The sequence below is a fragment of the Carettochelys insculpta genome, chromosome 3 (genome assembly GCF_033958435.1).
Source record: "Carettochelys insculpta isolate YL-2023 chromosome 3, ASM3395843v1, whole genome shotgun sequence".
Classification (NCBI taxonomy): Eukaryota; Metazoa; Chordata; order Testudines; family Carettochelyidae; genus Carettochelys; species Carettochelys insculpta.
This window is the reverse complement of record NC_134139.1, coordinates 165043772-165115860: the sequence shown is the minus strand read 5'-3', so window position 1 is coordinate 165115860 and position 72089 is coordinate 165043772. Positions and strand designations below refer to the sequence as shown.

General features: G+C 44.6%; 1 pseudogene; it reads right to left on the bottom strand.

Annotated features, from left to right (window-relative positions):
• Positions 1-49651: 49651 nt before the first annotated feature.
• On the bottom strand, positions 49652-54561 carry LOC142010547 (elongation factor 1-beta-like; annotated as a pseudogene).
• Positions 54562-72089: the final 17528 nt, after the last annotated feature.

The window sequence follows — 72089 nt, the reverse complement described above, 5'->3', positions numbered from 1 at the left end:
TCAAAAGGACCCTGCAAACGTCAAACTCCCCTTATTCCTATCAGCTTTCAAAGTGCTGCGTCTGGCAGCATTCTAATGAGGTGCTGAATATTCATTTCAGTACCTCTTTAGTATTCTCCGATTTGGCCATTAGCATGGCCATTTCGAAGTTTTCCCCTAGTGTAGACATAACCTATATATGGCAGATGGTTTGACACAATGCTACATTATGGTGCATAGAGTTAATATTCAGCAGCACTGAAAGTAGTACTTACAAGTGGAAAGCAGCCATTTTTCAAGAAACATTATGACCAAGTATGGCACACATCTATACTTAAAACATACCTAAATAGCCAAAAGACTATAAAGACTAGACCCTATACCCTACAGGATTAGCAGGGTGGTGAAGCATTGGAATGCGTTACCTAGAAAGGTGTTGGAATCTCCATCCCTAGAGGTTTTAAGTCCCGGGTTGACAAGGTTCTGGCTAGGATGACTTAGTTGAGGTTGATCCTGCTTGAAGCAGGGGGCTGGACTAGATGTCCTCCTGAGGTTCCTTCCAGCCCTGTGAGTCTATGATTCCTCTAAGATACTAGTGAATCATTGAGGAAAATGTTTATCTGTCCAGGTGTCCATTTAAAAAAAAATCCCTTTTGCTATTGAACCACTATTAATTCACTGCATATCAGTCAACAGTTCATGATCAGTTGGTGTCTTTAAAGTGACTTTAGTTTTTATAAGGGCTGAATTCTGCAAAATTCTGAGCAGTCCTTTGAAGTCTGAATGCCAAAAACTCCTGAAAGTTGGGGCCACTTGGGAACACTCAGTCACCTGCAGAACTGGAACCTAAGCAACCTAACTCTCACTGACAATTAACAGAATTTAGCTTCATAGAGACTTGGTACCTACATTCCAGTTTTAGTCCACACATAGCCACAGAACTCCCTCCAGAAGATCCGGCTTCTTCCGGAAGATCTGACACCTGTAGACACAGCCCTAGTCTGTTGCCACCCAACCTCCCTCAGAATGTTCATTTTGACTCCAATAGTTTCCCAAGGTGCCCATGCCCATTGTTGACTCACTCTGGCTATGTTTAGACTGCAGGTGCTATTTCAGGATACAAAGGTATCCCAAAATGGCAACGCCACAGCTTTTCACAGAGCTGGAAATAGCAGTGCTCTTTGGGTGCGCTATTTTGGTTCTGATACCCCACATCGTGAGTGGTGTAATGGAACTTTCAAAATAGGCCCTTATTTCAAACTTTGGCGCTGTTTGCCATCAGACACTCACAGCACACCTGCCAGTTGTTCACAGAACACCAGTGAGAAACACTGATCTAGGGTACCTGCACATGAACTAGGAGCACAAAAAATAGGAAACCCACGTTTAAATCCCTTCCCCCTAATTAAGTAGAGGGAGGAATTGAATGGCTATCTCCTGCCTGTGATGGGGTGGACCAACCCTGCACTGAGCAGAGGGGTGAGGGCCAGGCCGGTTGGGTAGAAAAGACCCCGCCCCCAAGGTCCTGCTGGGTGTGTCTGGCTGTAGATGAGGTATAAAGGCTGGGGAAGACTGGCAGTTGGGACTGGCCAGCAGTGAGGGGGAAGGAGCTCCCGCTGGAGGTTGGGAGCCACAGCCACCTGAGCAGTAGCCGCTGCTGCTGTCACAGCCAGCTGAGGAGCAGTGGCAGTGGTGGTGGTGGTGGAGGTAGCAGTGGCAGCAGCAGCAGCCACCACCGGTGGAGGAGCAGTCACCAGCAGGAGTGGCTGGAGGAAGTGCGACTAGAGCTGAGACAGCGGACCACACCAGGACCAGGGTAGGAAGTAGCCCAGGGTGGGGGAACCTGAAAGGTACCCAGGGAGCTCAGCAGGTTGCTGTGAGGATCCCTGCTGAGCTGGTGACTGGGGCCACATATCCATCACCAACAAGGCCCTGGGCTAGAGCTTGGTGGAGTGGGAGGGCCCAAGCGCCCCTATCCCCACCTCCCTATAAGCCTGAGGCAAGGAAAGCCTAGGCCACTGAGACCTGTCTGGGCTGTGAGGCCTGTGTACTGGGACTAGTCTGCTGAGGCCTGACTGCACTGTGGAGCCCTGAGGGCAATGTAGGAGCCCTTGGGATCAAGGAGGGGCAGGAGACCCTTCCACACTGCCCCTAAGTTGAACTCCCTGACTACTACACTAATTGTTGCAATGGACACTTCTGATCATTTAATCACAGAATAGCCACCAGTTTGGGGGTAAGTGACCTATTTTTCAGCAGTTTTTCCTGAACCTGGCATTCTCATCTGTGACCCAATGAGACATGGTGACAGGGCTCCAATATCTATAAAAGCAGGCATGTATGTAGTCCTGCTAAATAAGGTAACTGTGGGGTCAAGAATGCAAAAGTGGTAACAGTGTGGGTATCTGCTCCGATGTCTACACAAAAAGCAACATGGGGGGAAATGGGAAGAACTGGAAGCATTACAGTCTAACCGTAGAGTTACAGACACAAGAATTGTGAACTGACCTCTCACCAACATGTCTCATTTGGAATGAGAAGTACACAATCAGGCCAAAGCAGAGACAGAAACAAAACAAAACAAAAAACAAAAAAAATAACATAAAGTACAGTGCTGTATTAAACATCACAAATTCAGTTCTCCTGATGATGACGCTGTTTCACTTCTGAGTTCCTTCTGGATTCTGGAGGGTCTTCCTCTCTTGGCCACAGCTGATCATTGCTGCCCTCTGCAACTGAATAGCCGGTGCCAGCCTGAGGCTTCTCAGCAGGAACCTGCACCAGAAAACCGCTCTCTTGTTCAGCCCAACTAGACTTAGTTCAGCTGCTTCCTTTCAAACGCAGCCTCCTTTGTGAACAGGCTCAGCAGTGGCAGCGGAGCACAGTTTACTGGGTCCAGACTGCTCCTTAATCTTTCAATGACCAGCAAGTCCTATTACAAGCACATAGACCTGATGAGATTTTCAGCAAAGACCATTATTCTTTGCTCAGGAAGCACAGGCATGGGAAAACAGAAGGATGTTACATGAAACATCAAGTTTATATACTTAGTCAGACTCCCGAAAGAGGCATGAGGCAGACCTGTTGAAAGTCTCTGAGTGAAGATAAAGGGGAAAAAGGGGAAAAACAGTGGTGATATCCTGCTAGGCATCTATAATAAAACATTAAGAAGAAGAGCTGGATGAGGCATTTCTAGAACAAATAACAGAACTACCCAAAACACAAGACCTGATACTAATGGAGGAGTCAAGCTGACCTGCAGTGACTAATGAATGTGAGTACCAACCTCAGGGCAGACTGTTAAGAACCAGGGCACAAATGGCAAATTGGCTGTGAATTATATATTTAGATTTCACTAAGCAATTATCAAGCGAAGATTCCTCAGGCACTATAACAGCCTTAATATGGGGTCAGAGACATCTCCCTTGAGTACTCTTATATGTCCTTGGTGATAGATGATCCTTTATGCCAAAGGTTCTCAAACTGGGTTGAGGCCCTGTGGGAATGCATTCTGCAAAAGTGCATGAAGCTTTAGGAAATAAAACTTACTGCGCATCTTTTATTCAAAGCAATGAATAACTGGCAAAGCTGATTCCTCCAGACAAATCAGGTCATAAGATGGCACTGTGCATTTTGCTAGATTTCTGTTAAGCTAGCACAGCATAATAAAACGCTGTTGTCATCTGCATAATAATGCATTTGCTATGATGTTGTGTCCACTTTTAACTGTAAGCATCAACCATCATCACACTTCTGCTCATATTGCAATGGGTAATTGGCTCTGTTTGAATCAATGCCTTCCAGTTTTTAACACTTGGGGTGCATCTACACTAGCCAGCTACTTCAAAGTAGCCAGCACAACGTCGAAATAGCACGTGTTGCATCTACACGCGCCGTATGCTGTTTCGACGTTGAAATCAACATTAGGCGGTGAGATGTCGAAATCACTATTCCCATCCGAAGATGGGAATAGCGCCCTACTTCGACGTTCAACGTCAAAGTAGGGCGTGTGTAGACAATCCGCGTCCCGCTACTTCAAAATAGCGGGGTCCTCCATGGCGGCCATCAGCTGAGGGGTTGAGAGATGCTCTGTCCAGCCCCTGCGGGGCTCTATGGTCACTGCGTGCAGCAGCACTTAGCCCAGGGCTTCTGGCTGCTGCTGCTGCTGCTGCTGCTGCTGCTGCTGCTGCAGCTGGGGGTCCATGCTGTGTGCACAGGGTCTGCAACTGGTTGTCGGCTCTGTGGATCTCGTGCTGTGCAGGGCAAGTGTGTCTGGGAGGGGCCCTTTAAGGGAGTGGCTTGGGGCTTTGCTGGCCCCTCATTTCAATGGGGAGCACTTGTGTGTGTGGATGTTCCACATTTCCTTCTGGGGCAGCTCCTTTCGATGTTCCCCATCGCTACTTTGACATGGAACGTCGACGGCACCAGCCCTGGAGGACGTGTAGATGATACGTGTCGAAGTAGCCTATTTCAATGTCCTTACTTCGAAATAGGCTACTTCGACGTAGTGTGCTAGTGTAGACGTAGCCTTGGTGAGAGTTTCATGTTGACTTTTTTTATCAGTATATGCACTTTTGTGGCAGCAGAGAGGGCATATACTACTACAAACACAAAGGAGGGGGACAAGCTCAAACACTGCTTTACACCAAAAGTCACAGCAATATTCTGGTTACTCTTAGTGTCAAGGGAATAGTTAGTTACCACAGGTAAATTGCACCTCAGACAACCCTTACAGCCAATCAGATAATAAGCTATCTAAAGTTTATCAGTAGGAGAAGGAAATAAGTTAATTGTGTACAAGGTAAAAGCTGGTAAACCTGCATACACAAATGCATTACATTAAGTTTTGAAATACAGATATTTTGTAATAAGCAGAATTTATGTCATTTAGGGCTAACTAAGGGTGAGCATTTGGGGTCATCTTGCTAATGTCTAGAAACCTTTTCCCTCACCCCAACCCCACCCCTCACAGCATCCAAGCAGCACAGAGATACAATTCATTTCAGCTAGGCAGGTTTATTTTTTCCTTTATGCCCCTCCCCGCACCACCACCACCCCTTGCACTCTGAGCTGCAAACTCAGCTAATGGGAAGAATTCACTTTCATGAGCCACCTTCATCTTTTGTCCCCTTTAACTTTGCACAATAATTCATCTGCTGTTGATGGATCTCATAGGACAAAACACCCTGGAGACCAACATTTCACACTAGTTAAAGCTCAGGTCTACACTACATAATTAGGTCAACACAAGGCAGCGCATACCCGAAATCTGTAAGGCCACATTTACATGAGACGTCTCTGTCAACAGACGTTATTGTCACAAGGGATTTCCCAGGACAGATCGCATCTACACATAAAAGCAGATTGAAAGAGCAATCCACTCTGCCAACAGAACAGCCAGACTGCCCTGCCCTCTCTCCACAGAACAGCTGACTGCAAGCTCCACAAACAGGGCTGCCCTGTGAACTGGAAGCCCTGACTGTTGACAAAAGGGCCCCAGAGTGTACACGCAGCTGTTCTGTCAACAGAACACTGTTGAGAGAGGTGTTATACCTGAACAAACTGTCAACAAAGCACACATGCCTTGTAGAAGCTCTGTAGTTTTTTCCAACTAAAGCCCAGTTTTGCTGGAAAAAAACACTCGTAGACATACCATTAAGTGTCTACACTACAGGATTGCTCCTACCAATATATGTCCCCTACTACTCCAATCTAATAGCTCCATCTCCAATAAAGGCATAGCGCTTCGATTAATGTAGTTAGGGAGACACAGCATGTATTTAGGCACAGTATTACTTACATCACTTGTCAGCACTACATGGAGATCACAGCTGTGAGCTCTGCTGCCTTCTTGGCCCTAGAACAACCTGTAGACCAGGGAGCACAGTAGCTGAAACAATCTCAGAACTAAAAGCAGTGAAGTAGCACTTTAAAGACTAGCAAAATAGTTTATTGGGTGAGCTTTTGTGGGACAGACCCACTTCTTCAGACCATAGCCAGACCACAACAGACTCAATATTTAAGGCACAGAGAACCAAAAACAGTAAGCAAGGAGGACAAATCAGAAAAAGATAATCAAGGTGAGCAAATCAGAGAGTGGAGGGGTGGGGGGAGGTCAAGAATTAGATTAAGCCAAGTATGCAGGCGAGCCCCTGTAGTGACTCAGAAAGTTCCGGTCCCGGTTTAAACTATGTGTTAATGTGCCGAATTTGAATATAAAAGCCAGCTCAGCTGCTTCCCTTTGAAGAACGGTGCAAAAATTCTTTTTCAGTAACACACATATCTTTAGGTCATTAATAGAATGCCCCATTCCATTAAAATGTTGACAAACTGGTTTGTGGATCTGGAGTGTTTTGATGTCTGTTTTGTGCCCATTAACCCTTTGTCTAAGGGAGTTAGAAGTCTGTCCAATATACAAAGCATCTGGGCATTGTTGGCACATGATGGCATATATGATGTTAGTAGAGGAGCATGAGAAAGTGCTCGTGATTCTGTGAGTAACCTGGTTAGGTCCAGTGATGGTATTTCCAGAGAAGATATGTGGACAAAGCTGGCAGCGGGCTTTGTTGATGATAATCTTTGAGAATTTGTGAATAACTATAAGGTATTAGAGGCATGGACAAAGGTAACCTTAGCACCTATCTTTATAATAGCAAAACAGAGGATTTGAGGAATTATAGACTTGTCCGCTTGACATTGATACCTGGAAAGTTATTGGAACAAATTAGTAAGCAATGAATTTGTAAGCACCTGAAAGATAATAGAGTTATAAATAAAAGCTAATATGGCTTTGAAAGAACAAATCATGCTACACCAACCTCATATATTTATTTGACAAAGTTACTAGCCTAGTGAATAGCAGGGAAGCTGTAGCTGTGGTATATCTTGATTTTACTATGGCTTTTGAGACAGCCACATGTGACATTCTCATAATCAAACTAAGGAACTGAGGTCTAGGTGGCTTAGTTTCTGTAGACTAGCTCTGCACCAATCTACTGTATCATCTATCCATTCTCTGTGGCGTCTGCCTCTCCTATTCAAACCGCCCATTATGCCGAATGCCAGGGTCTTGATTTTTTGTTCATTGTCCATTCTGCAACTAAGCTCAAATAGCTGTAACTTGCATTGCATAACCTTCTGCAGTAGGTTCTCTTTTGCCTGTATCTTCCTATATAATTCCTCTTTGGTGACCTTCTGCATCCATGCTATTCTCAGGATCTTTCTGTAACAACTCCTCTCAAATTCCAATATTCTTCACTTTGAATCTTTCGTTAGCACCCATGTCTCCCATCCATACAACATGCTGCTGAATACACACATTTTCAAGATGCTCAGCTTCATTCCTAAACTAATCACTTTGCTTTTCTAGATCTTATCCATTGCCTTCAAACTCACTCATTTTTGCTATTCTAGTTGCTATTTCCTTCTTACAATCTATATCACGTTATGTTGCTCCCCAGATACATGAACTTCTCTACATTCTCTAGTTCAATCCCATCTACACTGAACTTCCTTCCTATTTCCTTATTTTCAAATACCATTGTTTTTGTTTTATCGATGTTCATAATCAGTCCATACTGCTTCCTTTCCTTCCATCAGCTGCCACAAGTGCTTCTTTTATTTAGCACACAGAACTCAACATAGGCAAAAGCCAGAAAGCCACAACCCAGTAACTAGGGTACATGGATCCTGTTCTCAGTTAGGGAGGGAAGTTTAACTGTTACCTGTGACTGCTTACAGAACTAACCATATAATCATTTCATGGCTATCTGGGGTTCTGATATCTCTTTTATATTTTTCAGGTTGGATCCCAAGCTAGTTATCAGTTCTGATCCTGTACTGATAGAAATTATCATAAGAAAAGGCCAAAACTGGGGCAGTTCAGCCAAAGCCCCCAAAATGTCACTGGAATCTTAGATGTCTTTGGTTTCATCCATTTGTAGCTACCACTCTTTCTGCTTTGACATGAATCACTACTTTGGCATTTCAGTTTTGTAGTGTATCACAAGGAGGTCACTCTGGAATAAAATGTGTATATGAATGTAATTTTTAATTTGTAAATTTTAATTAATGTTTCCTCACATATAAAACAGAAAATAGAGCCAATTATAACAATTAAGTTGTTTATTTACATAAATACAATTTTAAGTCAGAAGAATGAGTGGTAGAAATCTTATAGCCTAACTAAACAAAGGCTGAGGAGAAAGATGATAGCTCTTTGTAACTATATCACAGGGATGAATACTGGAAGAGGGAGAGGTGGTTTTAATTAAGCCCCAGTGTTGGCACAAGAACAAATGGATATAAACTGGCCATGAACACATTTAGGCTAGAAATTAGATGAAGATTTCTAGTGCTCACAGTTGAGAAGTTCTGGAACAGCCTTCCAAGCAGAGCAGAGTCTGCACAAGCCTAACTTGTTTCAAGGTTGAGATTAATAAATTTATAGAGTGGATAATATGATGAGATTTCCCACAATGCCATGTGGCCTATCAGTAACTGCTAGTAGCAAATAGCTCTGATGGCAATAGATGAGGAGAGTTCTGTGTTACTACAGTGAATTCTTCCCCAGGTATCTGACTAATGGGTCTTGCCAATATGCTCAGGGTCTAACTAACCACCATATTTGGGGTTGGGAAAGAATTTTCCCCCAGGACAGCTTGTCAGAGACCCATAGAGAGTTTTGTCTTCCTCTGCACAATGCGCCAAAGGTCACTAGCTGGTTTAACTGGAGTGAATAATGGATTCTCTGTAAACTGAAGTTTTTAAATGATGGTTTCACAAACTAGGGGGCATTCCCCCCAGAGGAGCATGAAGTAATTCCAGGGGGGCATGTGGCGACGTAGCCTCCCCCACCATCATTTCCCCCACCTAAAGAAAGAGCCAGCCTTTGCTTCCGGCTCTCAGTCCCTGCCATTTTATGTGGGTGACCTAGCGAAGCTGCTATAAAAAACAGGCAGCCAGCAAAGACCCACATGGAGCTAGCCGCCTTCTTCAAAGATAAGTGAGTGTGGCTGGGTGGGAGAGGAGGAGGATGGGATTAGAGAGAGGCTGGGAGTGCCTGGCTCAGGTATGGGGGATGGTATAAGAGCAGCAGGCTGGTGATGCCTGACTTTGTGGGATGGGAGGAGCTCAGGTGGACAGCTAACGGGGTTCAGGCAACCAGCCGGCTTGTGGGACTTGTGGTGCTTGGGCAGCTGGTCCCAGCATAACAGGGTTCAAGCCATTTAGGATGGCAGCTGACGCTGGCAGTGCAGGACTCGGGTGGCTGGCCTGGGCAGCACAGGGCTTGGGCAGCTCAGGCTGGTGGATGGGTGGCTGGCCCCAGCAGTGCAGAGCTCGGGCAGCTGGCCCCGACAGCATAGGGCTTGGGTGACTTGGGATGGCAGGCAGGCAGCTGGCCCTGGCAGTGTGGGGCTTGGGTGGGTAGCTTGGGCAGTTGGCCCGCAGCTGGGGTGGGCAGCTGGTGGGTGAGTAGTTGGTCTCAGCAGGGCAGGACTCAGGCAGCCAGCAAGTGGGTGGGTGGGTGGCCCCGCTGGTGTGGGGTTTGGGTGGGCGGCTCTAGCAGTGCAGGTCTCAGGTGGGCAGGCAGCTGTTGCGGTCAACTCTGGTGGCATGCAAGGGGCAAAGAAAAACTATTTGTGCTCGGTTTTAATTTTAAATAACATTTCTATAACGATTTTTTGTGTTTGTTTTAAATTACAAATTGATTTTTTCATTAAAAGAGGGGGTTGGATGATGGTAAAGAAGAGGCGGGGGGGGCATGAGGGTTTCTCAAAAATCAAAAGGGAGGCATGATGCCAAAAAGTTTGGGAACCACTGTTTTAAATCATGATTTAGGGACTTCAGTAACTCAATCAGAGGTCCTGGGTTGATTACAGGAGTGTATAGGTAGGGTTCCATGCAATGGGCAGGAGGTCAGACTAGATGATCTCTACAGCCCTGCAAATCCACCAATATCTATTTTATATCCATGAGTATCCACATCCATGGATGTGGTTGCAGATATCCATGACTCAATTTTGTGTATTCAGATGAGGATACAAATTTTGTATTTAAAACCCTGCAAATTTGCAGGTGTCCATTTTATAACCACTGGTATCCACATGCACAGATGTCAATATGGATTTCCACTGCTCATTTTTGCATATACTGATGCGGTTATAAATTTTGTATCTGCACAGGGCTCTCATGATCACAATAGTCCGTTCTGGTCTATGATGCTTTAATGGCTTTAGATAACTAATTTGAGACTGAGTTCCCAACAAATGTTGTAAGTTATGAAGGAGAATGAACACTCTTGATCAGGCAGAGGTGCAGACTGATGTAGCAGTAAAGACACAAAGAGGAAAAGCTAAAAAGTGTAAAGCCGTACAAATTCATGTAGGAAAATAGCACATTCAACTCTAAGAAATTGGAGGCTGGTGCTTAGATAAAAAGATATAAGTATCAGGAACACCTGAGAGACACAGATATACGTGACTTAAATAAAGCCATAAAACAATATCTAATGAGAAGTGTTGAAGTTACAGCTAAACACTCAGAAGCAAAAATATTCTTAGTAGATGTGAGATACACTTTCGGAACTGAAAATAGAAGAACAAAATTTTGAAGTTTAATATACAATTTTTTTTACAAGCAAATGAAGTTTGAGTTAATTTTTCTCCTAAAGTACATTAGTAATTTCACAGAATTCTGAGGGAAAGCAAGGTAAAATTATCACGGGCAATTGTCATGGGTGTATGTACCCCACACCGGACTGGCATTCAAAGAGTTAATGCAGACACAGCTTGTCACTGCTGATTGGAAGCCTTATAGCAACTGAGGGGATAAAAAGGCTGGGGAGCAGAAGGATGGGGTGGCAGCAAGCAGACTAGAGAAAGGCGCTCCTGACAGCAGACTACTAAAGACCTGCCCAGAAGCAACAGTCCAGAAGGGAGTGAACGGTTCGACAGGCAGGGCAGCCTGCAGAGGTCCAGGGGAATGTAAAAAGAAGCTCAGGGTAATTGTCAGAGTCGAAGAACCCTGACTTGTTTACCTAGCTCAAGAACCTGGAGCTGGACCCCAGTGAACTGGGCAGGCCTTGGTTCTCCCACCAGCCTCATGGTCAGTGGTGCAGGTACATTTTTTAGACAGGGAATGCTGAAATTCATCCAAACCCTCTCCCCACAGCTGAGGCTGGGAGCATGCAGGACTGCACCCAGGACCTTGGCACATGTGGCCAGCAGCAGAGCCTGTGGTGTGCAAGGCAGGAGCAGGATCCTAGATGCATCCCCAGCACCCTTATTTCCCGTGCCTATGCTCCTGGTTGACTTGGCACTGGAAAAAGACTTTTCAGAGTCCTGGGCACAAGGATTAGACTTACAGCCCTACTAAATTAGGTGAGCGTAAAGGCTGGGTCACCCTTTACTTGAGGGGGGCACCATTGCTTTGTCACTCTGCCTCACAATAACTCAGGCAAGTTTTGCAGAGAGCATGAGAAAGACACCTAAAATTCAAATTCAAATTGGTCTGACATAAAATACCTATGTTGTAGATAGCAGGAGCCATGGAACATTCATCTCTGGAAACCAGGCTTCCCTGAAAATCATGCCAACAATTCAGGTTTGTTATCACTTTAGCCACCTAAACTCAGCCACTACAGTTTGAAAATGTCAAAAGTGTTATGCTGGCACTACAAAATATGCGCTGAACTTTGCCTTTTCTACACTCCCACTGGCCCAAAATGGCACAAAACATGGTGAGTTCTGCTGAACAACTGCCTTCATTTTTGTCAACATTATATCCAGAGCCATCAAGGAAATAGGATTTCCATCCTGCAAAAAATTCTGTGCTCACAGGGTTTTTCCAGGCCATATCAAAACAAAAAAAATCAAAAACTTTTAATTTTATTCCAGGGCTGGACATGCCAAAATGCTTTGTTTCAGAAGCATTAAAATGTTCCTGCTGCCTGGGCCAAAGGATCATTTTGGTGTTTCCAAAACTATATTTACTTCCAGGCTCCCCAGCTTCCAGGTTACTCACAGATCTTGCCAGCGATCCAGCTCCTCAGCTCTAGAGGTAGCCATGGGAGCTGGCTACCTTGGGATCCCATGTGCTTACCCCATATAACCAACCACATGGCCATGTGAAAAGTCAGGCAGCTTGCTAGTCAGTGAGCTACCACCCAGATCCCAAGGCCCATTCACCAACCTACCAATCATCCTGGTGAAATGGCCACTTACAGAGACAGTCACCTGCCTCTCCTTGTCACCAGCCACCCTCCATCAGGTTAACTGGGCAGCCTGCCCACCCAGAAGGGAGGCTGGGGAGTCTGCAACTCATCAGCTTGCTTATAGAAGGCCAAGGGAGCCCAGAGTGTTCCAGCTGCCCACCATGTGAGCTGTCAGGGAGCTTGAGGACTGGGCTGGCAGGAAACTGGGCACACAGAGTAGCCAGCTTTCTAGCTTCTTTCTGGAGTTCAGACAGCATCGACACGCTCCCACAGAAAATGTCAATTCTGTCAAAATATCATTTCCTTTCCCTTTCAGGTATTTCTACAGGAGCTTCCCCTCTTCTTGCAGTTCCTTTCTGCAGCATACCTTGAACTCCTGTCAGAGCCTTTCCACTCTCCAGCAATTTGCCCTAATTTCTTCTCCACTGAGCTTTGCTCTTGATTTTATTAAGGCCAATGGGGTGGCAGCTAATTAGTTGCAGATGGACTGACCTTCCCACCTCTGACAGTGTACAGCAACCAAAAATAGCAGATTCAAGTTGAGAAAGGGTTAGAATAAACAAGGTGAACAGGAAAAATATACAGCTGGCATATTTGCTCATACAGAAAGGCATGATCTGCTATGAACACCTTGGAGATACAGCCAGTCTACAGTTCTCAACTCAGGGCTCACCTATGGCCCAGTCAGCACACAGCTGTGGCACATGCAACATCCTTAGAGCCATACAGATGGCGTCTAAAACAGGAGCATGCAAAATACGGACCACAGGTCAGATCCAGACTGCCAAACATTTGGCTTTGCCCACCATAGCCTTGCACTGTCCCCAGCACTGTCCTCACAGACTCCCATTGCCAGAAACCAGCCAATGGGAGCTACAAGGACAGGTGTTGTGAGCATATGCTGCATGTGGAGACCCATTGCCACCTCCCGCAAAAGGCACACAACCCAGAGACACACAATGGTCCAAGCAGCTCACTGCTTTGAGGCTATGGTGATGTGGCAGCCAGGGAGCCTGCCTGAGGATCTCACTGGTCCACCAGCCTACTTAAAGCACTTCCCAGGTAGAACCTGAACCTGGTACCCCCTCCTACAACCCAACTCCCTGCCCGAGGTCACAGTCCCCTCCTGCACCCAAATTCTACCCCAGAATGTACAAAATGTGCAGCCCCTGAGTACTTACCAAATTCTTAGAATGGCACCCACGTCAAAAATTATTGCCCATCCCCAGGGCCGTCCTCAGGCATATGCGGCTGCATGGGGCACCATTATGCTTATAAGAAGCACCCGGGGTCTGTCTCAGGAAAAAAAGCAACACACCACATCTACTGTGAATTCAGCAGAAAATCTATTAGCATATGTTCTCAAACACACACACACACACACACACACACACACACACACACACACACACACACACACACCCCATCTTGCCAATTCATATTATAGGTACCAGTCTGTTGCTCACTTCCAATAAGTTGGCCAAACTAATGAAATGAGAGGATGGATTGGTACCAGTTCCTTCAGCCCTGGCTGAGATCCCAGTGGAAGTGGCAGACGAACTCAAAGTCTGTGACAGACCAGCTCCCTTCTGATAGCAGTTTCCTTGCACTGGGATCAGCGGATTTTGTATCTGCTGGGGCGGGGTGCACTTATTCTCAAGTTTCTTAATATTTCCTTGAGTCAGCCTTCTCATCTCTCCTCTATTGTCCCATCACACTGGTTTCAATCACTGCAATTTTGTCCTCATTTATAACTGCCTGCTTCCTACTCCCAAGTCTCACTATGCCCAATCACAATGTTAAGGAGTATATGCAACCATCCCAGCACCTGTCCTGGTCCCTCCCTGGAACATCTGGTGATGGTTTCACACTTGTCCCACGCATTCCTCATTCACGCAACAGGATACTTTCATTAGCATAGAAACAATGTCAGCATTTAGACAGAATATCAAGTTAGTTTTAACTCATAATTTTTTACAGGATTTATCTTGAGTTCATCATCAAATACAGGTACACTATTACAATATCATCCTAAATTACAACATTATCCCAAATTAGATATAACCAAACTAGGATTTTATACTACAGCACCATTAAACCTGGGGCACCATCATGCAGCCCACAGCAGTAAATAGGTTGAGAACCATTGATTCTAGTGCCAGTTACAATTCCTATGACTAACAAGGACTGCCCTAACAGATCCACCTAAGTCTATGTGATTTATAGGTATTCTCACAAATTTAATTTAAGAAAATCAAAAGAAATGACATAAAGTTTGTATATTTAACAAAAAAAATGCAGCTGTATTAGATAATTACATGGCCGAGGCATAAAACATCAATTACAACTAGTGGTAAGCCAGCTAGTAAATTCATATTTCAGGTCACAGAGCGATCAGCAACCTGATGATATTTTACTACCTACCTGATATGGTGTTTCTGATGGAATACAAGAGAGTGCTTCAAACAATGCAATAGCTATTTAACCTAAGAACATAAGAACATAACCTACAGTTATGATTTGTAACATCACTTTTAAGACACGCTGTTTGCTTTGGAATGAATTATTATCCTCAAAGGTGAAGTATTTCTTCCACTGAACTTACAGGCTGTGTCTACACTAGCAAGTTCTTTCAAAAGATTTTTTGAAAGAAGGGGGCTGTTTTTGTGATATTTGTGGTATAGACATAGCCAAAAAGATGTGTTTCTCAGATGGGAAATCTCTGCTTATGACTGACGGTTTGGTTTTCAGTGTAATATTTACAAATCTGTCTGATGCCATGCTGGACCTGTACTCAGAGGCAGAGTGCAAATTTTGCAGGAGTAAAAATTTAAATGTAAGGGTGTCAACATCAAGACACCTGTTTCAAAGAAATAAGATGAGAGAATTTCATTGAAAAATACCGCATCTGAGGCTGACAATTTACCATTCATATGAGCTTTGGACATTAATTTTGAAGGTCACCTTAACCATCGAAGCCCGATAGCCTAAGATACTACCTGAGAGAATATGAAGGAACCTTTATGAACAGGTCTCCTGCACAGAAAGGGGTGTGCTGAGAGAGGATGATATCAAGTTGGAGCGTTTGTAACTTTGCTAACCATATTAATAAAACTATTATAAGTTCAAAATGCTTTTCCTTAGTGTGAGTGTAGCAGCTGTGCACTTAGGAGCTCCTAACTAAACAGTAATTCGTATACTGGGCATAAATTTAGGACTAGACCATGAACTGGAAATTCTTTGAGTAATCAATATAATTAACACACAATCACTAGATCTGGCAACACAGACTATCACCCTGTCTTTAATCATTGGGGCAAGGTTATCAAGAAGGTAATGTTGAGGCAACTCTGAGATAATCTGGGCTATGACCACACTTGCCCAAAACTTCAAAATGGCCATGCAAATGACCATTTTGAAATTTACTAATGAGGCACCTAACTGAATATTCAGTGCCTCATTAGCATTAGGATGCTTCCGGCTGCGGCACTTCGAAGGCGCCGCTTTCGAAAGCGCACGGCTTGGCACGGCTACACTGGATCCTTTTTGAAAGGACTCCGCATCTTTTGAAATCCCCTTATTCCCCTCCGCTAAGAGGAATAAGGGGATTTCAAAAGGTGCAGGGTCCTTTCAAAAAGGATCCCGTGTAGCCGCGGCGAGCCATGCGCTTTTGAAAGCGGCGCTTTCGAAGTGCCACCGCCAGAAGCATCCTAATACTAATGAGGCACTGAATATTCAGTTCAGCGCCTCATCAGTAATCTTCGAAATGGCCATTAGCATGGCTATTTTGAAGATTTGTGCCCGTGAAGACACACCCACTATGTTCTAACGAAAAGATCATTAGTACAGGTTCTGGGCTTTCAATAGGACCTTTTTGATGACAGGATCCACAGTTCGCATTATATATTATATTTTTAATTTTAACTAAAATGACACCATCATATACAAGTAAATTATTTGGTTATATTTTCCAGAGTGATTTGGTTTTCTTTTAATCCTATTTTAATTAATATTCATCCTTTTCCTCAGCCACATCACTTATCTTTCTAAGCCCACAGCCTAATAAAAGTACAAATACTTGTGAATAACTTGATCCACATGAGAACTACTCACATGTTGTTACTCATGTACAAAAATGTTTGCAAGGTCAGTATCTTAGACTGCAAACTCATTGGTGATTGGGCTGTGTTTGTACAGAACCGATCACAATGGCAGCCTGTTTCTTCCTGAGCTCTCTGAACATCACTATAATAGTTTTAGGATTACTTATTTGTGATAGTTTAGCCAGTGTAATTAGATGCCCAAACACATGTCTAGATTTACCCCATCTCCACCACAACCACTCCCTTTGCCCACTGACCCTTCCCCAACTCTACCCAATAAAGAGGAACATAGAGGTGGTGAACAAATAACTTCTTTACTTTAAAATAGAAAAATGTACACAAAATAAATGTGACAAAAATCTATGTACAATGTGCATCTAGCTACCTAGATACAGTGTGGGGGGGGGCGCTGCAGGGGCCTCAGTCTACCAGGGAGGTGGGGGAGCCACAACCCCATGGGGAAGTTGGTCCCTGAGCAGCATTAGGCTTGGGATACCCTCCCACCATGGTTTCAGGGTCCCCATCAGGACTGGGAGCACAGGGAGGTATGGAGATGGGGGTGCTGAGGCAGGATTGGGCTTGGCAGAGGGAGCAGAGGGGCCTGGGGAGCAGGGAGGCAGATATGGCCATCACCCACTGGAGAAGCTGCAACTCGCCTGGGGGCAGGGCACCAGGGGCCTAGGGGTCAGTATGGAGGAGGCAGGGATGAGGGGTGCAACAGTGGCGGGAAGAGCAGGGGCAGCGGCAGGAACACTGGCAGCAGCCATGGGTCCTTGGGCCAACAAGGCCTGCCAGACAGCAATGGCAGCATCGAATCCAGCCCTGAGCTGGTCGCAGACCCGCGTCCGCCACTCCCATTTCCATGCTCTCCAGTACAGGTCTTCCCACAGCCACCACTCCTGGAGGTCAGTCTGCCTCCTGAGGGCAGCGTACAGGGCATCCTCACCAGGACACCAACAGCTGCTCTGGCCATGGGCCCACCCCCATGGGGTGTGATACCAACTCTCTCCGGAGCCAGTCCTAGGCTTCCTGGCTGCAGTCCCAGGGTGAGGCTGGCTGGCTTTTGGGGGAGTGGTGGGTCTGTCGTGGCCCTCAGATGGTACAGCTGTAAGGAAGAGAAGGAGGAGAGACAGTGAGTCATTCCCACAACACAGCCCCTAAGGCCCTGACCCACCCACCATGAGCAGTAGCCACCATCCCTGGGCCCAGGCAGGGGGATGTCCTGGGATCACAGGCATGTGTGCCCTGCACAGCAGGCCCTGCCACACAGTGACCCCATAGTGCCTTGGGGAAGGGCTGACCACTGCACACCCTCACCCCTGCTTGATGGACTAGCAGCCAAGTGGGGGTGTCCAGCTACAGAATGGTCTCAGCATGGGTGGCAGGTCAGCCAGGCACTGCCTAGCCCATGTGCCCTCACACACACACACACACACACACACACACACACACACACACACACACGTGACTTGCAGCGCTGTCCACAAGAGCAGGTGCTGACTGTTGCCTGCAGCCATGCCCATGTGTCAGGAGCCACAGTCCTTGGTGCTGTTTCTGTGGTCAGGCTGGTGCCTGTATGGCTAGCTTGCTTCCAGCCATGGCAGAAGCTGGCAGAGCCTCTTCCCTGACTGAGCCAGCCTGGCAAGCCTTGCTGCATGCCCTGTCCCCTACAACCTAGGGTGTGTGATGCACAGAGTGCTTAACAGAGGGTCCCTTGAAGAGGTCCAGAGATGCCCTACAGGTGGCCTGGTTGGCAGGGCCCAAGTCCAGGGCCATCACAAATGTGCCTTTGCTTGTGTCAGGCTCTGGCTCTGGCTCTGGCTCTGACAGGGTCCCTGGATGCTCTTGCTCCAGCTCCGGCAGCAGTGGGGTGGGTGGGGGCTTCCTCAGCCATGTCCACAGCTGCGGTGGTGGAGAAGCTGTTCTCACCCCACAGGAGCAGGTGCAGGTGCAGCTCGTCAAAGTAGGAGCAGGTGGCGGGTCCTGCACCCAACCTCCAGCAACTGTACTGGGCCCACGTGCACCCCAACTCTTTTACCTTCACCCGAGCTTGTGCCATTTTCTGGGCAGTGTGGCCCTCATCTCCCAAGGCAAAGGCCAGCTGGGTGTATGCCAGGGAGTTTCTTCTCCTGGCAGAGGGGTCTAGCAGAATGTCCTCCTTTGTTGACAAAATTCTCGAGCTTAGATGTAGCTTGAGACAGACAGACAGAAAGGCTACATCTACACTAGCCAAAAGCTTTGAAATGGCCATGCAAATGGCCATTTCGAAGTTTACTAATGAAGCGCTGAAATACATATTCAGCACCTCATTAGCATGCGGGCGGCCGCAGCACTTCGAAATTGACGCGGCTCGCCACCACGCGGCTCGTCCAGACGGGGCTCCTTTTCGAAAGGACCCTGCCTACTTTGAAGTCCCCTTATTCCTATGAGCAGATGGGAATAAGGAGACTTCGAAATAGGCAGGGTCCTTTCAAAAAGGAGCCCTGTCTGGACGAGCCACGCGGCAGTGAGCCACGTCAATTTCGAAGTGCCGCGGCCACCCGCATGCTAATGAGGTGCTGAATCTGTATTTCAGCGCTTCATTAGTAAACTTCGAAATGGCCATTTGCATGGCCATTTCAAAGTTTTTGACTAGTGTAGACATAGCCAAAGAGAGAGATCCTTGGGTTTGCCCCTCGCCTTTATAGTCCAGTCACCCTCTGAAGAGGATACTTCTGAAGATTCCCCACCACAGCAAAGATTATTCAAACTGTAAAGAAGGCAGCTAGAGCCAGGTGGCAAAGACTGTCTCAAGGACCCCGTTTGAGGTAAACAGATGAACAATAAAGATCAATGAGCAGAACTACATTCTGGAAATGCTAAAATTAATTTTCTCTGTCAAGGCAAAAAAGAAAAAACTGTATCTACAAACATGAAAACCTATGTTTACTGACCATCATTAGTATTCTCAAGCCATCCAAAGCACACAAAGTTTAATGGCCTCTGAAACAGTATCTGGAGTAAGGAAAATTAAAAGAGGAAATCCATATTGCTCCCTATTTTCCCCCATTCCTGGCAAGGAAGTCTACAGATTTCATTTAATACACGACTGCTTTCTCGAAAGGTGCAAATGATAGCAAGAGACAAGGCTTGCCATTGGCAGGTTTTGCAATGCTATCAGTAACTCTTCAATCAATAAGCCGCTCTGGAAATGGCCTGCTTAAAGAAACAGCTCCTAGTAGTTAGGCATACATGTTCTACATAATTCCTGCCTCAGCCTAGAATTCTATGAATCAGATATGAAGCTGAGGGAGGCTTTTTCTAAATTGAAAGCATGCAACAACCAAAGTCACTGGAAACTTATAATGTCTTAGTACTATCACAGAGAGCACTTTCGAAATGATCCATTCAGAAAACTAATGTTCCCTGTAGTACAGAAAATATAAGGAACCACTACTCTCATAAAACACCGTGATAAATACCTAGTTTAATAGGCCACTTCGCCATGATTAATCTTAACAGAAGCCAGTCCACACTCAAATTGGCTGGTACTATCAATAAGTGGTCTACAAATGGTGAGAAAGAGTCTACATTTTATTAAGCATGAAAAATGTCTCTCAGCTTCTCCGTGTGCACTGTAAAGAGGAACCCAGCTTTACGTACGTGTTAGGGCTTGAAGAGCCATTTTTTTGCTGAAAGAATGGCAGACAGAAAATACCATCTCATATGACTGATTACTGACTCATTTATGACTTTGCTCATGGCTTGATCTCTCAGACATGACAGGAAGCTCTTTATTATAGCAGCAATACCGCCAAACTATGTTTTAGGGTTAAATTGTCTGCCTACGAGTAACATCAAAAAAAAGATAAGAGGTGGGATTTGTAAGTATTGGGTATAGGCACACTGTCCAGCATCCTTTTATCTACAGCTTTCCCATAATGGGAATTTATTTGTGATGATATAGACACCTACAACTGCTAAGACAGAGGATATATGTCTACACAGAAACTGGGAGGTGTGTTTCCAGCTCAGACAAGCATACTCCCACACTAGCTGTGCTCAAGGTCACATGCTAAAAATAGCAGCATGGTCATGGCTAGTCATCCCACGTATATACCTCAAAACAAAAAGCAGTCAAGTTGCACTTTAACGACTAGCAAAATAATTTATTAGGTGAGCTTTGTGGGACAGACCCACTTCTTCAGACCGTAGCCAGACCAGAACAGACAATATTTAAGGCACACAGAACCAAAAACAGTAATCAAGGAGGACAAATCAGAAAAAAATGATCAAGGTGAGCAAATCAGAGAGTGGTGGGGTCAGGGGGTAAGGTCAAGAATTAGATTAAGCCAAGTATGCAGACAAGCCCCTATAGTGACTCAGAAAATTCCCATCCCGGTTCAAACCACGTGTTCATGTGTCGAATATCAATATAAAAAACAGCTCGGCTGCTTAAATATTGAGTCTGTTCTGGTATGGCTATGGTCTGAAGAAGTGGGTCTGTCCCACGAAAGCTCATCTAATAAATTATTTTGCTAGTCTTTAAAGTGCTACTTGACTGCTTTTTGTTTTGATAGTATATAGACTAGCACGGCTCCCTCTCTGTATATACCTCAGGGATCCTGGAACCACTTTTATAGTAAGGGCACTGAAAGCCATTGAACCAAATTTTAAATCCCCTACATGATGGAAACCACTTCAAGCCACAGGGTACAGTAACACCCTCAGCAAGTCTCGTTGCAGCACCTCTGATATACCTAGGATCTCAGACAGAGTTGTATTTGGGCACCTCACCCAAGCTGCCTCCAACACTATCATGGTCACACCACGTTTTCTGGCACCCTAGCCTGAGCAGAGCTAATGTGTGTAAATCTACCTGAGTTGGTAAAGACACTTTCCAGCTGTACAGACATGCTGAGATTCAGTGCTGTTTTCCTTATTTTCTAGATTTAATGCATTATGCAAAATTCAGAAACAGACTTTCAATGAATAAACCCTTTATTTGTTGGGCAAAAATAACATTGCATCTAGGAAATAATTGAATATAAATAAAAAACCTGTGTAAGAACATATGTGTAAATATAAGGTTTTTTTGCTTTCAATTGCACAGCAACTATCCCTAACATTAACAGATGTTGCACAATAACATTTCTGCACATGACTTTGAAAGTGAATATTTACATAGGAATGATAATGCAATTCTTTCTTGAAGATGTATTTTTTATTCACTACAATGATCTCCATAACTACTATTTAACACAATGCTCTGTAATGATCTTCATGTGAACAAATATGTAAAAAGTAAAATCAAAGCAAGGAATGTTATGTAAATGTAATAGTACTATATACTGAATCTCAAATGCAATGTTTGAGCAGCTGAAAAACCCCCAAAATCTTTGGGTGATGTGTATAATAATTAGTCTGCCAAAAACAAATTTATGCAGCAGTGCTATATAATATTTATTTTATACTTCTGATTTCTAAGAACCTGAATCCTAATCTTTGTGAGGTACTCAGACATAAGTTACCAAAATTAAAACATAGCAAGTGAACAAAAAACAAAATGTTTGGGACCAAAAACCAGTTAAGACAGACAACTCTGCATACATGTCTGCATACTTAGCATTTTCAAAACCCAAACACCTAAAAACAAGGAAAATAATAGCTAAAGAGTTCATACATTGTACACTGCACACACAAGAAATAAAGTGTACAAAATGTATCTATTCTGATTTTCTTCTACAGTGGATTACTCAGCAAAGAATTATTCATAGTTTTTAAATACAGACTACATCTTACTGTTGTAAAGATCCATGTTTCATGCCCATGCATAAAAGACCAAATTAGCACTTGACCAATCTGAATTTAACAACCACACTCAACATCTTTTTGACACTCTTCTTTGACAAGAATGTATAACAATGTACTTATCTTTCTCAGATATTCATAGTTAGTAGCAATCTTAACACCTCTTGAAACCAATACTGAACTCTGTTCACACCTTGGCTTCAGCTGTTGTTTCACTAGCATCATCATCCATTTTGTCTTGTGTAAACATCTAGCCTGTGCTGCCCAAAAATGCTGTCAGTTTCATCTTGTCAGCTGGTCTTCAAAAAAGTCTTGGGTTGATTCTTCACACTCCATAATAAAGACATTGTCAAGAGAGTATCTTTTCCTCTTGTCCAAATTCCTTTTTCGTAGCCATGAAGAGCAATGTCCATCGCCATTTCAACCAATATAACTGCCAACCATTTGCAGGACAGGCTCAGTAGATATGCTGACTGAAGAGAAGTAATACATGTTCAACTTCTCCAATCTGGAAATCTCTTGTCAGGTAACTTCTTTAGTTCAGCATGATTTTAGTTAGCCGGATGACCACTTATCATGGGTGTAGCCACGTTTCCCACAGTCCCATAATATTTGTTTACAGCTACCAGTCCTGATTCTCAAAGATCTGTGCTAAACAAAGTAAGCAGGCCTGTAGCCCCTTAAAGACTGTTATTTAGCTGCAATTTACCCCTAAATGTCTTCTAACATCCCAGTAAGCTGTGTAAGTGTTGGTAAAGCTGCTAGACAATATTGACCTCTGGCAAATTGTCTCATCCAGCACTGGTCAGGTCCCAAGGGTGCCAAACTATCGAGGTTCAATCTGTAACACAGCTCTAGTCACTAAAACTACAATTTTGCCATAAAATGATAGTGGGACATATATTTGCCTGTACTTTAACGTGGAAAGCAGCAAAGTTACTCCCAAAGTATGCCAAGCACTGTTTATAAACGCAATACGAAAATTGTTCCTATGGATTGCCTGAAAGATGGACTGAGTTGTACTCTTCTCTCAGAGTTACCTTAGCACCATGTAAGCAAGCACATATAAATTCTGGTTCTAGTACTCAGTTCCTTTTAGTGGGGAAATAAGGTAGCTGAAACATTACTTCTACAAGAAACAGAAAGGCTACATCTACACTAGCAAATTCTTTCAAAATATCCAGGAGATCATCTGCACACAAAAAGTGTTCTTTCAAAATTAAATTGAAAGAACACGGTGGTCCTTTTGCAAACACTGTTCCACTCCCATTTCAGGAAAGTGCCTTCTTCTGAAAGTTACTTTAGAAAGAAAATATGTGTAGATGCTCCACAGGCCCTTTTTTTTTCGAAAGAGCGATCTTCATGGCACCCGATTTTCAGATCCCTGGCCAGTTCTTTCGAAAGAGTTGGGCTGTGTGGACACTTTCTTTTGAAAAAGTAGATCACTCCTTTGATCCACTCTTTTGTGTGTGGACACTCTCTTTCGAAAAAAGTTTTTTCTGAAGATATCTTCTGGAAGGACTTCTTTTGAAAGATCGCTGTAGTGTGGAAGTTGCTTAAAAGCAGGGAGGTTATCTAGTCACCTACAATCTGTAAAATTTCAAAGCTGATACAAAACTGATACAATATCTGAATGTTTAAAATCCATAGACAGAAAGAAAAACAACTTTTGACATATACTTAAAATATTTGGATATTTTATTCAAGCCTATTATGATATAAAAGCTTAATTTAAACATGGAAGTAATTTAATTACCTTTGGTAACCAATTTATGCAATTAATTTTCAGATAGCTGATATAAAATCATTAATATGTTTTGGCACTTCTATGAATCAGCAGCCAATTAGTTTTTATTATAACAGGGAAGTCAATAACCTCATATCTATAACTAACTGATGATGATATCACTCCTCTGCTGTTGATTTTGGAGCCTGTCCTTCAACGTACTGAATGCTCCCTGCAAGGTGATGAATGTCCTGAACTCCAACTGAGGTTAATTAGCAGTTCAGCACTGAATATGGGCAAAAAGTTAGAAAACTTAGTCAAGCACATATCAGTGAATTCTAAATATAATTTTATTTCAGATGAGTTCATGCTGCTTTTATGACTATTTGAGCAAGGACCATTTGCACAAATATCCATGGAAAGTAAGTTTCAGGACCACATTTATTCATTTACTTACGATAAAATAAAAATAAATTTAGATGGAAGCAGAAGTACTGCATGAAGTTAAGACAAACAGCAATCAGAAACAGTAGGGCTGTGGCTATACTATATTCCCCTTTCAGAGGGAGAATGCAAATGAGGGAGATTGAAAATGCAAATGGTTTACAAATATCATGCTTCATTTGCAAAATCTCATGCTATCACATTTCTGGAAGACACTTTTACAAAAGCAAAAACAGCCATGCAGACGGAGTTCCTTCAGAAAAAAAAATGTTTTTGAAAGAACCCTTATTCCTTTTTTTTTTTTTCAAAAATAAGGGTTCTTTCAAACACAGGGATTTTTTTTTCCTGAAGGACCCCAATCTACATGGCTGTTTTCTCTTTAGGAAAAAAATCTCTTCCAGAAATGGGATTCCATGAGATTATGCACATGAAGAGTGAGATTTGTAAATCATCACTTCATTTGCATTTTCGACCTCCCTCATTTACATTCCTCTTCTGAAAGGGGAATGTACTGTAGCTGTAGCCTAGCATAAATTTTAGGTGACCAGTAATGAAGGCCAAATACCAAATTGTTACTATTGAATCCTAGAAAGAATCCTTACAAGTGACCAGCTGAAATTCTGAGCATCTTTGAACATTTTGAAATGGTGAACATGTTGGTGAAAATCACAGTCTGTCATAACACGGAATTCACTAAGAGGAACAAAGAAAACTGTCCAGCTAGTCTTTAATCTATTTTTCACCACAGGATCATGACTATCTAGAACAATACAACATAGCTATTTTTAGTTATAATGACTTTGGGCTAGATCTCTGCCCTAATCAACTCTCTGTGTCTGAAACAGATACTACCGGAGGAGAGAATCATAGAAGATTATGGATGAAAGGGACCTCAGGAGATCCTTAAGTCCAGGGGCGCACAAAGTGGTTGGCAGGCCCCCCTGGGGGGAGGTGAAATTTCATAAGGGGGGCACAGCACGATAATCTGCTGGGTCTCAGGTTCATCCATCTCATTAAAAATGTTGAACTATGTTATTGTTATTTTGTATGTGTAATCACATTTAAATATCAGTCAAAATTTTTACATTCTACAAAGGCCAAAAGGCTTTATTTTTTTTTCATATGAACATAGCTAAAATTTCCATTGGTTTGGATTACATTAGACAAGTTGGGTGGCCCTGCTAATTGCAGGGATGAAAAGTGAAGCCTAACATAAAAGATTGCTTACCTTTGAACTAGTCCAACCTCCTGCTCAGTGCAGGACCAACCCCACCTAAACCATCCCTTTCAGGGCTTTGTCAAGCCTGGCTTGAAAAACCAGCATTCCACCACCTTCCTAGGTAGTCCATTCCGGTGCTTCACCATTCTCCTAGTGAGATATTTTTTTTCTTGATAACCTCTCCCTTTGCAACTTGAGATTATTGCTCTTTATACTCTCATCCAAAGATGCATCCAGTGCTACCACTGAGAACAGCCTGCCTCCATCCTTCTCAGAAGCACTCTTCAGATAGTTGACGGCTACAATCAAATCCTCCCTCATTCTTCTCTTCTGTAGACTAAATAAACCCAGTTCTCTTGGCCTGTCTACATAAGTCATGGGCTCCTGCCCCCCACCCTCCAATCATTTTCATTGCCCTCTGGTAGACTTTCTGCAGATTGTCCACACTCTTTCTGCAGTGAGAGGCCCCAAACTTGATGAAATACTCCAGACCTATGGCAAGAGACCATCCTGACTTAACCACGTGAACCTGAATGATTTAAAAATAAATGGGTCCTACAAACTGGCTTGTGTGCAACTCTTGGCAGACCTCTGCTCTAACCACTGAGGCAAAGCATATAAAGGTACTGCCATCATCTCCTCTTCTTCCTTGGCTGTGTTTTACAAAGGGCCTGACCCATTACCTGGGCACCTCACAACCTCTGAATATATCTACCAGATCACGTACCATAGGCAAGATAGGTAGAGTAAAGCCTAGTTTAAGAATCCTGTCGGGTCTTGGGCCTGAACTAGACATTGGGACTTAGATGTCTGTGTGCTGGCTTGCTGACAGAAATGTAGGTGTCATGGGGACTTAACTTGTGGAAACTTAGGTACTGTAGAAAATTAGGCACCTCCAGGATTAGGAAACTGAGCAGGAGTTTTGAGAATCTGCATTTTGGATTTAGGCATTTAAAGTGGCAATAAGTGCCTAAATCCCTTTGTGGTTCTGGTCTAATGAGACTTTATTGTTGAACACATAAACATTCTAGACGATCCTTAGTCCCTTCATGAGTAAATGTTTCTTATGGTTCATTATTTAAATTCAGAGCAGTGATCATGCCTGTTTTCCTGTCTGTAAAGCATGTGGAAACGTAATACATATACTGACACAACAGTCCTTAATAGATCTCTGGGAATTATGATGATACCTAATCTCATTGACCCAGATAATAACCTTTAGATAAACTGAAGAATCACCTACCTTTGTAGCTGTAGGACAAAATCCTGGCTTGTCACACATGAGTATGCTGAGTCGGTAAGGGAGAAGGTGCAAGGAGCCGACAGAAGATTTCGTGCTCCACCTTCAGCACTCGGACGGGAGTTCATGTTCCTTGCAGTACTCCACAGACCCTAAGACTTAAGTGAGTAGTCAGACCTATGACCCCATATGCTGGGGCTACACTCTGCTTTTTTGCTTTGTTTTGTTTTGTTGTGCCAAAAATAAGGAGAACTTCAGCAGTCTATCAGGAGGGTTAACACCTTTCCCTGTTCATCATCTTGTCCTGTGCAAGTGGACTAGCCTAAGAGCCCTTTGCTTCGCTGCTTTCCTTCACAGCATTTTTTTACTCTTCAGTGGCAGAATATGTTCATTGCTCCTTCATTGTATTTCCAGTCATAATGGCAGTGATTTTTTCTCTTTTTAAAATAATTATATAATTTAAATTCTGTAATTTAAAGTAATAAGACAAACACATGCACAGCACACCGCGTCTTTCTTTTTAAAATAATTCAATGGAAAAAGAAAGGTTACTCACCGTAGTAACGGTGGTTCTTCGAGATGTGTCCCTGTGGGTGCTCCACATTAGGTGTCGGGCTCGCCCAGCGCCACAGATCGGATCTTCCAAGCAGTTTCTGCCGGACCGCGCATGCGCCGGTGCGCACCGCTCCCTTGCGCGCTCCGGTCCCCGCCAGTTCCTTGACCAACCACCTCGGATGCTCCTGCAAAACACTAAACAGAGATCCAAAGGGGGGAGGATGGGCGGGTAGTGGAGCACCCACAGGGACACATCTCGAAGAACCACCGTTGCTACGGTGAGTAACCTTTCTTTCTTCTTCGAGTGTCCCCGTGGGTGCTCCACATTAGGTGACTACCCAGCAGTAACCCAAGATAGGAGGTGGGTAATCGGATCATGTACAGCTTGTCCCTGAGAGGACCGCTGTCGAGAGACGGGTATCCTCTTGGAATACCCTGTGAAGGGCGTAATGTTTGGCGAAGGTATCATAGGATGACCAGGTCACCGCTCTGCAAATGTCCTTTAGCTCAATGCCCTTGAAAAAGGCTGTTGATGCCGCCACTGCCCTAGTGGAGTGAGCCCTGGGCGGGGCCAGTAAAGGAGTCTTCTTGAGTTCGTAGCACATTTTTATGCAGGATACAATGTGCTTTGAGATTTTCTGCGAAGAGACACCTTCTCCTTTCGATTTGGGAGCGAGAGAGACCAGGAGTCTATCCGTTTTCCGGATGGGCTTGGTTCTGTCTATATAGAAGGCCAGCGCCCTCCTCACGTCCAGGAGGTGTAGGCGCGCCTCTTCGTTAGAGTTATGAGGCTTTGGGTAAAACGAGGGTAAAACAATAGGTTCGTTAATATGAAACTCTGAAGAAACCTTAGGAACAAAGGCTGGATGCAGCCGTAGAGTCACCGCCTCCTTGGAAAAAACAGTGCAGGGTAGCGTTGCCATAACTGCCGCAAGCTCGCTCACCCTGCGAGCTGACGTGATTGCGAGAAGGAAGGTCGTCTTTATCGTAAGCAGGCGGAGGGAAACCGTGGCTAAAGGCTCGAACGGTGGTCCCGTTAACGCATTAAGCACCAGGTCCAAGTTCCACAAAGGTGGAAGCGGTTTCCGAGGGGGGTATAGGTTTACCAACCCTTTGAGGAACCTGGTAACCATGGGATGGGCGAACACCGTGTGCCCTTCCCCTTTGTGTCTGAACGCCGAAATGGCGGCAAGGTGGACCTTTAATGAGGATAGTGAGAGTCCTCCTCTCTTGAGGTCCAGTAAATACACTAATATTACAGGTATAGGCACCGAAAGGGGGGCTAGCTGTTTGGTAGAACACCATGCCGTGAAGTGAGTCCATTTCTGCTTATAGGTCTTCCTGGTGGAAGTCCGCCTGCTACTTTCTAGGACTTGTTGCACTTCCTCCGTACATGTGCTCTCTAGGGAGCTGAGCCATGGATTAACCACGCTTGTAGTCGCAGGCCTTGGGGGTGCGGATGCACTATGGACCCCTGGGCTTGTGTGAGCAGATCCATCGCCACCGGAAGGGGCATCGGTAGACGGTCCGACATGCGCAGGAGTAGGGGGAACCATTGCTGTCGATCCCACATTGGGACTATCAGGATCATTCGGGCTTCTTCCCTCCTGGCTTTCTGCAAGACTTTGTGGATCAGCACTGTGGGAGGAAAAGCGTAAAGCAGGGGGCCCCTCCACGAGATCGCGAATGCGTCCCCCAGGGACCCCCATCCCAGTCCTGCCCTGGAGCAGAATCGTGGGCACTTCTTGTTGTGTTGAGTGGCAAACAGGTCTATCTGGGGAAAGCCCCATGTGTGAAAAATCAGTCGTAGCAGATCGGGACGGATCTGCCACTTGTGCGTGAGTGCGAAACACCTGCTCAGCTGGTCTGCCTTCACATTGTGAGCGCATGGTAAGTACGAGGCTTTCAAGGTTATATTATTGGCGATGCACCAGTTCCGCAACTGGACTGCTTCCGCACATAAGGCACGGGACCGAGCTCCTCCTTGCCGATTTATATAAAACATGGTGGAGGTATTGTCTGTACTGATCCCGACTACTTTGCCTTGTATATGGTCTCGAAAGTGTCTGCAGGCGTTGAACACTGCTCTGAGCTCCAGTATATTTATGTGCAGTGACTGCTCCATGGAGGACCACAGTCCTTGCGTCACCTCTTCACCCATGTGTGCTCCCCACCCTATGTGGGAGGCATCTGTAGTAAGAAAAACCGATATTTGTGGTTGGTGGAAGGCTACCCCTGTTAGCATGTTCTTGGGGTTTACCCACCATTGCAGGGATTTGCGCACCTCTGTTGTGGGCGACACCACCCTGTGAACGGTGTGTGCTGCCGGTTTGTATACGCTCGCCAGCCAGTGCTGCGTGCTGCACATGTGTAACCTGGCGTTCTGTACTACGAACGTCGCTGCTGCCATGTGGCCCAGCAGCTGTAAGCACGTCAGAACCGGCACTGTAGGGCTGAAGGTGATGACTTGCATGAGGGAGCCGATGGCCCGAAAGCGTGTCTCTGGTAGATACACTCTCGCTGTAATAGAATTTATGCGTGCCCCTATGAACTCTATGTCCTGTGTGGGGTCTATCTTTGATTTTGCCAGATTGATAACCAGGCCGAGTGAAGAGAACGTGCCTGCTGTGACGCGTATCATGCGTAGTACCTCTTCCTTCCAGGCCCCTTTGAGTAGGCAGTCGTCCAGATACGGGAATATAAATACCCCCTGTCTGTGCAGGTAGGATGACACCACTGCCAAGGTCTTGGTGAAGACTCTGGGGGCCGAGGAGAGGCCAAACGGTAGGACCTTGTATTGAAAATGTTCTTTGCTTACCATGAACTGGAGGAATCGTCGGTGAGCCGGATGGATAGTTATGTGAAAATACGCGTCTTGTAAGTCGAGGGCTGCGAACCAATCTCCATCGTCCAGTGCCATAAGGATGGAGGCAATTGTGATCTTCTGAAAGCGTTGCTTGCGCAGGTACCGGTTGAGGCCTTGAAGATCTAAGATGGGCCTCCAGCCTCCTGTCTTTTTCTCCGTGAGGAAATACCTCGAGTAGAACCCTTTCCCTTGCAGTTGCTCCGGCACTCTTTCCACTGCCCCTATGAGTATGAGATGGTCTACCTCCTGCTTCAGCCTCGCTATGTGGGAGGCCTCCTGGAGGTGGGGCCTGGGTGGAGGTCGTAGTGGTGGGAGCGACTGGAAGGGGATGGTGTACCCCGTGGCTATGATCTCCAGCACCCATTTGTCTGTGGTGATCCTTTGCCACTGGTTATAGAATGGTCGGAGGCGATGGTGGAATAGCCGCTTCGGATGACCTTGTGCGATGGTAGTGATGGCACAGCCCTGGATCCGTGTGTCAAACTTGTGGCCTTTGGCCCTGCCCCGAGGACGCACGGCTCTGTTGGGAATGTCGCCTGGGAGTTCTATACTGCTGGTGCTGTTGATGTCGCCCTTGCTCGTAACCCCTGTGGTACTGGGGGCGCTGTGGCTGGTACTGGTACCATCTTTGTTGAGGGTAGTACTTTTTCTTTCTGTATGGAGGGGTGTAAATCCCCAGGGTCCTAAGTGTGGCTCTTGAATCTTTACTGGAATGAAGGACCGGGTCAGTTGATTCAGCAAACAGCTTCTGCGTGTCGAAGGGAAGATCGACGATCTTTGCCTGCCAATCCCTCGGTATACCCGAAGTCTGGAGCCAGGACTCCCTTCGCATCACCACTGCCGTAGCTGTGGAGCTTGCTGCTGTGTCCGCAACATCCAGGGCGATCTGAACTCCCGTCCTCGAGGCCGCGTAGCCTTCTTGCACGATGGCCTTGAGCACCGGTTTCTTGTCCTCTGGAAGTGAGTCCATAAGGGAGGTTAACCTAGTGTAGTTGTCGAAATTATGGTTCGCTAGATGCACTGCGTAATTTGCCATTCGCAACAGTAGTGTGGAGGAGGAGTAGACCTTTCTGCTGAACAGCTCTAGCTTCTTGGCATCTTTGTCTGTTCCCCCTGTCTTGAATTGAGATGTCTTTGATCTTTGTTGCGACGACTCTACCACCAAGGAATTTGGTTGTGGGTGGCTGAACAGGAACTCCATGCCCTTCGCCAGCACAAAGTATTTCTTGTCTGCTCTCTTGTGGACAGACGGAATAGTCGCAGGGGTCTGCCATATCGTAGTGGTGGACTCCAAGATTGCTTTGTCAAGCGGTATTGCTATTTTGGAGGAGGCCGGAGGTCTCAGATTTTTGAGGAGCTTATGGTGTTTCTCTTGCACCTCTGCTGTCTGGATGCCTTGCGTGAAGGCCACCCTTTTAAACAGCTCTTGAAACTGTTTGAGATCGTCCGGAGGATGGACGTCCCCCGGGGCCGTAGCCTCGTCCGGGGAGGAGAGCGAGGAACCACTAGGATACGCCTCTCTGGACCCTTCCAGTTCCTGTTGGCGATGGTACATCCACTCGCTGGAAGCTTGCGAGGGAAAATCTCGGGGTTCCATAACCAGTTCCCCCTGAGATACTCGAGTCTCTGTCCCCATTCGCGATTGCCCTCGGGGATACGGGACCATCTGTGGGGATCTTTCCCCGGTAGAATGCCGGTGGTGTCTATTCCCCGCGTGATAGGGATGACCATGGCAGCATGGGCACTGTTCTTGGGAAGGTGACCTGGACCACTCCCTTGGTGAGTACCCCCTGCGTCTGGGGGAGCGAGATTGTCGAGAGACATGGGACACTGGGGAGAGCGATTTGTGATAGTACTCCAGCGGCTCAAACCCCAAAAAGGGTGAGGGTGGTCCCAGCCAGGACGAGGCTGGTCGTAAAAATGGAGACGGGGGCTCTGGGTAGGCTAGGGGGACCCCTGCCTTCTAGTTGGAGTCTGCAGCATGAGCAGAGGGCTGAGAGAAAGCAACTCTGCAGCCCTTTCTGGAGAGGGGCTGCGGTGCCTTGTTTTCTGTGCAGCCTTCCCCCTCCCTTTAGGGGGTAGCTCCGCCCCCTGATGTGCAGGGGATCTCAGCCCCATTCGCACCGCGCTCGGCACGCTCTTGGGCGGTGCCGCGCGGGCGGTGTCCTCCAGTGCCTGCAGGCTCCGTGCCTGCGCGCTCTGCACCGCCGGTTCCCTGGGGGTCGGTGCTGCTGCCTGTGGTGCCGCCGGTACCGGCGCTTGTTTAGCCGCCGCCCTGCCTGTGGTGCGGGGCGGCTGTTTGATCATCGGAGGCTGAGCCGCCTCCACGTGGCTCTCCGTGCCGCTGCCGATCAGCTGTTGCTGCGGCTGGGGGCTGCGCGCTCCTCCCGTCCCACTCGCTGTTGCTGCCGGCAGGGATCGGGCTGGGGAGGCTTTCCTCCGTTTTTGCGCTGATGGGGTGAGGGAGGCAGCTTTCCTTTTATGGGCCCAGGAGGGTCCCTCCTGCTGCGGCCGCTCTGGCACATCTGGCTGGAGGGCCTTGTCGAAGAGCAGCATTTTAAGCCACATCTCCCTGTCCTTCCTTGCTCTGGCTGTTAATTTTGCACAGAAGGAGCATTTCTGCGTGACATGGGACTCCCCAAGGCACCTTATACAGTGACTGTGCCCATCAGACGCTGGCATTGCCTCTCGGCAAGACTCACATTTCTTGAATCCTGAAGAGGACATTGTTGGTGAGTCTTTTAGTTGTTAATGGGGTACTTAGCACCTTCTCTGTGCTGTTTTCCCCCTCTCGGATAGCCTGCCGCGGCAGGAGGGCTAATGGCCCTAGGCTCCTATCCTCCGGTGCTCTGCTTCTTACTAGGACCGGACTGAGTTCCATCCCGCTTGTTGTTTCTTGTTTTTGTTTTTTTTTTTTTGAAAATAACACCTGGCTAACTTAACAGTAGACTAAGAACTTGAAAACTTTAAAGAAAACAGCTAAAAACCATTGAATACGTTAACTTGGCCGTAGCCTAGTCAGATTCCGTCTGCAGCTGACGGCGGTTAAGAGGAACTGGCGGGGACCGGATCGCGCACGTGGCCAGGAGCGTGCAAGGGAGCAGCGCGCACCGGCGCATGCGCGGTCCGGCAGAAACTGCTTGGAATATCCGATCTGAGGCGCCAGGCGAGCCCGACACCTAATGTGGAGCACCCACGGGGACACTCGAAGAAGAAGCCAATGATTTACCTTCACAGTAAGTCTTTCTGTGACTGCTTCCCAGCTCCATTTGAGAAAAATTAAATCCATCTTTTATCTCCATATTTAGGCTTCCTATAATGGCAGTTATATCGAAAAACTTGGTGAATAGCTGGGACCTTAGAACTCTTACTTTCCATTCTAGATAACTAAATCAAATCCCATAGAAAGGTTTTCAAATACATATAAACATTTATTTTTAGCACTCATCCCAGGGCCCCTATATATATGCATTAGTTTTACCATCTTAGGTACTAGAACTTATTTTCAAACAAAGCTTGCAACTCCCGGGCTTTAGTAATTCCTTGAATTTCTAGAACTCTGCCAGAAAAACACAAATTACAATGTATCTCACAATCCAAAATGAAGGCCCAGTCCAACAAAGCACTTGATCACATACTTAGCTTTCAGCACATGAGTATTCTTATTGTTTAATTCACTTTGTAATAGGGTCTACTCACATGCTTAAAGCAAAACATGTTTTAATTGTTTTCCTGAACTGGGGTCAGAATTTGAGCATGGAAGAATCTGAACTGGTTAAGACATGATAATGCCAGTGATCCTGCAGATGTATATAAACCTTTGCTGCAAATGGTTCTCCCACCACTTACAAACGGATTTCCAACTACAAACAGTTTAACTGCAGAAAATAAGACTACTTCTGAGATGCAATGCTCCAAATTCTAATCAAGGTATCAACTTTATACAAATACACACTGCAAAAAAGTGCAAAATAAAAAACTGGAATTTGGACAGAAAACTTGGTTACAACAATTAATGTTACAAAAAGGGGCCACAAAATCACCAAGGACCCAAATGAACAGAGCGTCAATTTTATATTGCATCAAAAAAAAAAACCAGGCCCCTTCAGAAGCACACCCTGTCATGGGAAAGAGTTCGGTATTGATTTAGAAGGAAGAGTGCCATCTACTATACTATCGTCACTACTGAATCATTAATATCACGAACTCTCCTTTCAATGTAATTAACTGATCCAACTGTGGTTAGCATATGAAATCTGAGAGCCTCTCAGCACAAGGTGGTAGGATGCAAGAAATAAGTAAGGAAGATACCTTTAAGCTTCCTATGTTAAAGTGGCATGAGAATTCAGAGATATGCCGTATGGTTTTGAATTATGACAGAGGCGTAATTAAAGTCTTCTTTAAGAACAGTATCCCACACCTTTGGACATGAGAGTAGTAAATAAGATGGACAAAATTGTGCACAAATTTACATCAAAATGGCATACAGAATAATGTCTAAACAGGGTATGTCTAAAGTTGAATGCAATGAAATTTTGCAATTTGACAGTTACACACTGCAAAAAGGCTTATGCTCCAAAATATCTGTTAGTCTATAAGGTGCCACAAGACTTCTTGTTGTTCTCGAAGCAACAGACTAACAAAGCTGCATCTCTGATAATAGTTACACAGTATTTTACAGTTATAATTTGGGTAAGTAATGTTAATCATTTTAAACAATAGTGCATAGCATCTGGTGCAGCAAGGATTGATGTCCATGTACAAACTGCATACATATTTACTCAGATTTTTAATCAGGAATAATGTTGATATATTATTATTATGAATAAAGCACTGCGAATGTAAACAATGTTTTAAAAAAAAGACAAAACAATTTTGAGGGATGCGAGAAAACAAAGAATCAATGTTAAAAATGGATTAATATTATTATTTATCGCATGTATTGCAGTAGCACCTACAGCCTTAGAAACAGACCAGAATCCCATTTTGCTATGGGCTGAACAAATACATAATAATAATAATAATAACAATAATAATAATAATAATAATAATAATGCCATAAAAAACACAATCTTCCTGGCTGACTTTATTTTTGAGGTGTCAAATTGCATTATAGAATGGAAGGCTGAGTCTGTTAGCTGCAATGTTTTGCTTCATTAAGACTTGTGGCGGAGTGGAGGGGGTGTGTGTGTGGTGATAGCACATAACCAGTGGAAGTCCCTGATCTCTGTAACCTAGGCAACAGGTGACACCTTTGTTCCATGTAAAACAAACAGAGGAGGGAGGTGGAGCCTGGCTGGTTTGAAATGAAAACTGGGCAGTTGGAGGTGGGTTAGTCTTCAGACAGGAGAGCAACAAAGGAGGCAGGCTTCTAGTTTCGGGGACCCCCTCAGGGCAGTATATATACATGGATTGGACTGACTGTTTCTTGCTGCTGTACTGACAAGTTTGTTCTATGCTGAATCCCTGTCAACTCATAAACCTTCTGTTCTACCTGCTGAATGTGAATCACTCCTGACTGCATATGGAGTGAACAGCCTGGTGACCCCCAGATGCTGTAACAAAACTGTAATGGGAATGGTCTACTTACAAATAAGAACACAATAATAAAAGAACGGTCAGACCAAAGGTCCATATAGCTCAATATCCTGTCTTCTGACAGTGGCCAATGACAGACGCAGGGGGTCAGCAACCTGCAGCATAGGTCAGGGGTCAGCAACCTGCAGCTCTGGAGCCACATGCAGCTCTTTAAGGAGTCATTTGTGTCTCCATACACTTCTGCTTCTGACTCCATTGCAGCTGTCCTCTATGCGCCCCCCTGACAACAGCACACCGGGCAAGGCCTAGCCACAGGGCCACCTCAGGTGAGCTCCCTGCTCCGCTGGCAGGTTGCCCACCCTGGGACGCAAGAGAAGTCCAGGGAATAAGCACACCTGAGCCATATGTGGCTCAATAAAATGCTCAGAACTGCAGGAGCACTGTGCACCGTTATGCTCACGCATCCCTCTCCAGAACTTCCAGAAAGAACCATGTGGTGGCAGTGGCAACAATGAATGGTGGCAATGGATTACAATGGGGGAGTGGCTGAGGGTGCCTGTTTCTGGAGAAATTGGGTTAAAGCGGGGAGGCTGGGGGTACTTATAATGTTTTTTAATGGGTACTTCGTGCAAAAACGGTTGAGAAACACTGGTGTGGAGGGTTGATGCAAATATTACTCCTTCATGCTTAAGAGCCTAACCCTAGGTGCAGCATTTTCCTTTTCCTCATTTGCTCTCCAACCCAGAGGTGAAAGTAACTTCAGATTTCTAACTGGTACAAGTCACTGTGTGTGTGTGCTGTTCTTAAAATAGAGGTTGCAAAGAGTACGGTTTTGTTTTACTTATTTAGGACTGTCTCATATTCACATGCATTGTGGCTCTTGAAGTATTGATTTTGTAACTGAATTTGAAAAAGATGGCTCTTCTTGCTATTTTTGTTGTAGACCCCTGGAATAAGTAATCATTGAGTGATCCTTCTCCTGTCATCTATTTCCAGCCCCTGACAAACAGAGGCTAGGGACACCATTCCAACCCATCCTAGCTAATGAACATTGATAGACCTAGCCTCCATGAATTTCTATAGTTCTTTTTAGAACCCTGATAAAATCCTGGTCTTCACAACATCCTCTGGCTAGGAGTTCCACAGGCTGACTGTGCATTGTGTGAAGAAAAACTTCCTTTTGTTTGTTTTAAACTTGCTAATTATTAATTTCATTTGGTGACCATTAGTTTTTATGTTATGCAAATAAGTAAATAACTTTTCCATATTCACTTTCTCCATACGTGTCATGATTTTATAGACCTCTATCATATGGCCCCTTCATCTCCTCTTTTCTTAGCTGAAAAGTCTCAGTTTTTTAAATCTCGCTTCACATGGCACCCATTCCAGACCCCTAATAATTTTTGTTGCCCCTTTCTCAACCTTTTCCAATGCCAATATATCTTTTTTGAGATGAGGTGAACACATCTGTATGCAGTATTCAGGATATGAGCGTACCTTGGATTTATGTACAGGCAACAAGGTATTCTTTGTTTTATTTCTGTCCCTTTTTTACTGATTCCTAACCTTCTGTTTCCTTGTTTGACTGCTGCTGCACATTGAGTTGGTGTTTTCAGAGAAGTAACCACAACGCCTCCAAGATCTCTCTCTTGAGTGGTTATGGCTAAATTAGTCCCCAGCATTTTGTATGTATATCTGGGATTATTTTTCCAATATTCATTACTTTGCATTTATCAAGATTAAAATTTATTTGTCATTTTATCTCCCAGTCACCTAGTTTTGTGAAATCCTTTAGAAGCTCTTCACAGTCTGCTGTTACCTATCTTGACCAGTTTAGTATTGTATCATCAGGAAATTTTGCCACTACACTGTTTACCCCTTTCTCCAAATCATTTATAAATTTGTTGAATATGACTGATCGCACAACAGACCATTGGGGGACACCACTAGTTACCTCTCTCCATTCTGAAAACTGATCATGTTTTCCTATCTTTTAACCAGTTTAATCCATGAGAGGACCTTCCCTCTTATCCCATGACAACTTACTTTACTTGAGAGCCTTTGGTGAGGGACCATATGAAAGACTTTCTGAAAAATTAAGCACGCTATATGCATATTGGCCTCTTTGTCCACATGCTTGTTGACCCACTCAAAGTACTCTAGTAGATTAGTAAGGCATGATTTCCCTTTACAGAAACAATGTTGACTTTTTTTCCAACAAATTATGTTCATCTACATGTCTCACAATTCTATTCTTTACTATAGTTTGAGCTAATTTGCCCGGTACTAATGTTAGACTTGTTGGTCTGTAATTGCCAGGATCACATCTAGAGACATTTTTAAGTATTGGCATCACATTAGCTGTCTTCTAGTCATTAAGTACAGAAGATGATTTGAAGGATAGATTACAAACTACAATTAATTGTTTTGCAATTTCATATTTGAGTTCTTTCAGAACTCTTGAGTGAATGCCATCCTATCCCAGTGACTTGTCACTGTTAAGTATACCAGTTTGTTCCAAAACCTCCTCTGATGACACCTCAATCTCAGACAGTTCATCAGGTTTGTCACCTGAAAGGATGGCTCAGGTTTGGAAGCCTTCCTAACATCCTCAGTTACGAAAGCCAAAGCAAAGAATTTATTTAGTTTGTCTGTAATGACCTTATTGTCTTTGAGTACTCTTTTAGCCTCTCAATCATCCAGTGGCACTGGTTGCTTAGCAGACTTCCTGCTTCTGATCTACTTAAAAACATTTTGCTATTATTTTTTGAGTTTTTGGCTAACTGTTTTTCAAACTACTTTTTGGCTTTCCTCATTAAATTTTTACACTTAATTTAACAGAGTTTATGATCTGTTCTATTTTCCTTGCTGGGATTTAACTTCTACTTCTTTTATAGTGTTTTTGAAAAGTTTCCAAGCAGCTTACAGGGATTTTACTTTTGGCACTGTAGCTCAACAGAAGTTAAAAGATAACTTCCTCATTTTTGTATAGTTCCCCTTTCTGAAATTAAATGTCAAAGTGTTGTGCAGCTGTGGGGGTTTTTTCCCACCACAGGGATTGTCCTCATTCCACCAAGTTTTTGTGATGCCTATTATATCAATGTCTTCCTTCAATATGAGGCGTTCTAGTTCACCTGTCTTATTATTTAGACATCTAGTGTTTGTGTGTAAGCACTTAAAAAGCTGTCACCATTAGCTATCTGCCATTTCCTGATGTATTGGAATGACACTCTTTCTCATGCGGTTGTTTTTCATCTGATATTACCCATATTTTATCACCTTCCATCCTGTCCTCATTACTAGAACATGGGAAATCTCTATTTATAGTCCCTCCCCTATGGGACGTCTCTGTCTGATCCACATGCTCTTCCACACTGTTGGCTTTCCCCCCAGCCCTTAGTTTAAAAGCTGTTCTACAACCTTTTTAATGTTAAGTGCCAGCAATCTGGTTCCATTTTTGCTTAGGTGGAGTCCATACTTCCTATATAGACTCCCCCTTCTCCAAAGGTTTCCCCAGTTCCTAATAAATCTAAACCACTTATTCCTACACTATCGTCTCATCCACGCATTGAGACTCTGCAGTTCTGCCTGCCTACCTGGCCCCGTGCATGGAACTAAAATCTTTTCAGAGAATGTTATCATTGAGGTCCTGGATTTCAATCTCTTTCCTACCAGCTTAAATTTGGCCTCCAAGAGCTCTCTTCTATCCTTCCCTATGTCATTGGTACCTACCAGTACCATAGCCACTGGCTCCTCCCCACCACTACAAATAAATCTATCTAGATGTCTTGAGAGATCTGTAACAAGGCAGGCAAATCACCATATGGTTCTCCCAGTCATTGTAAACCCAGCTGTCTATGTTTCTAATGATCAAATCCTCCATTGCTAATACTTGTATTTTCCTAATAACTGGAGTTCCTTCCCCCAGAGAGGTATCCTCAGTGCAAGAGGATACAACAACATCATTTGGAAGGAGGGTCCCAACTATGGGATCATTCCCTCTGTTCTAGTTGAATGGTCTCCTTCCTTGAGCCTTTCACCCTCTGCAACAGCACAGAGACTGTTTAACTGGATGAGGGACTGTTCCACAGTGTCCTGGAAAGCCTCATCAACATACCTCTCTGTGTCCCTTGGCTCCTCCAATTCAGCCACCCTGGCCTCCAAAGTCTGTACTGCGTTCTCTGATGGCCAGGAGCTCCTTGAACAGAAAGCACATACAAATCACCTGTCCATAGGGCAAGTAATCGTACATGCTATGTTAGGTGCAACAAACAAGATAACTCCCACTCTGCTGCTGGGCTTCTGCAAGCATTGTCTCCTACAGATAAGTAGAGAGATAGCCATGTTAGTCTATAGTCTATCAAAACAAAAAAGCAGTCCAGCACCACTTTAAAGACTAACAAAATAATTTATTAGGTGACAAGCTTTCGTGAGACAGACCCACTTCTTCAGACCATAGCCATACCAGAACAGACTCAATATTTAAGGCACAGAGAACCAAAAATTGTTATCAAGGTAGACAAATCAGCAAAAGTGTAATCTTCTGATGTGCCCACCTTGATTACACTTTTTCTGATTTGTCTACCTTGATAACAGGTTTTGGTTCTCTGTGCCTTAAATATTGAGTCTGTTCTGGTATGGCTATGGTCTGAAGAAGTGGGGCTGTCCCACGAAAGTTCACCACCCAATAAATTATTTTGTTAGTCTTTAACATGCTACTGGACTGCTTTTTTGTTTTGATATAACTAGGTTTGGGTTTTAGCTTAGTTTAAAAGAAAGAAAGCCCAGTGTATCTAGTCACAGCCAAACTCCCTCATAAAACTGCCTGGTAGCTGTTCCTGTTTGCTAAGCTCCCTAGTCACTTACTAGCATGCTTTATATAGCCCTGGCTTTCCTGATAGCTCTGTCCCCTGCTTCCAGCTGCTAGTCTCAGCACATGGTCCTCCAAACAAAAAATTCAGTATATGGATCTCCAAACAGACACACACAAGCTCAGCACATAGTATCTTTCAGGCAAACAGCAAGTACCTTCCAAACATACACACTTCAGACAACTGCTTAGCCCAATCACTCCTGTAATCACAACTCCTTCACCCGGAGAATCCCACACAAATCTCCCTGTTCACCAAGCTGTTTGCTAAATAAGTCCAAAGAGTTCTACATAAATAGCATGCCTCATATTACCCACAGTACCTTATACCCAGCAAGATGGAAATTAAGTAAGTTTCCTTCCTAAAACTGGAACTGCACATCTTCCTAAAACAATCTGGTGGATTTGGTCTGCAAACAATCTGTGCAATTTTTTTCTCTTTTGAAGTCTCTAAAATGATCAAGTAAGTCTTGAAACTTCTTGATTTGTTTAATTTTGGATCAACTGAAATGAAACCGGCAAATGAAATTTAATGTGGATAAATGTAAAGTAATGCACACTGGAAAAAAACAACCCCAACTATACATACAGTATGATGGGGGCTAATTTAACTAAAACTCATCAGGGCTATGTCTACACTAGCCCAATTACTAATGAGGTGCTATCAGTGGATAGGAATAAGGGGATTTCCAAGTTCCCAGGGTCCTTTCGAAAAAGACCCCCGTCTGGACGAGCCATCCAACAGCAAAAAGCAACAATTTCAAAGAGCGCAGCTGGTGGCATGCTAATGAGGTGCTGAATATGCATTTCAGTGCCTCATTAGTAATCTTGCAAATGGCCATTTGCATGACCATTTCAAAGATTTGGACTAGTGTAGACATGGCCCAGGAAAGAGATCTTAGAGTCATCATGGATAGCTCTCTGAAAACTTCCATGGAGTGTGCAGCGCCAGTCAAAAAAGGAAACAGGATATTAGGAATCATTAAAAAAGGCATAGAGAATAAGATGGAGAATATCTTATTGCCCTTGTATAAAACCATGGGATGTCTACATCTTGAATACTGCATACAGTTGTGGTCACCTCAACTCAAAAAAGATATATTGGCATTAGAAAAAGTTCATGAAAGGGCAACTAAAATTATTAGGGGTTTGGAACGGGTCCCATACGAAGAGAGATTAAGGAGACTAGGACTTGGAAAAGAGGAGGCTAAGGGGGATACGACAGAGGTATATAACATTATGAGTGGTGTGGAGAAAGTGAACTAGGAAAATTGATTTACTTGTTCTGATAATATCAGAACTAGAGGACACCAAATGAAATTAATGGGCAGCAGGTTTAAAACAAATAAAAGGAAGTTCTTCACACAACACAGAGTCAACCCGTGGAACTCCTTGCCAGAAGAGGCTGTTCAGGCTAGGACTATAACATGGTTTAAAAAAGAGCTAAATAAATTCATGGAGGTTAGGTCCATTGATGGCTATTAGTCAGGATTGGTAAGGAAAGGTGTCCTTAGCCTCTGTCAGAAGCTGGAGATGAATGACAGGAGAGAGATCACTTGTTTGTTACCTGTTTCGTCCACGCCCTCTGGGGCAGCTGGTATTGGCCACTGTGAGCAGACAGGATACTGAGCTGGATGAACCTTTGGTGTGAGACACAGTAAGGCCGTTCTCATATTCTGATGTTCTTATATTCGTAACTTATTCTTTCTTATTTGGATCAATGTGCTATAACTTAGTGCCTTGTACAGGGAATTTCAGCTGTGGTTGACTGTTGGCCAGTGAGCATGTAACCCACACTAACTCAGTGAAAAAGGTGATCTGTGGCACCTACTCAGTTGTATTGGTAATTAATGTTACTGATTACGCACAAATCCTTAGTACTTGTGACTAAACCTGTGTTCTGTAAAATAGCAAGATAATTCAAAGTAAATTAGAAAGGGTGTATTAACTCCAGAGACAGGTTAATCATTTTGGCAATCTGAGAAAAATCCTTATGAAGCTGTGCGAGAAATACTATTTGCTAAAACACCTGCTGAAGTGCGATGTTCCAGCTCATTGGAACTTCACTTACTCCATGCTTGAATGCCCTCAGAAAAACAAAAATCTGTGCATCACTAGGTAAGAAAGTGGAAAATGTGCAAGGCAGTTACATTGGCTTCCATTCCCTTAAAATTTAATAGCCAATTTAGTTGGCCTTTTCCACATATTGAGGACACATTTATTACAAGTTCTTCCCTATTTTGTACATATTAATGTCAGTCTGGCAACAAAGGCAAATTGCTACTGTAACTCAAGCATATAACTTACCACAAATAAGATGAGATGGTCAATATTTTAGCACAATACAATATTGAAACCACATGTTACCCGCACAAATTTCTCATCCCTTCCACACCCAGGGACATACACACCTTTACCCAATCTGTAGAGCTCAAGGCGTGACCCTGAAAATTTAAACTCCCACCCTTACCCAATTCCTAGGGCTCAGGGAGTAATGCCCTGCAGGTATGCAGGATCTGTGCCACTGAAAAAGCCTTACACAGTAATATTCTTATTCTCTATTTATTTATAATTACCAGAAAGCAGAATACATACTAAGCACACAGTATCATGCTCACCAGTCCTGATAAGGCAGGCAGGCAGACTTCCACTGTTGGGACAGACAAAGTCACTCTCTGGATGCTGGTTGCCGCACCTCAGGGTCTTGGGGGCTCTTGGGGGTGACTTCTTTAGGTGTTCCTTCTTCCCTCCTGTTGGATGTTCTGTTCCTCTCTTTTTTCCCTTTGACGTTCTGTTCTTCTCGCTCCCCCTCTTGAAGTTCAGTTCCTCCTCTTTTCCTTCTTGGACCCCAGTTTTTAAGCAGTGAAACTTGAGTCCTGCTTAGCTATACCTTAACCAATTATTTTAGTACAATTTTACTAACCAATAATAGCCCACAGAAACAGAAGTACCTAACCGATCATAACCCACCAGCTTAACTGATTTGCACCTAACAAAATTAATTATATAGCAGACAGGAGCAATTACAAACCAGACAGAGAACATACAGAAAACAGTATACAGAAAACTGTAGAGAAGTGAAGACAATCATCAGAGAATGGTGGTTCCGCCTCAGCCATTGATAAGTCGTTGCCTGCCAGACGAAATGCTGTTAATTAAGTTTTCTTTACCCATCTTGTGATCAGTTTAACAGTGGGTGGCACTAGGACGTGCTCTTCTTCCTAACAGCCTGATATGCTACTATTGTGCTGGAATGTAGTTGGAATGTGAGTATGTGACTTGTAGCTTCACAGTTAATGGCTGCTGCTCTTTAGTCTGGCTGCAGACGAGCTATAGGCCTCTCAAAATGGCTGGAGAAACCATATTGGTTATGCTGTTACACATACATCTGCTTCCATCACCTAAACTAACCTGAATCAGACAAATTACAATGTGATAATTAAGGCCACATCTACACTAGCAAGTTTTTTTCACATATTTTTTGAGAGAAGGGGCTCTTCTTCTTTGAGTGATTGCTCATGTGCATTTCAAGTTGGCTGTGCGCCAGCACGTATCCAATTGCCGGAAGCTTTTTTCCCTTGCCAGTAACCATAGGGTCAGTGCGGCACCCTGTGGAGTGGCACCGACATGGCAACTAACACATGCACCACCCGATGCCCTCCTGCTCAGTTCCTTCTCGCCACGCTGTCGGTTGCTGGAGCTCTCTCACTCCTTCATAGCTGGCTAGTAGCCATCACTTATAAATTAGTTAATAATTAGTGTAAATAGCTGTAAATAGTTTAGATAGTTACCTTTCACTTGTAAATAGTTTTTAATTAGTTATCAGTGAGCTGAAGAGGGACTTTAACCCCTCTCAGAGTTTCCTGGCCAGGGGATGCCTGGCTTCTCGGGTTTCAAAACCCATTCAAAAGTTGACAAGCGAATGCCTAAGAGGGATCCGCCCAGGACTTTTTTTGAGTCGCCTCGCTGAGACACACCTTTGCAAACGTTGCACCATCTGTAAGGCTTTCCAACCGAGGATTCTAAAGGACAGACCACAGCGTTTAAAAGTTCTACCAATGGAAGCAGCCTTGCACCTGGACATTTCCCCTGTGGGAGCTCAGAGTGCTGCACCATTGGTACAGAGCACTTTAGAGCCCCCAGCTTTGGGACCAGGGGTCGGCACCTAGAGCACCAAGGCAGCACAGAAGCCAGTCCCCGGTACCTCACAAGAAGAGGCATGAATGGGACCGGTCTCCGGAAAGGATCAAACACTGAGAGTCTTCCAAGGCATCTGCCAGAGCACACCATAAGTCAGGTCATGAAGTGCAGGCATCGACGCCCCCGAGGTGTCAGAGGCCAACTCTTATTATTCCATCTCAGTCAGGAGCAGGAGCACAAGGTGGTTGTGCTGCAGTGGACATCTGCACCAGACTCATCACCCTGCAGATGGGGATTGGCAGGTGTCCTCTCAAAGCGCCCCCCCCACTGGCCCTTTTGGACCCCATGGGCAGTCCATGAAATACAGGGGCAGGCCGTGGGACTGACGCTGGAACAGGAGGATGGCTTTGCTGCTTTTGACTTACAGGACACATATTTCCATGTAGCAATTTATCCACCCCACAGGAGGTTCCTCTGCTTTGTGGTGGGGAAGGACCATTATCAGTTCACAGTCCTTCCGTTCAGTCTATTCCCCACCCCGAGGGTCCTCACCAAATGCATGGCAGGGGGTGCACATCTTTCCCTATCTGGACTATTGGCTAGTCAGGGGTCACTCACAGCACCAGGTAGCACAGCACATGCAGCTGATATGACAGATGTTCAACACTCTCGGTCTCATGATAAACAAGGCGAAGTTGGTGTTGACCCCCACCCAAGTGATGGAGTTCGTGGGGGCCCTACTAGATGAGGGGCAGGCCAGAGCCTTCTTGCCACAAAGCAGGTTTCAGGATATGGCATCTCTTATCCACAAAATGATCAAGTTCCCCACCACAAAGGCCAGAGGATGCCTCAGATTGTTGGGTCACATAGTGGCATGCAAGTTTGTAGTCCAGCACACCAGACTGTGAATCCGCCCTTTCCAACTGTGGCTCGCCTCAGCTTCCCAGCCTGTCAGGAACAACATAGATGTGTTGGTTACAGTCCCTCCATGAGTGCTATTAACTCTACACTGGCGGCTGGACACTTGGTCGGTCTGCATGGGAGTGTCTTTCAACCCTCCATAACCCTCTCTCTCTCTAGTCATGGACGCCTCAGACTTGGGATGGGGGGGACCATTTGCGGGGGGCGCCAGACTCAAGCCCTGTGGAGTGAAGAGGACACCCAACTCCACATAAATGTTCAAGAACTCAGAACCATCAGGCTCAGATGTGAGGTGTTTCAAAACAATTTAAAGGGTGAATGTGTTGCTGTAAGTACAGACAATACCACAGCAATGTATTATATAAACATGCAAGAGGGCACAAGCTCCTCTCCCCTGTGTCACAAGACCCTCAGGCTCTGGGAGTTTTGCATTCAACATCAAATTCTCCTGAAAGCATATTACTTACCTGGGGCCCACAACTCCCTGTCTCAGCAGGTCTTTCATGGACCATGAGTGGTCACTACACCTGGAAGTGCTGCATTTAATCTTCCAGAAGTGGGGACGTCCCCAGGTATACTTATTCGCCTCCCATCTCACTGTGAAGTGCTGGACATGCTGTTCGTATCAAAATCAGAGCCCGGGCTCCTGGGCAGATGCCTTCAGCATTCACTGGTCAAGACCTCTACTTTACGCCTTCCCTCTGGTGCCACTCATCCACCGAACCCTACTCAAAATTCAGTCAGACAAGGCGTCAGTCATCTCAGCGGCCAAGCCTGGGTTCGACAACACTGGTACTCGACCCTCTTGGAGCTGTCCATCTGCAACCCAATCGCACTCCCGTTATGCCAGGACCTGTTGACACAGGAGGAGGGGATACTGCAGCACCCCAACCTTCAAGCACTACATTTCACAGCATGGAAGCTCCATGGCTGAAAGCAGTGGAGCTCTCGTGCTCAAGACCGGTGAAAGAAGTGCTGTTGAACAGCAGGAAGCCCTCCACAAGGTCAACTTATATAGCCAAATGGAAAATATTTTCCCTCTGGGCAACTAAAAAGGGGTTATCCCCAGGGCAGACTCTGATACTGGTTATTCTGGACTACCTGTTTTTCTTGACCCAGGAACTGTTGTCACTATCCTCTATCAAGGTGCTCTTAGTGGCTATCTCAGCCTTTCACCCTGGCCCGGGCCTATCATCGTTCTTTTCATACCCGATGATAAAAAAGTTTATGAAGAGCATGGAAAGGGTCAGGCCACAGGTGCATTCCCCTCTACCAGTGTGGGACCTCGATCTGGTACTGTTGAGACTCATGGGGGCCCCTTTTGACCCCTTTGCTTCCTGATCCCTCATATTTCTTAATTACAAAACAGCATTCTTGGTGGCCATTACTTCAGCCAGGAGAGTGTCAGAACTAAGGGCCCTGATGGTGGACCTGTTTTACACAGTGTTCCACAAGGACAAGGTCAGGTTGAGACCTCATCCAGCATTCCTGCCAAGGGTGGTTTCCCACTTTCATGTTAACCAAGACTTTTCCCTACCAGTCTTTTACCCCAAGCCTCATGCCTCCCCTATGGAGCAGGGGCTACATACTTTCGACGTTGAGAGGGCACTGGTATTCTACATGAACATGGTCAAACCTTTTAAGAAGTCTCAACAGCTGTTTGTGGCAGTGGCAGACAGGATGAAGGGCCTCCCAGTCTCCTCCCAGTGGGTCTCCTCCTGGATAGTGGCCTGCATTAAGGAATGCTGTAAGCTGGTGAGGATCCTCCCTACCCCAATCAGGGCTCACTCTACCAGAGCTCAAGCTTCCTCAGCAGCATATCTGGCCCAAGTTCCTATCCAGGAGATCTGCAGGGCCGCCATCTGGTCCTCTATACACACATTCATGGCCCGTTACACATTGATGCAGCATGCTAGAGGTGACACTGTAGTAGGCAGAGCTGTGCTACATTCCATCCAGGGCTCCAACCCTACCTCCTATGCAATGGCTAATATTCACTTACTTGGAATGCACATGAGCAATCACTCAAAGAAGGAAAGACAGTTACCTGTTCCATAACTGGTGTTCTTCAAAATGTGTTGCTCATGTCCATTCCAAAATCCTCCTGCCTTCCTCACTGTCAGAGTTACCGGCAAGAAGCAACTGAGCGGGGAGGGGGTCAGGCAGTGCGTATATTGGTCACCAGATCTACACCACTCCAGAGGGCACTGCACCAACCCTAAGGCTACTGGCTAGGGCAAAAAGCTTCCGGCAGCTGGGCATGCGCCAGTGCACACCCAACGTGGAATGGACATGAGCAACACATCGCAAAGAACACCAGTTACAAAACATGTAACTGTCTTTTTTTAAATATCCAGTGGAGCAGCTACACACAAAAAGTGTTGTTTCAAAATTAAATTGAAAGGAAGTGGTGCTGCTTTCGAAAGCACTCTTCCACACCCATTTCAGGAAGAATGCCTTCTTTTGAAATCTTCTTTTGAGAGAAAATGTGTGTAGATGCTCCACGGGCCCTTTTTTTTTTCCGAAAGATGAGTCCTCATGGCACCCAATTTTTCAATCTCTGTCCCATTCTTTCAAAAGAGCTGGAGCTGTGTGGACGCTGTCTTTCAAAAGAGCAGATCGCTCTTTTGATCTGCTTTTTTCTGTGTGGATGTATTCTTTCGAAAGAAGTTCTTTCAGAAGAGATTTTCTGGAAGGACTTATTTCGAGAGATCTCTGTAGGGCAGACACAGCCAAAAATGTAAATGTAATGCCAATTTTATGGTATGCTTAGCAGAATCACATAATCAGAAAAAGTAAAATAAATACAGCAGTAAGTTTTCCCCTGTTGTTTGTGACCAAGCAAAATTATATACTTCAAGTTTGTCATCTGTAAAATTTTGTGAAAGATAAGAGAACTATTGGCCAGAAAAATTACTATGTTTAATAGAAAACCATGTGTTTAACACAATCTCACAATGTTTATGATTATACAGCTCATCTTTCAACTTGTTTTAAGACAGGCAATGCAGAAAATTGAGGTCATAATGGTGATAATGATTATAAATAAAAGTAGCATAAAAGAGAATATAAAAAGTATAGGCGTTACATTACCCAAACTCGCTACTTCTGAGGTACCCTGTTCCATAAGCAGTATGTGTTATGCATGGCAATTCAGTAATGTCTCCTTAAGGGTTAGAAGAACTGTAATTATTTCTCAGTCAAATGAACCCATCAAGTCTGCAAACAGAAACCCTTTCTTTCTTTCTACCAGTCTCCCTGGTCACCTTATCTTGGTGCATTTCCCTTTTCCTTCCCAGCAGCTGTTTGAATAGCATGCCAAATGTTAGTGATTGCTATTTTAAGCATTTGAGAAGACATTCCTAATTTTTCTTCTACTGGCTAAGTACATTAATTTGTGAAATTGTAGTGCACATTTCCTAGGCTGGTTTTCAAAATTATGAGGAGATGCAAGGCTTCCACTGTTAGAGCTCAGGCAAAAGCCTATCCCACAGACTGTGTTGCTGCCATGTGCTTAACTTTACACACTGCAAATAGTACTATTGATTTCAAGCATGGGTGCAAACAAATTACTTAGGTTTGAGAGAGTGAGGACCAAATTTAGGAATGGACTAGTAAAATGGGTTTCTTTATGATAGTGGGTCAGGGCTTCAGAGATAGCAAGGCATAGGCCCTGACTCCATGGGTACTGGAGGGAAGAGTGATGTGAGGCCTCAGAGCATTCGTGGGGTGGAGCACCCACCTGAGGAAAAAAAGTGAGTGCCTGTGCCTGAGGGTCCTTCTGGTTTGTCTAAAATTTCTAAAAGCTCATGCCAGCTACTTGCAGGGGTAAAAAAGTGTTCCCTCAACCCCATACATACTGGTGTGGTTTTTCCCTTCCTCTGCAGCTTCCGAAGTAGGTTAAGGCCATCGACAAGACATTCTCTGCTTCCACATTGGCTCTCCGGCTCTGACAAATGGAAGCTCCACCCCCTCTGCACTTTTGTTTGTTTGTTTGTTTGTTTGTTTTTAACTTTCAAGCACTTTTATTCCAGGTGTGGCAGGATTTAGATTGTATTGAACGCAGCTACATCCATTGAGAGTACATAATCATCAAAGGCTGTTATTTTCCCTTCCAACATATCTGTACCAACTTTGTCATCTTCACCTACACACTGAATTCGAAGCTTCTTGATACCATAGCAACTGGAACCAGCTTAGAAGATCCCCAGACTAAACCATCTGCCTGAATACTTTGCACACATTCCTGCAATTTGGCTATGTCTGTCTCATCATGCCAGGGTTTCACATCCAATAAAATGCATTATTTGGCAATAAGAGCAGGTTTTCTGGACTTCTTAGATTCATACTGAGCAAGACGCACTCTTCTGAGTCTCTATGGGTGCGTCTACACTAGCAAGTACATTCGAAATCCAGATCGGAAGACCAAGTTCTTTTGAAAGAATCCACGGAGCATCTACACTCACATGATGCTCTTTCGAAATTAACTTAGACAGAATTCCCACGTTCTTTCAAAGTCGGTCCTCCGTTCCCAGGACAGAAAAAGCACCCTCCGTCGAAAGACTGTTTCAAAAGAGAGCAAGTGTAGATGCTCTGCAGCCTGCTTTTTCAAAAGAGCAGGTCCTTCATGGCGGCAAGCAGCTGGCAGGTGGAGGCGCCGCTCACAGCACAGACGGAGCTCTATGTCTCCAGCATCTGGCCGCGCATAAGGACGCAGGCACCCAGAAGCCCTCAGGCAGGAAGCTGACAGCATGCAGGCAGCAGGGAGCCCATGCTGCTGCTCAGCCTGGTGCCAGCCGCAATGTCCCAGGCGAATCCTCAGCTCCACCGGCACCATGGCCAGCAGCCTGGACTCCTGCCCACCCCAGGGGCCATCCAGGGACAGGGGGGGGTCCTCCCAGGAAGGGAGCCAGTGCCCCCAGGTGCCAGGCCCACTCCTGGACCAACACCAAGCTGCAGGACCTCCTCACGCTGTGGGAAGATGAGGAGGTCCTGCAGCAGACAGGGGTCCGGCGCCAGAACGTGGCGGTGTTCAAGTGCCTGGACAAGGGCCTCACCGACCAGGGTCACCCCACCCAGACCCCAGACCAGGTGACATCCAAGGTCAAGGAGCTCCAGCAGGGCTACTGCCAGGCTCGGGACATGGCCAGGCGGTCAGGGGCAGCACCCACCAGCTGCCCCTACTTTAAAGAACTTAGCCGCATCCTTGGACCCAAGGAGGTGGGACCCCTGGCCGTGCTTCTAGACACCGTTGACCTCCTGACCGAGCCGGAGGAGACAGGGACTGAGAGGGAGGACCGCCCTGGACCACCAGCCACCTGCAGGTGCCCACCGCGTATCCCAGCCAGCAGCGATGACGAGGGCTCGAGCAAGGGGCCCCCATCATCGATGTCCCCTCTGGCCTATCCAGCGTGGCCCCCTCTAACATGCCTTGCACGAGTTCCTGGAGGGACCCACAGGCATGTACCATGCAGGCAAGTGGCCACAGGACCTGAGGATGGGGGCACACAGTCCCACCCAGGGCAGCCTCAGCCTAACCACAGGGACATCAGCCCCAGGACACAGGCAGGCCAGATGGCCCTGCCACCCCAGCCCCAGAGGGCTGACGTGTGGCCCTCAGTACCATGCGGGCCAGATAGCACCATGGGCCGCCAGGCCACAGAGGGACGGAGGGTGGCAGAGGGGACTAGTGTTCCCGCAACCCAGAGGGGGAACTCTGAATGCAGTCCCTGCAGGGCCCTGGGATGGGGTGGGGGGCTGCGGGGCATCAAGGGGTCCCTCACCTGAACTAATGGCCCAGTCCTCTCCCCTTTTGTCTGCACAGCTCCAGCAGCTGGCAGTCAGACCAGCCCCGCAACGGGCCTGGGAAGCCCCACAACAGAGGGCGAAGGGGAGCCAGCTAGGTCCTGGATGGGGACAGTGCAGGGCCACCGCCAATCCCTCTGCTGGTGCCACCAGGCTGGAGAGGTGGAAGCAGAGGATGCGGCCCACATGGCCACCCTGCAGGAGCTAACGAGTGTCATACAGGAGTGGCTCACCATGGAGGAGCAGGCATGGGACCAGGCGGCGGCCAACCTAGACACCCTCACCCAGGCTGTGGTCAGCCACCTGATCCCTGCCACCACCCCATTGCAGGCCACTCCTGCACCTGGACCCCTGTCATCCCCCCACCATCTCCTGTGCACCCTGTTGCCTACACAGCCCCTCCCTTCCCCCCCTGCAGCTACCCCCCAATCCCCCATCCCTCTGCCTCCCCCACAATGGCACCCCCCGACAAGGCTGACCTGGAGGCCCTGCTCCCCCCGCACCTGCCCTCTGGCCAGGGCTGGCCAGCTGGAGGGGGAGCCCCCAGCTTCCCTCTACGCCATGCCAAGCCCCCGACCCTCCCCTCCCCCCATGCCAAGCCCGGCACAAGCACAGGGACCATGCCCGAATGGCGCCCCCTACCCCCCTGTGCCGCCGGCCCCAGCCCAGCTCTGGACCAGCCCTGGCAGGGCCCCCGGACATGGGGAGGAAGGGGTGAGTGTAGGCAATGGGGATCCCGGCCATTGAGCCCTTTGGAGGGGTGAGGCCCCCCACCTCAGCCTCATTCACCCTCCCACCTCCACATGTAAATAGTTCCCTCCAGCTCCCCATCCACTCTCCCCTCTCACATCTGTAAATAGTTCCCCCATGAATTGAGGGGCACAGGTTTTGTGAACAAATAGTCTATTTTTATGCTTTACCCTGTGTCCCCTGTGCATGCGTGGTGGTGGGTATGCATGTGTGTGCAGGGTGCAGGTGGGGCGTGTGTGTGTGTGTGCAGGGTACAGGTGGGATGTGTATGCAGGGTGGGGGGGGGTCACCGTGGCCCCCACTCAAAAGTCTGGCGCAAGGCCTCCTGTATCAGCAGCCCGTCCTGCTGGACCTGGTGGCACAGGGCAGTGGGGTGCTGTTTGTAACCATGCCCCGCCTCAGCAGCCCACCTCTGCACGTAGGGCTCATGTTTTGCCTCCACCAGGTTATGGAGGGTGCAGCAGATCCCAGCCACTGCCGGGACATTGGGGAGACCCACCTCCAGCGTGGTTTGCAGGCATCTAAAATGCCCCTTGAGGCAGCCGAATGCCTGTTCAACGGTGTTGTAAGCCCGGTTCAGCCTCTTATTGAAAAGGTCCTGGCTTGGCTGGGTATGCCCAGTGTATGGCCGCATCAGTCAGGCCTGCAGGGGATAGGCTGCGTCTGCCATGATGCAGGGTGGCATCATCCTGTCCCCGACAGGAAGCTCCCACTGGGGGATGAAGTTCCCCTCAGCCATACGACGTCCCAGCCCTGAGTCCCAGAAGACCCTCGCACCATGTGCACAGCCGGATCAGCTCAAGCAGATGTCCTGGAACCAGCCGTCAGCATCGACCAGGGCCTGCAGGACCACCGATTGGTAGCCCTTGTGATTCACATAGGCCCCGCAGCTGTGCTCTTGGGCCCAGATGGCAATGTGGGTACCATCCAAGGCCCCAAAGCAGGTGGGGAAGCCCAGCTCCTGGAAGCCCCAGATGGTGTCATCCAGGTCCCCAACGTGGACCAGCTGCCTCAGGAGCATCTTGTTGATAGTCCAGATGATCTGCAGGGCATGGGGGGGCGCACCCATGAGCATGGGGTGGGGTGTGGCTTGCCCATCCATCCCCATCCCCATCTCTGCCCCTGTCCCTAGCGCAGGCTGCCCCCCATGTCCCAATGGTGCCCCTTGCCAGGGTGCCCCCCCCAATCCCTGCATGCAGTCTATCTGTGAACTGGGCATGGCTTACCTCAATGAGGACAGCCCCGACAGTGGCCTTCCCCACCCCGAACTGGTGGCCAATGGATGAGTAATTGTCCAAGGTGGTCAGCTTCCATAGGGCAATGGCCACCTTTATCTGCAGGGGGAGTGCCAGCCTCAGGAGGGTGTCCTGGTGCTGGAGGACTGGGGCAAGCCAGTGGCACAGCTCCAGGAATGTCCCCTTGGTCATCCTGAAGTTCTGTAGCCACCGGTTGTCACCCCAGTCCTCCAGCACCAGCCAGTCCCACCAGTTGCTGCTTGTGGAGAAGCTCCACAGGCGGCGGATGACCAGGGGGACCATCTGGAGACGTTGCACCCTAATTATGGTGTCCAGGAGAGTGACTATTGTGGTGGCCACCCAGAGCCGCTGCAGCACAGTGGCCAGGACCACCACAGCCAGTGCGATGGCCACAGCTGTGATGGTGGGGTGCGGGGTTGCAGCTCGGGGTCCATGGGGACCCCCCCAGAATGCCTCCTCTGCTCTCTGTCTCTGCTGGTGCCTGGGGACAGGGTTGCTGGCCCTTGGCATATGCAAGCCAAGGCACATGGGGGGGGGGCCTTTAAAGGGACAGTGGGCAGTGACCCCAGAAGGGCTCATCTGCCATGCGATCCTGCCTGTGGCACTTCCTGCCCCTGCTCTTTTGAAAGAGTGCCCTGGTATGTGTGGACTCTCTCTTTCAAAATTGCACTGGAGGCCTGTCAAAAGAATGGACTGACCCCTCAGTCCCCACTGGCGTGTGTGGACACTCTGTTTTGAAAGTCCATCTTTCGATGTTCTTTTTTGAAAGACATACTTTCGAAACAGAGGTGCAGTGTAGACGCACCCTATGAGTCTTCACTTTCCTCCTCATCATCAGATCGAGATCAATGCATCATCACCTTTGCTCTCTGTGGCTGCACCTATAATATTTTCAGTATCAACGAGACCATATTTTCCTAAGCCCTTTTTACACCTGGCAAGCTGGCCTTTTGCTTTTCATGTGACTTTATGTGGTTGTACCAGTGGAGATCACAGGACAAATCAGCAGGAGGTGGTGTAGACACCACTTCAAAAACTGACATGTCGGTGTGAGAGGGCATATAGCCCTCAATGTAGCTCCTGTCAGCCAGGAACTTGTTGAGGAGCCACAGGCCAGAAGTGGATCGGAGGCCCCCAAAGCCCATGATGGCGGCAGTAGCGACATGGCCCAAAGACAGACAATTCCATTACAGCTGTGTCACAAGAACTTTCCTGACTGCATGTGTGACACTCTCTAAAGGTGTTCCCTGCATAAGAAATGTGTTACAGTGTGTTTCCACCGAGAGCTCAGAATTGTTGTTTAAAAAATTGTAACAGTATTACTTCCATGTTTGTGGAAGCCCTGATTGTATCACATATTGTAGCAGTAAACAGAAATTTCAGGATAGCTTTTTACATTTCAAAGACATTTTTAATTCATAGCTACAGGAATCATAACTTTTCGTAGTACAGTTTTCTCTAACACACTAATGGTATCATGTATAAAAAATCTATTGGGGTAGCATACATAAAAACTCCATTTACTAGCACATTCACCTTCCATCATATCCCTATATTGTATAGATTTAGAAAGAAAGATGTTAGTGAGCAAAGAGGCATCTAAGTTTCTCTCTGGCTCATGTCAGGAGTGGAGAGCCAGGTGATCAATGATAAGCATTGGAAAGATTTTGGCTGAAAACAATGTTTTTGAAAGTAGGAAATTAAAATCTGCTGTTAAAGATATGAAGCCTTTGAGTGGCTATGGGGAATCTGACCATACAACCCAGCAAATATTCTATTTGTTCCTTCAGAAATCATGCTATTCAGTGCAGCCTGCACAATCACACAAAGTTTAATCTAGCACAAGGAAAGAATAGATCCTGTGGCTAAAAAATTCAATGCACAGCTGTGATTAAGTGATAAAACTACCTGCAGACTCAGTCATAAAGACATACAGGGCTCAATAGTATGAAGATTCATTTCTGCCCTGTGAAATAATATGACTAAGGCTTTGGTTGTCATATTTGCAGTTTTGCCCTGTGGAGCCAAACAGTGGCATCAAGATGTAATACACATGTCATGGTGCTGCATCACACGACAGTGATTAATCACCACGCAGTGACACTGCTGTGTAATGGGATGATGTTAAGAAGTAAGGTGCCACTGTCTATTTCACCTGCTGAATTGAGGGCTTAACTCTGCAAAAGCTCTATATCAGGAATTGTCACTGACTTCAATAGGAGTTCTATTCCTATGATGCTTGTTGGACCAAGATGTGCATTTGGAAATTTTTGCAGCTATCAGACAAACCTTGCAGACCCTGGACAGTCCTGAACTCTTAGAAATCATAATTATGAACTCTTAGGATGCATATACACTTGCATTCCTCTTTCAAAAGAGGCATGCAAATGAAGGAAATCGAAAATGCAAATGAGGTACAGATTTACATATCCAGTGCCTCATTTGCATATTCTTCTTTTGAAAGAAGAAAAGCGGTGAAGATGCATCTCTTTTGACAGTAAGCCCCATCTTCAAAAGAACTCTTCTTCCCATAAAAAGGCCGCATCTGCCCTGCTTTTTCGAAAGAGCCGCATCTGCACTGCTTTTCTGTTTTTGAAAGAAGCTTTCAAAAGAAGAATATGCAAATGAGGTGCCAGATATGTAAATATGTGCCTCATTTGCATATTTGATTTTTCCTCATTTGCATGACTCTTTCAAAAGAGGAATGCAAGTGTAGACACAGCCATAGAGATCCTAAATTTGGACCAGCAATATAATAAGATTCCAGGCACGTCAAACTGTGTGTCATTCTGTAGCCTAAAATAATTGTTGTGTGTTGTGACAGAAACAGCCATAAAATGGCTTTTTTTCTTCAAAATATCACCAAGAGGAGTCTAAGTTTTGTGTTCTTCACTGTTCACTAAGTTTTCAGCCATTTTGACTTTATGCTCATGTGATACACAGGCTACAGTACAACCATGCTATGCCAGGGGTCCTAGAACATTGGGCTATGAGAAGTAACTTAGTCAGTCACCACCCTTATTCTACAGCTAATTTCCATGCAACAATTTCATTGGGTTGTTAGGGAGCCTGCATAGACACTAGATTACTGGCCCAACTGCCAAATCCGTACGCTCCAAGTGCCACCTACACAAACAAACAGAAATCCCTCAGCACCACCCACACACAATACCACAAACAGCACACGCAGTGACACCAAACAGGAACAGTTTCTGCCAGCAGCAAATGCCCCTCATTCACCACCTTCACAGATGTCCCAGCACAATGCACACCTTCACCCAAATACACTCATAGCATCACACACTTGAATGACAATGCTATGGGTCCATTGCTAGTATCAAAATAGAGCCAAAGAAAATCTGCTAATTTTGACAGGGTAGCTTCACAGTTTATATCAGTCTTATACAGAAGCATTATTTTTTTAAGACTTCTGAAGCCTCATATCATCTTATCCATCTACACTTGCTGAAGATTATAAATGGAAGGACTATAGACCAGAACCTGCAAACAATTACTTTTACACATATGGCTACTCATTGACTTCAATGGGGCTCCATATGAGAGCAAACTAACAAATTATAAGTGGGATTTTCAAAACTGCCCATTATTGGTCTAACTTTGCTTCTACTGAACTTTACCACTGATTTCAGCAGGAGGAAATTTCGACCAATTCTAAGCACTTTTGGAAACAGCACCCTACATGGGGGATTAACTGTTAACATGAGTCATATACAAAGAGTCTATAGGCTGGCATCTATGTGAACAATTTACAGAACTGAACAGTCTGTGGCAGCACATGACATATAATGAAACATAAAGATCATGAGTAGTGAATCAATATGGCTACGTCTACACTAGCCAAAAACTTCGAAATAGCCATGCAAATGACCATTTCGAAGTTTACTAATGAAGCACTGAAATACATATTCAGTGCCTCATTAGCATGTAAGCAGCCTCAGCACTTCAAAATTGATGCGCCTCGCCACCGCACAGCTCGTCCAGACGGGGCTCCTTTTCGAAAGGACCCCAGCTACTTCAAAGTCCCCTTATTCCTATGAGCAGATGGGAATAAGGGGACTTCGAAGTAGCTGGGATCCTTTCGAAAAGGAGCCCCATTTTGACGAGACGTGCAGCGGTGAGCCGCGTCAATTTTGAAGTGCCGCGGCCTCCTACATGCTAATGAGGCGCTGAATATGTATTTCAGCGCTTCATTAGTAAACTTCAAAATGTCCATTTGCATGGCCATTTTGAAGTTTTTGGCTAGTGTAGACATGGGTATGTGATTTATATAGGCCATTTCTCAGGGAACCTCATGAAATTAAATAAAAATTCCTTTATGTCTTGGGGAAACACCCTATAAACATCTGCAAAACTCTCTCATTATCCGTCTTAAAACTCCCCTTTGTCAGGAGGCCTCCAAATAAACTTAACAACTAGATTGCTGGTGTACTGAGACTACACTCTAACCAACAGCATTGCATTGTTTCCTCATACAGTCTGTCTGCATCCATTGGTTATGTCTTGTGATACTTGGCTTGTAAGCTTTTTGGACTGCAGCTAGCACAATGGGATCATGGGTCATGAGTGGGGCTCCTTAGTGCTATGGTAGAGTCGTAAATTATGTGGATGATTAAACTGTGTTTGTACAGTGCCCAGATAATGAGACCCTATTCCTGGTTAGTTTTTAGGCATTACTATAATAAACATGCTTCTTAATAACAATTACTGAACTGGAAGCTGGTTGTCACCTAGGGACCAATGATCTTGTCCTGATTACATTCAGTATGGGCAAACAAATGATAATTCAAGTATAACAGGGTAGTCATCCCTGTAAGGGCCTGGAACTAGCCCTGTCTGATTATCAGCCCTAGCTGGGAAGGAGTGATGCATCTGAAGCTCAATGGCTATATCTACATTAGAAGCATCTGTCTACAAAAGTTACTGTCAGAAGAGATGTTCCCACAAAAATTCTATCAACAGATCACATCTACACATAAAAGTGGATCGACCTTTTGATCCGCTCTGTTGACAAAAGGGACCTCGATGCATCTACACAGCTTTTTTGTTAACAGTGTCTGTCAACAAAACACATTTTGTTTGTAGATGCTCTCTGAGTTCTTTTAACAAAACCCCAGTTCTGTTGACAAAACTCTTTAGTGTAGATGTAGCTGAAGAGCATTCTGTTGGAAAGAACATTGCAGGAAAGAAAAGTTGAAGAAAATATACTTCACTTAGACAAAAAAGAGAGACAACAGAGTACTTTAAGAAGGATTCATTAAATGCCACAATTCGACAATTAAGAAAGAGGTTAAAATCCCATCCCGTTTCCACAGAGAAGTGAATGAAGGAATTAGAGATTTACAAAAAGGCAATGTATAACAAATGGGGGAAAAGGGAACAATAGAAAGCACTCACTATAAACTAAAAGTCAGGCAATGCGCAAAATTGATAAGGGAAGGTAAAGATATCAGAGAAAAAACAATGGCTGTTTGGTATCATGACAAAAAGAAGGAGTTTAAGCATATTAGGAACAAAAGGAATTTTAGTAATAGTATGATTCCATTACTAGATGAAGACAATAAATTGTTAATAATGCAGAAAAGACAGACATATATAATAAATATCTCTGATATGTATTTGGAAGGAAGCAGGATGAAGTACAGATATTATACGAATATAATATAATGTGCAGTCTATTAGAAACTGAAGAGGATGTTGCTCTACGTCACTTAGACAGAAACATTTTAAATAAGCAGGATCCAAGAGTCCTAAAAGAGTCGTCTGGTAAAATTCATGGTCCACTGGTGTTACTTTTTTATAACAACAAATAAATCTCAGCACACCAAGAAAATTACAGAAGACTAGAAGAGTGCTTATATTATGCCTATATTGAAAAAGGCTAAGTGGGATGACATGGGTAACTACAGGCTGGTTAGCCTGATATCAAACCCAAGCAAAATAATGAAAAAGCTGAAAAAGAATTAGAATTAAAAAATTAAAAGATGGGGAAATAATTAATACCAGTCAACATGGTTTATAAAGATAGGTCTTTTCAAACAAACGTTATTTTATTCTTGGAGACTATAAGTTTGTGTGATAAAATTAACTTCATAGCTGAAATAGACGTTTGTTATGCATTTGACTTGGTGCTATATGATGTTATGATTAACAAATTAACGCTATGCAATAAACCAACATTAAAAAGAATAAGGATAACCTAACTGGTACATCTTAAAAAGTAGTGTTAACAGGGAAAAATCATTGAAGGAGAGCATCAGTAGAGTTTTGTAGAGTTCAGTAGTAGACCTGATGCTTTTCAACCTTTATATCAGTGGTCTGGAAGTAAATATAAAATTGATACTGATCAAATTTGTGGCTGACACAAAGACAATGATGAGGACAGGGCAATCATTCTGAGCAATCTGGATCACTTGGTAAACTGAGTTAATTCAAACAAAATGTACTTTAATCTCTCTCTTGGTGGTCATTTGATAACAAGTAGGATGTCTTCATGTTACTCTCCTATTTGTGAGTCTGTTGATGACTAATCAGTCCAATTCTGGAGCCACAGATCTTATCACAGAAGAGGCAGGTGTGGGTAGCTGTTGGAAGGACATGGGGCAGTTTTTGCTTCTCTTCTTCTCTGCTTCTCCTTATCTGAACTGCAGTGGGACCTCTCAAATCATGCCACTCCCTCATGGATTACCACTCTCCACTGGGGACGACACTGGGCCAAGCTGTCCCAAGTGTTGACATTGATGCTGCACTTTTTCATGTGCACCTTCAACACGCCCCTATATCACTTCCTCTGGCCCCCAATGCTTCTGCGTCCTTCCTTCAACTCGGAAAACAGAATCTGTTTTGGGAGGCGCTGATGAGACATCTGAACCACGTGAGCAGTCCAACAAAGTTGTTGGTGAATCACAATGGCTTCCATGCTGGTCAAGTTCAACTCTTCCAGGGCACTAGTGTTCATGTGCCTATCCTCCCAAGAGATAAGCTCCCACTGCAGTGCTGAAGCAAAGAAGGCTCATGAAGTCCTCGGGTGTTTAAGAGGGGAGAAGTGAGGAGAAGCAGGGAGGTGATTTTACCTCAGTATGCAGAATTGATGAGACCAGTATGGGAATACTGAATTCAGTTCTGGTGTCTGCATTTTTAAAGGAATATTGAAAAACTGGAGATAGTTCAGAAAAGAGCCATAAAGATGATTCAAGGGCTGAAGAAAATGCCTTGCAGTGATTGACAGAGAGCCTGAACTGTTTAATTTATCAAAGAGATTGAGGTGATTTGATTACAGTGTCTAAATACCTTCATGGATGCTAGAGGGTTCTTTAATCTAGCAGAGAAAGGTAGCTCAAGAATCAATGGCTGGAAGCTGAAGCCAGACCAATTCAAATTAGGAACACGACAAAAAAATTAGCCGTGAGGGTAATTAATCATTGGACCAATCTACCAAAGCAAATTGTGAATACTTCATCTCTGGATGTCTTCAGATCAAGATTGGATACCTTTCTGGAAGACTTACTTTAACGAAACACAAGTTGTGATTTAGTCATAAACAAATTATTGGGCTCAATACAGGAGTCACTGAATGAAAATTCATGATATACAGGTTGTACTGTATGATATAAAGGTCCCTTCTGGACAGACACTCTATGACTACCAAATGAATAGTAATACTGCAGCACCTCCAACTGGCTATGACATATACCATGTTTCACCACTGTGGGGGACAGTATCACAGTATCTCAGTCCAGCCACATTCCCAGTGTCAAGTGGGGCCAAGGGACACCCAGGCACACCCACAAATCACAGTCCTAGCCTCAAGACTCAGTAAATGGCTAATGCCTACTGTATCCTCTCCAACTCCTTTGTAGATTTACTTGGGCTACTTCCCCACAGCCTCTGCATCCTCTTGCAAACAAAAATGCTACAAATGTATTTACTTTTTTAAAAAAACATGGGCACAAATGAGCTAATGATGTTTCTCCAAAGACAGCTGAGAGAAGCATGCTCTGATGTCTTAACAGCAGAAATAAATTCCCACCTCCACTCTCTCCCCCTGATGCTAGGTATATGGGCCAAAGCGCCCTCAGCCCACCCTAGAAAAAGGAGGACACTGAAAGTGTTCACTGTATTAAAGATTCCCACATAAGCCTGGTTTACGAGATATGCCAGAGGTGAGGCTGCAGGTGGAAGAGGCATATCAGGACCAGAGGATTCTATCTGGCCCTGGTCACCAGTGATTACAAATTATTGCCATAGAGATGATGATTTTTCAGTGGCCTGTGTGGAGTGAGTCAGTAGCCTCATTCTATTTCTTAGTGAGCAAGCATCCACAAAACCACAACTAACTTGGCAGTCTCAGCAGAAGCCAAGGACTAAATGAGCATGAAAATTACTTTCTTATTCCCCAAGGTAATCCTTTCTAAAGGTTCCTTGGCAGACAAAGTGGCTGAGCCTGCATCACTGTGACTATGGCTATATTTGCACTCTGAATTAAAAGGGACCAATTCCAGTATTGTCATTCCAGCCCCTTTCGTGAGCATCTAAAATCTATTTATACACCCTTCTCCCCACTACGGCTATGGTTACACTGATCCAAACCACCGGCAGCAGTATGCAAATAAATGGTCTCAAAAATGCAAATGAATGTTCCTTTGCATATTCATTCACTGGCAGATTCTGCTGCCATCACAAAAAAGGCTGTGTAAATGTGGTTCTGCTGGCAAAAAACCCCTTTTGTGGGCAGCTTCCTATGCCTGATCTTTTCCAGGCATAAGAGGCTGCTGACAAAGGTGGAGTTTTGCCCAGTAGAACCACATTTATACAGATTTTTTGTGCCAGCAGCAGCGTCTGCAGGTAAGCAAATATGCAAATGAATGGTCATTTGCATTTTTGAGATGGCCTATTTGCATACTGCTGCTGGCAGTTTGGGTCAGTGTAACCATAGCCTCTGTGTTTCTGCCAGAAGAGCAGAACATGTCTTAGTGTCCCATGAAGAAGCTTGAATCATGGGACTCCTGAACTGAAAGAACTAGCAATGTAAAGGAGAACCTTGGCTTTTTAACAAGGAATTTTCTAACCTTTTTTCCTTGCCAGGTTAAGCTGAGGTAAACCATGCCCAAGGGCTCAGTTCTTCCAGTCCATCACTGTGTGAGCAGTTCCATTTCTTTCAATGTGACAGCACACATTGTAATGGACTACTCAGCTTGAAGAAAGCATAGGCTAATCAGGCCCTAACAATGGAAAAAGCAGTTGAGCTTCACTTCCTGGCAGAAGTCTGACAGAGGAAAGTTCCAAGACAGGGGCCAAACCTCAATATTAAACACACATAATTGTAGTATGAAGTGGAATAGGGTTACTGGATGTCCATTTTTTGACTGGAACACAAGGCTCAAACGAGATCCTGGTGGCTCAAGTCAGCACCACTGACCAGGCCATCACAAGTCCATGCACTAGCTCCATAGCCCCCATCAGCTGGGAACCGCAACCAATGCATACTGGAGCAGAGGTTGTCTGGGGGCAGGGGCTGTGTGTGGAGCCCCTCTGTCCCTCTGCCTAGAGGCCACAGGAACCTACTCAGACATTTCTCAGGAGCCACCAGAGGTAAATGGTGCCCAGATCCTGCACCCCTTCCTGTGTCCCAACCCCCTATCCCTACTCTGAAGCCCCTCTGGCATCTCTAATTTCTCATTCCTGGTTCCAGCCCAGAGCCCATACTCCTTCTTATGTCAACTCTTTGCCCCAGCTCTGAGCCTCCTCCAACATCCAAATTCCCCACCAGAGCCTGCATCCCTTCCCATACTCTGAATGCCTTGGCCCCAATGCAGAGTCCCCCTCCTTCACCTTAAACCCTTCATCTCTGCCCTAGCTCAGAACCTGCATCCCCATCTGGCACCTCACACACTTCTCTATGCCCAGTTTGAGTCCCCTCCTTCATGCCAACCCCCTGTCCGAGCCAGCTAAAAATGATGGGAGATAGAGTGAGGGGGAGGTGGGCCAGAGGGAAGGGGCAGAACGGGTGCAGCCTCAAGGAAGAAGTTGGGGGTTTTTTTTGCCCATTAAAAAGTTATCAACCCTTGTTAAATATATGTCGATATCTGTCCAAGAGTTATCTCAAACTAATCCTTTCCCAAAACGGTCTAATCAGCCCTCATGCTGTGGTCATGGGATTCTGGTTACGTTGGAGAGGAAAGGGCTGCAAGATTTAGTTTGCAAGGTCACTCAAAACAGCTAAGGCCAGTTCTGGAAACTGAAGCTCATTGGTGAGGTTCTCTGGGGCTCTTGTTCAAAGGATTGATAAAATATTCATATATTTGAAAAGAACATATGTGCCTGGAATAAAATACCTAGTCCCCACTCTTTGACATTCATAGCAGGCTGTTAGAGTTTTATGTTTCACATTCAAATTCCCCTTTAATGAAATGTATTACAATGGGCAAATGAAAGGTTATTTCTCTCTGTTCTCAAATTAAAGTTTTGGCAGACTCGCATCAACATAAATAGAGAAATTATCTCCATAATAGGCAGTAGCAACAAAGTTTAAAGTCAGAAAAAGATTCTTGCTTGTATCAATTAATTCAGCAGCTCAGTCATTGAGAAAAAAAAGTGTCTTTTTCATTTGGCTTCTTGGGTGCTAATCAATTGTTAATTATATTTAACCATATCGACCTGCTCTCACTGTTTGTGCCATATAGATTAATGGATGGCATTATGAGGAACACAGTATCACACTCAGAGAGGAATGGATTCATGTATTATTCACTCCACATAAACTCAAATTTTACTGGGATTCTGAAAGGTCTCAGAAGGAATTGTTAGGGAGGGATCAGTCAATTATGAAGACAGAGGGGGTAAGAGGACAGAAAAACAGGAAAAATAACAAACACCTGAGGAAATCAGAGGGGAGAAAGACATAAAAGTGCAGAGACAAACCAAAGAGGAATTAATTTTTGCACTTACTCAGACCTGTATGTCTTCCATTCCTATGCATAACTCAGGTTTGACTTGTCTCTTTCTAGTGCGCAAAGAATTGGCCATTTGCTTACTCACAGGCTGTGTCCAGAATTGCACATCACATTTGAGTATCTCTTGCCCACAGTTCCATCAGGGGAGGCTTTCCCAACATTTGGCCCATCCACACAGGGCCAAATGTCGGGAAATCCCCTCTGTTAAAGCATCCCTTCTTCTTTGTCAAAGAGGCAGATAGGGATCGCAGCAGAATGCTCCCAACACAGCAGACTTCTGCCAAGAGATCTCCAGTTTCCCAACAGAAGCTTGTAGTCTAGTCATAGCCACACAGAAGTTTCTGGAAATAGGCCCTATCATCTTTTTATATTCGATTTCCTACTTTTTCTGTAACATTGAAGAAAAGGAAAGGAGAGGTAGAAGGAATTCTGGACCTCCAATCCTTAGCTCTGCTCAGTTCATCTTCCTGCTCTTCTAAACCTTGCACAGCCTAAGTTATCCTGATCCAGGCTGCCACCCTGTCTGAATGGGCTGCTCTAAATTAACTATTGGTTTGCAAGCCAAGAATCTGTCCAACATTTTACTTCTTCATCTGCTGCCACCATGGAGCAGGGGAGAGCAGAGAGGCAGGTAGAATATAAGGGTTTTGTGCTGGCTTTGTAGCACAATTCCTCTCTGTCAGGAGAAACCTCTGGTTACCCTTCTAGGCCAGCTCTTTAGTTGCTTTGCATCACCTCAAGCATCATAAAGGAGACAAAAGAGGAGACAAGCTCCAGTTCTGTCTGTGGCTTCAATAGTCTAACACTAAGGATGACTCTGGCTTGAGCTTTATAATGGATAAATTGAGTATGCCACGTACTGGTGTTTGACATATCTGAGCTAATGTATATGGAACTCGATGTTAGGAGATAGTTCCTCTGATGGTATAAATTAGCCTTATTTAATTTACTTCAGTAGAACTCTGTCAGTTATGCCAGCTGAGGATCTGGTCCTATTACTAGATATGAGACACGGTGTGACATTAACCCCTGTAACAGGAGCTCCCACAAGGCCTATATATCACTGAATTTCTATTTAAGACCTGTTACAGGGTCTTAAGCAGGATTTGAAGGGCAATTAGACCTCAGGCAGGCACTCTGCACTGCGATGAATTTTACTCCAAAAGTGCAGTTATGATACATCTTCCTCACAGAATATAACTAGTAGATCTTCATTTTCAAAGAGTGTCAGGTAATACGATTTCAATTAAATGTGTTGCAAAATTAACATTGGTGTCTTGAAAAGATCATTTTCTTACCTTATAGATCAGGTATGTATTACTTTGTAATACAGGTATGTATTACTTTGTAAAGGCCCAAACTCTGTAAGTTTTCAGAGCTTATTACCATGAGCATTATAAACCACACTCAGCATCTTCAGTCTTGACCTTCCTCAGTATCTTGGATTTTCAAAACTCCATGTACATATCAACTTTTATGGTCGTCTCAACAGTGTTGGGTTATTTCATATATCCTAGTATATTTTGTAGCACTTTAGCCAGTGTAGTTTTGAATGGTATAAGCAATGGGGTTGCTGCTTTTCCTGGGAGTCCAAAATATTTTACTGTCAGGATAGTCCTCCTATTCTTCTTTTTCTTTTGATATAATTATACTTTGTTGGCTCAGTGTGCCAGCAAGCATGACAGGCATTTACACTGAGATGACCAGATGCTGCTTGATCCAGCTAAACTAAGCACTTAAGGACACGCTTGTTTTTAAGTACAGAAGTAGTCCTTGTAAGGTCTTTGGAACTATTCATGGCCCTGATTCATCAACATATGGAACTGCTTGCAGACTTAAAGTTGCAAGTGGGCTTTAGTAAACCTTGTTCATTTGGGGCCTATATGCTTAAAGTTAAGCATATAATAGCATGCTTTCCTGGAAGGGGGCCTCACTGTGTTATTTTGGGTCCATTCTTGCTGTTATTTGTCTAGCACAAATGCACAGATAGACTATATCACTTCCTTGTCCATGACTCCGATGATGAAACTAAAGACTTTAACTGGCACTGCCGTCAGCATTGCATTGTATTGCATTGCAAGTCTTTTATTATTACCAATAGGTCATTAGTAATAATAGGGCACAAACTGTTCAGGAAGGACAGGCTGGGAGAAAAGGTGGTGGAATTATACTGTATGTAAGAGAGCAGTACGATTGCTCAGCACTCCAGTATGAAACTGGAGAAAAGCACATTGGGAGGCTCTGGGATCCAAGTTTAGAGGCAAGATCAATAAAGGTGACTTGATAACGGATGCCTGCTATAGACCACCAGATGCGGTGGATGAGGTAAATCAGGCTTTCTTCAAACAATTAACAGAAGCTTCCAGATTGCAGGCCTTTGTTCTCATAAGAGACTTCAATCACCCAAACATCTGCTGAGACACCAGTACAACAGTACACAGACAATCCAGAAAGTTTTCTGGAAAATGTTAGGGATAACTTCTTGGTTCAAAAGCTGAAGGAACCAACCAGGAAGTAGTAAGGGAAGTAGATGTGAATGGCAACCTGGACAGCAGTGATCATGAGATGAGTTCAGGATCCTGACCAGGGGAAGAAAGGAGAGCAGCAAAATACAGACCCTGAACTCCAGAAAAAGCAGACTTTGACTCCCTCAGGGAATTGATGGGTAGGATCCCCTGGGATGCTAACATGGGAGGGAAAGAATTCTGGGAGAGTTGGCTGTATTTTAAGTAAATCTGACTAAAAGCAAAGGAGCACACTCCTGATTTGCAGCTAAAAAAAGAAAATATGGTAGCCTAGCTTAACAAAGAAAAATCTGATGAGCTTAAACACAAAAAGGCAGTTTACAGAAAGTGTAAACTTGGACAGATGACTAGGGAAGAGTATAAATATATTGCTCGAGCATGCAGGGGTGTAATCAAGAAGGCCAAAGTGCAATTGGAGTTGCAGCTAGCAAAGGATGAACATCTCCATGTTTGGTAGGTGGCCGATATTAAGCTGGGTAGCCCAAGTTTGGTTCTGGGACCAGGTTTGAACAACATAGGGGATAACATACTGGCAACACAGGAGGGGAGTTAGCTGAAAGACACAGGCCCACATGGCTTCTTTATTGCCAGCAGCCCCCCCTGCTGAGAGCGAAATCTCCTGAGGCTAGGCTAATTTGTAATTTTCAGAAACCTCTTTAGCATAGCACTGCTGGTAGCAGCACTATGGTCCAGGGACGTCTAGATGTGGCCTATTTCACTAGGAAAGTGGGTGCCTGGAGAGGCAATAGAATCTTCTTTCTTAGAGGTCTTTAAGATGCAGCTTTACAAAGCCTTGGTTAGGAAGATTTACTTGGGATTGGTCCTGCTTTCAGCAGGGGGTTGGACTCAATGACCTCCTGAGATATCTTCCAGTTCTATGATTTTGTAACTTTTAACATTGATATTTCCTATGCATTTTTCTCTCTGCGGATAACTGTGTTTTAGATTATTTTTCCCAAATGCCCTAGCTTGTATCTTCCAAGGTTGGCTCTTACACTGTATTATCTTCCATTCATGTGTCTAATCTTCTACATCCATTTATATTATTTCTTTGTCTCTCTGGTATTCAAAAGTTAGTGTCATTTTTTAATTAATTCATGTGTGCTTTTACTGTTTCTTTCAGATCATTACCAAGGTGTGAGATACAACCAAGCCTAACACTAATTCACATGGCATATCATTGCCGCCTCTACCCACAACTTTGTACATTACCATGATTCTTTAACCTTTGTTTTTGTCCTTTAGCCCCTTTTCCTTCTTTCTGACACTGTTCGTATCCAGCTGTGCTATCTTTTATCAAGTGGCACAAGGGCAGACCAGTCTCTCTTTCTGCCTCCGCAGGCAGGCCTAGGTGTCCAAGAGATCTCTATACAACACATTTTAAATGTGATGGCTGGAGTGTTGGTCTGGACAAAATTTAGAATACACAGAGTAATTAAAATTTCATGTACCTCCAAATAATAGAAATCCCTCCCAGCAATGCTGCTTAATGATCTCTCCTGTTGGTCTCGCAAGAGGAGACAACAAGCAATAGATGTCCCTGTCATTTAAGAAGCTCTGAACACAACAACAAGAGAAGCCATGGTGAAAGAGAAAATTTTCAGAGGCAGCATGTCAAACAGTTTTACCCAATGACTGATTCTGTGTGAGTCCTCAGTGACTTGTTAGTGGTGTGGAGAAGCAAAAACTGCACATTGCATGATATAAAATATTTTTCAGGGCTGCTGTAACCTTTGTCAGCAATAATGGCCCAATTCTGCCAGTCCAGGATTACTAGAATATGAGGTGTGTCACAGCCATGCCCCAATCCAGTCTCACAGAACCTACCTAGGCTGGGGAAGAGGTGCAGGCTGGTTATGCAGACCTGGCTGGGCTGAATTTATGCTACTTGGAGATTCTCCTGTGCAAGGGAAACCTCATAATTACTCTTTAATCCAACTTTCTATACTCTTTCTTCTATCACAATATCATAAAGGAAAAGGAAAGAAGCCAATGGTCTGGCCCACTCCTTCTCAAATAATACAGCATATTGTATTAACTATACTCATTCATTGCTTTTTAAAATGTGTTACATATACTCAGAATGTGATTTTTTAAACAAATGCTCGGAATTTGAAAACAAGCCAGAATCTATTTTCATGGGAACATTCAAAGTCATACTTTCTCAATGAGATTGTTACTATTTGGCATGGGAATTAATCTATCTTAGTGGTTTTCAACCCTAGAACTGTGAAGAAAAAGTCATAGGGTTATTATATTTTATTCTATATGGTGGGGGAAGCTTATTTTGTCATTCTCCTTGGACTCAAACAAGTGAAAATATTTTGTCAAACTTGCCAGCCTCCAGCACTCAAATCACCTTTGAACAGAGACTTGAAAAATTTCAGTCCAGAAGGGACAAACTGTGCAAAGGTATGAACAAAGAAAAGCAGGAGTTAAACTAGAAGGCTCTAGGCAACTTTAAATACAGTAATGGGTAACATTGCCAAACTAATACACGCTACGGATGGGACCATATTAACCAACCTACATCCAAACACTCCCAGCATTTAAAGTTTGGAATTACAACCCAAACCAAGACCTGGGCTTGAATTTTGTGACTTCATTCCATCTCTTATATAAAAAGGCAACATTCTCATATCTGGATACCACAGATTTAAGAGTCCCAAATCTGTACTTAGGCATGGTTTTATTCTGCCTGTATTTGTCTCTGACCAATAGCTGAACCATTTCCTATTTTGATTCTTAGGCTGATTAATAAAGAACAAATCTAATTTTAACAATTAGATGGCCTTTCTTTCTTTCCTTCTTTAGAGAAACCTGGGACATTTATCTATTGTATGTCATAAAATCATTCTAACTCTGTAAGCCACATTTTAGATCCTGTTTCGATAGGGTGATTGTCCAGGGAAAATGCACACCGATATTTTGCCCAGGTAAGAACTGTAGGGTTTATCTATAAGGCAAAAATGCAAACAAAAAAAATCTATACTAAGCTGTAAGGCCTATGAAAGATTAGATTTTAGGGCGTTTTCTTTTTTTTTTTTTTTCAGAAGCTGGACAACAGCTGTATAAAACTTGTTTGTACAGAGTATAATAAAAAGTATGAACATTATGAATATACCTCCAAAGCACATCACATCAACCAGTCTGAATCATTTGATATCATTTTAAAGGGTATTTTAGTAAATGGCTTAAAACTTTTTTTTGCTTACTTCAGTCTTTTTCTCTATATATATGCCTTGAATATGTACCAGGTTGAATCTGAAATAGAAAATATATTTCCTTTATACTGTCTGTACTGGGAAAACTATTTTGGGTATATCTTTGTTTAAAGGGGATTTCACAGGCACATTGTTTAATGCTTCTCTCTGTGATCAAAAGAAAAAATGTCCTTGATAACAATAAAAAAACATAAAAATAAAACCCTAAATAATTCATGTTAGCAAAACTAAATGGATAGATGTAAGTCAAATGAAACCAAACGGACAGATGGCAAATAAAAATCATGCATAAATTAAATAATAATAAGAGTATCGCTGCATAAGATGTATTCAGTACAAAGAATCTACAAAGACAAAATCAGTAACAAGTAGCTTTTTAATCTTGCTGTATATAATAAAGTGTTTACTTAGAACTGAAAGACTATGTTTAGTAAAAATATCTTTTTTCATACTTTTGAACAGACATTTTTGTCACATCACTGCTAGATATTTACACAGATTCTTACATAATCCTTTGGGAACAACAACAATTTATATCAAAGGAATGTCCTTGGGTTCACAAAAGGAAGTAGAGTATAAAGTTGTTAAGATGCCAGTATACTTGCTGAAAAATGTACAAGACACTGTTGAAATGAAAATACAGTATTACTAATTTTTTAGCTTTGTCATTTGACTTGGTATTAAGTAATAATGTTTGTGGTGGGAATTTATGTTTGGAAACAATTTAGCACATTTTGGGCGTTAGTACAATGCAAGGTTCCATACTGGCAAAATTTAGAGTAACTTTACTCATGAGAGTAGTCTCATTAGTCTTCACAGTAAAGTTACTTGTGTACCTAAATCTGTCCTGTAAAGAATAATGTTAATAATAACTCAGTAAGTGGATCATCATGGTAGACCAAGATATAATTCAACATTAACGCAAGATGAGTGATGTCCTCCCAGATATTTGGGGGATAGCTCAGTGTTTTGAGCACTAGCCTTATAAAGCTAGGGCTGTGAGCTTAATCCTTGAGGAGCCTGTTTGAGGATGGTGGATGAGCTGTCTTGCGTTCCCTCTCTCCCCCACATTTCTTTAATTGTAGGGTGTGAAGAGGGATATAAGATGTTTGAGGGTCTAGGGCAAATAGATTTAAAAAAAATGTCAAGGTTGGTGCTTGGTCCTCCTAAGAGAGCAGGGGAGTGGACTCAATGACCTCTTGAGGTCCCTTCCAGTTCTATGAGATACATATACTCACTGTTCTAAAGCCATCTTTGATGTCTTCTGAACAACCATGAGCTTCTGTCATGCAAAGCCAGGCAAGGACATCAAGAATCAGACTGAGCCCTGTTAAGATTCATTGTAATACTGAAGACATGAGCTAACATGGACAGCTTTGAGTAGAAAAATATTAAAGTAAAGATAATTGAGGTGGAAAAAGCAGCAACAACAAAAAAGATTATACCCAAATTAACTTGGGAGTGGTAAGAAATGATCAGATGAGATCCACTGAGGGCTGAATTTTATTCTATTTGTGTGCAACAGTTGTGGTAATAACTGGAATTGAGTTTGGAAGTGGTGCAGGACAATTCAGAGTGAAAATTCAGTAGGCTAGGACTAAATAAAACCCTAATTCCTAGTTTACTAATGAGAGACTGAGTTGATCAATCCCAATTTCTCAGCTTATATCAAGTCACAGAACATTCTATTTACTTAAATCTCTGATTGGCAAGTAGTCGGGAATTACTTTTCAAACTGTTTATATCCACCTTTACTAATTATAGGGTGTGATCAAGTATAAAAATGCATTTGTCACTACTATATGGACTGATTTATTCTTTAGCAGCATTATTGTCTTCATCATAGTCATGCTCAGGGTCTCGGTCACTATGAATATCATTGCCGTAATATGCATAGAAGAACATGGTTGCCACTCTTAAAAGAGACTGCAATCTAACAGAAGACAAGTCACAA